Source organism: Silene latifolia, chromosome 11 (genome assembly GCF_048544455.1).
Source record: "Silene latifolia isolate original U9 population chromosome 11, ASM4854445v1, whole genome shotgun sequence".
In the NCBI taxonomy this organism is placed as follows: Eukaryota; Viridiplantae; Streptophyta; class Magnoliopsida; order Caryophyllales; family Caryophyllaceae; genus Silene; species Silene latifolia.
Window position 1 is genome coordinate 195379429 of NC_133536.1, and position 57943 is coordinate 195437371.

Below are 57943 nucleotides of genomic sequence, written 5' to 3' on the forward strand. Positions count from 1 at the left end.
GAGTAGTACTGACCCCGTGTTGTTGTTTTGTAAAACCTGCGGTGATCCATTCGGGGATGGTGAGCAGATTGTGACAGGTAATGCAGATGTTTAGCTATGGGACAGTCATGGGGAGTCACCACGTCAAGTCTAGCTTCCGTTGTTATGAGTTTAGATGTCTTGGATTTCATTTGTATTGAGACCTTGTACGTTTATTTTGAGTTGGCCTGAGATAATGTAATCTTTAACTTTTATACTTTAATAAATGTGGTTTGGAATTTGTAACTTTGATATACTAACCTCGGGAAACCGAGATGGTAACAGCCTTTCATGCTAGGGTAGTCCTTGGTAAGGTACCTTGGTATGAGGGGGTGTTACAAAGTGGTATCAGAGCCGACGATTCCGGCACCTAAAACTAATGAACTCAATGAACTTAGGGAGTCTAAATAAAATGAACCCGGGGAGAGTTGTTTGGAGCTACCGCAAAGACTTGGGAGACGTCCCGGAGTCGCACTAAGGCCCTTACGATCTCAAGCCGGTCACATGGGGGGAAACTGTTATATGTTTGAGTTATGTGTGTTTGATATCTGTAGTTTGAATCTTGTTCATGGTTGGATTAAAGGAGGAAAGAAGTGGAATATGGTAATAGTTGAAAGATGTATCGACGATTTGTTGATGTTGAAACTTTGAGCATGGAATATGTTGGCATGTTATGTGTTGGAACATGGTAAAAGATGAAAAGTGAATTGTGAAATTGTATCTGGTTGATATTGAGCATGAAGAATGTGATCATGTTACCTGTTTAATACAATGTTGAGCATGAAGTATGGTAGTGGTACATGTGCATAGGAATCGATGATTTTAATGCTTGATTGTTGGTAGAAGCATGTGATTAAGGTCATGCGTCTGTATATGTAAATGTGGTGTTTAATTTTAAGGTGAATATGATAAATGTTCAACTATGTACTGGTTTTCAGAAGCATTGGGTCGTTATTGTTTGTTTTATGCATGTTAAAGTTGTTTTGAAAAGAAATTTTGATTTGTATACAAACCGATTTTGTAAGGGTTGTCTTAAAACTGTCATAAGTCGAGTTCTAGAAAAGATATTGCTGTGATTCCAAGTTGAGGTGATAGCTTGTCCTCTTACGATTCTAACGATAGGTCACACGCCCAAAATGACCAAGTAACGAGTGAGATATGACTGTTTTACGAAAACTGGACGGTGCTGAGAACTGCGCCTATACTCGACCGAGTAGTCCCTACTCGGCCGAGTGTCTTTTATACTCGACCGAGTATTCCATATTCGGCCGAGTAATCTCTCTGTGATAATACTGTTTAGCGTCTGGAGTCGTGAACTCGGCCGAGTGGTCTCATACTCGACCGAGTAAGGTCTACTCGGCCGAGTATTCCCAATACTCGACCGAGTAATCCTTCTGCGATAATTGAGTTTGCTTCTGAGTCGAAAACTCGACCGAGTAATATAGTTACTCGACCGAGTACCTTGTAATCGACCTAGTATGTTATGTACTCGACCGAGTACCTCTTTGGGCGGCCACTTTGAGTCGGTGGCTATGTTCTTACTTTTGTTTTGAGCCGGTGGCTATGTTTTTACATTGTTTTGAGCCGTAGGGTATATACACATGTATGTTTTGAGTCTTAACGCATTCTTTTATATGTGAGACGGTCTTGATACGTAAGTTACCGGAAGTTATGACATTGAGAATAACGGCTTATGAGGGACATGTGTTGGATAAGGAAGACATGTGTTAATGTGGTTGTGAGAGATAGTGGAAAAAGGAAAGGGAAGAATGATAAGCTAATCGAGGTAAAGAGCATGTTTTGTGAGATATGATGAGTGAAATAGTCGTGTATTGAGTAGTATAAAAGTAAGTGTATATAGGCAAGGGTGATGTAAGTGCAAAGAAGCATGAGAATGAAAGATTGAGATGAGAGATACGAATAGTGACATTTCGGGATGTGTAAGGACTTATAGAGGGAGACGGTTAGCATTGTGTTGCTTAAGGATATATGTAATGAAAGGTTGCTTTAGAGGGATGGAGAAGAGGGTTATATAGTGAACTTAGATAGAGTTATGTCGCGACGTGGATTTGTAGATGGTGACCAAGTTTGGGAATTTGGAATTTTCACGATGTGAGCCTAGTGAGTAATTCTTTGGGCAGCTAACGTTATGAGATGAATTTTGGTTTCCTAGTGATGTAAAAAAGGAGATGCAATTGTTTGAACTTTAAACGTTGATTTTATGGATAGATTAGTGACAATTGGGAGTTATAGTATAATGAGAGAAGACCCATGGTAAGAAAGAGTGAGATGATATCGACATAAAATAATGGGGATTGAGTTTGGAGCAATGTGAAGGTAACCGGAGCACTTAAGAGTTAGACAGAAATAATGAAGAGTTGAATCATTAAGGGAGTTTGTCGAGGGTAAAAGAAAAGAATAAGGGGAGTAAAACTAGGAACATGTTCACGGAGAATATGTGATATAAAAGTAAGGAATCGTAGAGATGTAGGATGCTATCATGAGGATTTGAGTTACAGTTATATAGAAGTTCCAGGACAACATGATAATCATGAGTTTCGAGGAATTAAAGAAAGCAAAATTTGGGTAAAGAATTTGCACGATATGAGATTTTGGTGGTGAGTCGGGTGACGATACGATTACGGATGAAATTGGAAATAGTGTTGAGGTGATTTTTGTTGATATATTTGATGTTTGTCGTTTGGGATGAGAACCAAAGGGAGAAAAAGGATTGTTATATTAAGAAGTGATAGTAAGAGAGTAGTCACATGAAAAATGTTGGTGTCATAGTATTGTCACTAGTGGTTGAGGATGATGTTATTTTGGGGAAGTTAGTTGTTCTAATGAGGTTGATTTTGTGAAGGTGATTAATGTTTGGTTATGAGGGATTTTAAGGTATGGATATATGAGGTATTCGTTAGTAGTTGGGTACAGATGATATGGCTACGTTCGCCGAGTGGTGATAAATGTGTGTAAAAGAAGATATGTTATGAAGGGCACCTGAGTTAAGTCCGGATAAGAGGTATTCATTGTCAAGTGGTAACTTACGTAATCAGGATTGGCTATTTGGATGTGATTATGGGTCTTAGGAGTATGTAAATGTTTGTGTGAGGTTGTGACCTCACGAGATGCGGTATGGTGTGATAGTCATAAAGTTGTTATATGAATGTTTGTAATATATGTTGGATACGGTAACTTAATGGAATGATGATAAAAAAAAAAAAAAAAAAAAAAAAAAAAAAAGTGATAGTTGGGTGGTCTGACAAGACTGGTTATACTTGCATGTGTATTCATGATATAGGTTTAATCCATGAAAAGTATGGATGGTATGCATGAGATTCTTGTCTATTTATTCCGTATAATATGTTGTGTCATAATCTGGTAAAGCAGTTTTGAGTAATTTTGTTGTCCAAGATGTTATATTGAGTCAGTGTTTATGGGATTGTGTATGGCACGGTACTTACTGTTGTGATGCGGGTATTTTCGCACTGTGGTGCGGCTGTTGGTGGCAATTTTGCGATGTTGTCACCGGTTGTGGTGGAGTAGGTGAGATGACTATGTTACGAGTTTTCGAAAGTGCTTACCAGTTAAACATATATTGTTGTTTGTTTGCTGCTGTTCCTGGTGAGTTTTGGTTGAACATGCAGACTGTTGTTTTGTTTGTTGATGTTTCTTACCAGTTTCAGTTTGGGAATGAGGGTAGAGTATGATGTGAAAGAGAGTTGTATATGTTTTCGTTGTTGCCATGGTATAGTGATATTCTTGATGGGACACGGTTGTGAGAAGTTGTTACGATAATTTTTATCTTGTTTTAAGATGAGGCATCGGTAGTCATAGTCATGGCAAGTGATTCGTGGAATATGTGTTGTAATGATCTGAAAGCGACAAGTGGTTCATAATCTTTTGTTGAGATAGTGGGTGCGGGATATTGGGAATTAGTGTCATGTTCGATTATGTATGAGTTTTGCGGTAATGAAAGAAAAGAACTTGAGGAGCTAGTGTGAGTGTACGTAACAAGTGTGGAGTGTGAATTATGCTTTTGGTGATATGAGTTTTATATAGTTTATATAAAGATATATGTCAGGTTGCGGTAATGTGGAAGAGTTGAAGTTTTGGGTTAAGTTAAGGATTTTGAGGTATAGGTTAGGGGGTGTGACGAGTGAATTGAAGGATGAGAGTTGTTTAAGTAAAAGAGCCTAAGATATATGCATGGCGACTGTTCAGATTATAAGTGGTTATCTTTGACATGTGGTGGTGATGAAGATAATGAGAGGTATAACTAAGGATCTAGTATTAGTGAGTTACGAGGACGTAACATTTATCTTAAGAGGAGTAGGATGCGATAAAAGAGATTTTGATGGTTGTGCATATGGTAGTATAATTGGAAGTAGAGTGTTGGTGTAGCATAAAGGACGGATATTTGTGTTGATTTTATTAAAGGTCATGACCGTGCTTGTAGTAGTTCGATGTTTAGCAATGAGAGAATATTTCGACAGTGTTGACAGTTGAATGATGATATTTATGAGTTCGAGAGTTTTGGCAGCTGGATGATGATGTTGAGGAGTGTGAGTAAACTTCGAGGACGAAGTTCCTTTTAAGAGTGGTAGAATGTAACATTCCGTTTTTATGATTGATCTTCTTTTGTGGATTGAGTGCTATTGAGTGTTATGGAAGTGATACAAGGTTGGCAACATTATATTGTGGTTATTGGGTAATGTTATGGAGTCAGTATTGAGAGCCTATGCTATAGTTGAGACGATATCGTGAGCCATGTTGTGGAAGGAAGAGTGGTTTGTGGAGTTGATGTTAAGTGTCCATGTTTTATAGGTTAGGTTGGAACTTCGCGGTCGTGTTTTGTATTGTTGTTGTTTTGCTTTGAGTCGGGATAATGATTTTTGTGGTGACTTGTATAGTTCTATGGTGTTGTTATATGTGGTTGGTATAGTCTTGTGGCGTAGTGTTGTGCTTTGTTTTATAGTAGAGTGTGAACTTCGGGACGAAGTTCTTTTTAAGGGAGGAAGATTGTAACACTACGGATTCTCCTTGGTGACTACTCGACCGAGTAGAACCTACTCGGCCGAGTAGTGTCTTGAGGTTGTGTATTGTTTTGGTTCTGCCGAGGAACACTCGGCCGAGTAAAGTGAACACTCGACCGAGTATGGGACACTCGGCCGAGTATACACTTACTCGACCGAGTGTCCGGTTTGGCGAAGTGTTATTTCGACGGTTTGATTAGGGAGCGTTTAAGATTTATTTTATATCCGCGTCAGTTTCAAAATATCATTTCTACTTCATCATTCTTACGTAACCCTAATCTCTCCCTAATTATTCCCTAATCACCCCCTTTGCTTTGTTGATTGCGAAACCTTCGGAGTCCTTACGTACATTTCCTCATCCTACTGTTGGTAAGTGTTATTCTATGTTGTTTGTATTCGTTGGGGTTACTGTGTGTTTACGGAATTGGGGGAAATGGGGTTTTGCAGTTAGTGATTGGAATTATGTGATTGTTGTTGTAGGTGACGATGTGGTAATTGTTATGCATTTGTATGATTGATTGCAGCATAGCGGATTGCGAAAAGGTAGGGTTTCTCCTACTCAGTACTGTTAATTGATTGAGATTGCATATGTTTTATAATTGTTGTTATCTGCTGATCATCGGAGGTTGGGTGTTGTGGTGACGGTATTGGTGTGGTTGTGCTGTGACGATTGTGGTGTTGTGACACATTTTGATGCTTGTGTGTGTGATTGTGGTGGAGTCACTTGCGGGAGTGGCTTCACACCCTAGTTCGCCCTCCGTGGAACCCGTCACGGGAGGGGATGTGCACATTAAGGGACGGGGATTGTTAGTCGCTCGTTGATGAGCCGGACTAGGTGGGGATGGGCTGCGGTCACCCATCGGCGGCGAGGATTACCTGTTGCGATGGGTAATCTGGGGGCTACACACTTCGGTGTGTAGTCGATTCTTGTGTGAGATCGATGATCAGCTGGTTGTATAGTTGTTGTCTTATATTGATTGAGTAGTACTGACCCCGTGTTGTTGTTTTGTAAAACCTGCGGTGATCCATTCGGGGATGGTGAGCAGATTGTGACAGGTAATGCAGATGTTTAGCTATGGGACAGTCATGGGGAGTCACCACGTCAAGTCTAGCTTCCGTTGTTATGAGTTTAGATGTCTTGGATTTCATTTGTATTGAGACCTTGTACGTTTATTTTGAGTTGGCCTGAGATAATGTAATCTTTAACTTTTATACTTTAATAAATGTGGTTTGGAATTTGTAACTTTGATATACTAACCTCGGGAAACCGAGATGGTAACAGCCTTTCATGCTAGGGTAGTCCTTGGTAAGGTACCTTGGTATGAGGGGGTGTTACACTCCCATACTCCTGGGTTTGGCTCTTCTTGGTATGTGCATTCGGCCATGAAATCTGCAAGTGCTTGCCCCTTTATCGAAGGCCTCGGCTTGTACTGAATGCCGAAGCCGGAGAGTTCCACTGCCCATTTGATAAGCCTACCAGATTGTTCGAATTTTTCCAATGCCTTCTCCAACGGCTGGTCGGTTAAGACCGTCACGGGATGTGCGTCGAAGTAGGGTTTTAACTTCCTTGCGGCAACGACGACGGCGAAGGCTGCTTTTTCAATCAGTGGGTAATTTCTTTCGGCGGGCAATAATGTATGGCTGACAAAGTAGATCGGGTGCTGCTGCTTGTTTTCTTCTCTGACGATCACGGCACTGACCGTGGCCGAGGTAACTGCTAGATATAGATATAGCGTCTCCCCCAGCATCGGCCTGGACAGGGTTGGCAGTGTCAGAAGGTGAGCTTTCACCTGAAAGCTGTGCTTTGTTGCTCCCCCCAGCTGAAGTCTTTATTCCCTTTTAGCACTGTAAAGAATGGAGTGCTTTTGTCGGCCGACCGAGAGATAAAACGGGCAAGAGCTGTCATCCTCCCGGTCAGCGTCATTACCTCTTTTCGGTTCCTCGGCTCTGGCAGGTCCAGTATTGCTTGGACTTTCTCTGGATTGGCATCAATTCCCCTGGCACTGACAAGTACGCCGATGAACTTGCCGGCCCGGACACCGAAGTTGCACTTCTTTGGGTTTAGCTTCATCTTGTATTTCCTTAGTGAACAAAATGTCTCGTGTAAATCGGCTAGGTGCTCGCTGTCAGACTTGCTTTTTACAATAGCATCGTCAACATAAGCCTCAACGTTTCGCCCTTTCTGATTTTGGAACACTTTGTCCACCAGTCTTGTGTAAGTTGCGCCAGCGTTTTTCAACCCGAACGGCATCATTTTATACATGAATGTGCCATCTCTGGTGATGAATGCGCACTTAGGCATGTCTTCTTCGGCCATGAATACCTGATGATACCCTGAGAAGGCGTCCAATGAGCTCGATAGTGTAGCCTGCCGTGGCGTCAATTAAACTATCTATTCGAGGCAAAGGATAACAATCTTTGGGGCATGCTTTATTAAGATTGGTAAAATCTACACACATTCTCCATGCCCCCGATGATTTCCTCACCATTACAACATTAGCTAGCCACTCAGGATAAGTACAAGGCATGATAAAGCCCGCCGCTAGTAATTTGTCTACCTCGGCTTTGATGGCTTCGTCCTTCTCGGCTGAGGAGTTCCTCATCTTCTGCTTGACAGGGCGAGCGGTGGGGAGTACGTTCAGCTTGTGAACAATCACCTCCCGGCTCACGCCTGGCATCTCGGCCGCTGAGTAGGCGAAGACGTCTTTATTCTTCCTCAGCAGGTCCAGGAGGTCGGCTCTGAATTTTGGCTTCAGGTTGACACCGACAGTTACGGTGCGGCCTGGGTCAATCTCCACTTCCCCGGTCTCCGCTCCTTCGACCATGCCGATGGCGGTATCCATGCGTTCGCCCTCCTGTTGCAAGGATGGGCTCTTCCCCTTCTCTGATTTCTTTGCCACTTTGAAGGATTGCATGTTGCACCCTCTGGCGGATACTTGGACATTGACTACTTCGTCCTTCTCGTTCTTTGAGACGAGCTTATGCGCTTCCCCCCGGTCCGAGACATACATCAATGTCAGGGCCCGGATGGACATCACAGCGTCGGTTTCACTCAAAGTGACCCGACCTATGAGAACGTTGTAGGCAGACGAGCCGTCAATGACCACGAACTCAGACATAACATTCTTGGCCGCACTCCCCTCGCCGAACCTCACCGGCAGCCTGATTGACCCCAGGGGTACCAGGCCGGCCCCAGAAAAGCTGTACAACGGGTTGGTGCAGGGGCTCAAGTCTTCAACCTTCAGACCGAGGTTGAGAAAGCATTCTCTGTACATGATGTTCGTGTAGGCGCCTGTGTCAATCAGGCACCTCTTCACCAGGTGGTTGGCTATGTCCAAGTGGACTACGAGTGGGTCGCTGTGAGGGGCGATGACTCCCTCGTAGTCCTTCTTCCCAATAGTTATATCGGGGATGTTGGAAGCGGGGGTTGCTGTGTTGGGCACAAAGTTGATGGCCTGATATAGTTCGTTCAGGTGCCGTTTGTGCCCATAAGCGGACCCACCGTTCTCGTTGCCCCCGATGACAACATGGATTACTCATATCCGTTCAAAGACGAATTTCTTATTTGACCCGCCGGTATCAGTTTTTTGGCCTCCGGCAACATATTTGCCGAGGCTCCCCTTCCGGATCAGCTCTACAATGGCATTTTTCAGATGCCGGCAGTTGTCATTTAAGTGACCGGTGTGGCCGTGGTACTCACAGTACTGGCTCGTGTCACCGTCCCCCTCGCCTTGGGAGGCCTTTCCCACTTCTGACCCTCGTTCCTGCTCTGGGCGAAGACCTCGGCAGCAGATACGACCAGGGGGGTGTGATTATTGTACCGCTTTTGGTAGTACGGTCCTGAACTCCCCCCGGCGCCCGCCGAGTTCTGTTTCCTGGCGGACTTGTCAGACCGTGACCTATTATTGTCACGACGTCCTTCATTCGGGTTGTCCTCCCGGTGGCTCTTCTTCTCCGAGTGCCCAGCCTCGTTGTGGCCTACCCAGGTTTTGTGATAGTCCTCCACCTTTATGGCTTGATCGGCCAGCTTTCTAGCGGAGTCTAAGTTCAGGCCACCGCACTTGATGAGCTCGTTTTTTAAATCTCCTCTTGGGAGGCCCTTCATCAGTGCGAACGCCGCCAGCTCGGGGTTACACTCCCGGATCTGCTGAACCTTGGCGTCGAACCTCTTCACATAGCTACGTAGAGACTCGCCCCCCTCCTGTCTGATAGTCAGGAGATCTGATGTCTCCACGGCCCTCCTCTTATTGCAAAGAGTACACTAAAAGGCGTCCCTCGGTCGGCGTAACGAGATATCCGAGCCGTCGGGCAGCCCCTTGTACCAACTTTGAGCCATCCCATGCCAGGTCGTTGGGAAGACTCGGCATCAGACCTCATCGGGTTGTTCCCACACCGACATGTACGACTCAAAAGCCTCGGCATGGTCGGTGGGGTCGCTATCCCCTTTGTATGTGAGCGCCGACAACTCCAGCTTGGTTGGCACGGTGGTTTCAAGGACATAGGCACTGAGGGGCTGTCTGACCACGTGTCGAGTGACACGCGGCGATCGGCTCCTCGCAACCCTAATCCGGCTACTCTCCCCGTGGCGGGAAGGGCTTCTTCTCCGACTCTGATGAGTCGGGCTTCTTCTCCGACTCTGGTGAGTCAGGCTTCTTTCACTCCTCTGGGGCAGGCCTCGTTGGTGCCGCGGCGACGCTGTCCTCCCGCGAGTGCGGGAAGGACTCAGGTCTACCACTGGCACTATGGGTTCCCCCGGCGTCTTGACATGGTCGGCTTCTTCCAATGCTCCGTTCAAGTTTCTCGGAGTCACATTTTGGGCCCTTGTCTCCGGTGGGGGTGCCGCCGCTCTTGTCGTTGTGACAGTGTGAGTCGGCATGTTACCCAGTAAGTCCAGGAGTAGCTTTAGTTTAGCTGCATCAACCACATGTCCCATGATGGTGACTTGGTCGGCGGGCAGCGGTGTATCTTGTTCCTTTGGCATCCCGTTCGTCGTATCAGTGATACGGCCGGTGGGGGACTGCCCGATTTCAGAGTTGTGGAATGTGTCATCTTGGTAGAATTCAGTTTCCACAAGCACCATCTCTGGTTGTTTCGACATCTTCTTAGCTTGTTGGGTGGGTTTTTTGTTTTTTTTTTTTTTTTTTTTGTAAGGGATTTAATTAGCTTTTAGTATGGTCTTCCCACAGACGGCGCCAATTGTTCCGGGTGTAATTCCGAAGCAGTTATTTGTTACCACTCGTGGCTTGTAGAATGACGTCTTTGATTGAATCCTCCTTTCGGCCTCTCCTGAAACAATGAACAAACTGAGGGCTCGGCTTTGGCCGAGCGTACTCACTCCGACGCTCAAGTCAGCGAACTTAAAGAGATAAGTTGCGTGTTACTTGGCAAAGTATATATTGTAGAGAGATAAGGAAGATATTACCAGATTATGAGGTATTTAGGTTATCTTTCGGATGCTTTCCTCAATGAGGGTTGAGGAGTATTTATAGACTTTCACCTTTTGTCACGTAGTGGCCAAGTGGCCAAGTGGCTAGCAGGTGGAAAGACCGTTCTACCCTCGGCCGATGGACCCATGGCAGGTCGGCCGAGGGGTCTTGGATATCTTTGACCTTGCTCAATATGTTGACTCGGTCAGCGGGTGCAGAATATGCCCCGTCAAATTAAAAAACCAACTTCTTAAGACGTTGCTAACCTTTAATAATAATAATAATAATAAATTATTAAAATAACTTGTATCAATATGATTAATGTATCCATTAAATAGAATAGAATTAAAATATTAATATTAATAAATATGATTAATTTCGGAATTTTGTTTTCTATTTTAAATTTCGTAGAGGCATTAGAAATTAGTTTTGGACCATAATTTCGACATTAAGCCGCCCGTGACCTGTTTTTTTTTTTTTTTTTTTTGGTACATATGAGGGGCAAAGCCCCGGAAATCAACTACTTGCTATTACACGGGGAATAGCAACCCCAAATATGTCTTCTCGGAGAATAGGGCGTAACTCATCTATAGGAGCTTCTAAAAACGATACAATGGTGCTCGAAAACACTCCTTGATTCGCTAACAAATCAGCAGCTCTATTCGCCTCCCTATAGGTGTGATCCAGCTTAACCTCCCAAAGCTCGTCCTGGATTAATTCTTGACATTGTTTAACAATAAACTTCATGCTATTGCTAACTAATTGTTCCTCGTTGATGATCTTTACACAATTAGAATTATCCATGTGAATTAAGAGCCTTGACAATCGAAGAGCTTTAGCTCGTTTCAACCCTGCGAGAAGCGCTAAAAATTCCGCCTTCATAGACGTGCAAGAACCACATGAAAAGTAATAAGCAGATAAGAAGTTACCCGTTTCATCCCGGAAAATACCTCCCCCTCCAGCTGGCCCTGGGTTTCCCTTAGACGCTCCATCCGTATTCAAAAGGATCCATCCATGTGGCGGCGGCAACCATCGAATAAAGACTTCGACATTCGGATTTATTTGTTGTGGGATAAAGATATTAAATTTATCAAAAGCTTTTTTTGACCACTCAAGTTGTTGGTAGAGAAATGATCCTGGTAACGTCGGATTCTCATTATCCCGTCCGAAGACGATATTGTTTCTCCATTTCAAAATCCACCAACACGTTAGAGCGAACAAGATAGGCCAGTCCAGTTCCGAGGTTGTAACTTCGTTGCTTGCGTTTTTGGTTAACCAGTCCAAGAAGGAAGGAGCATAGAAATCAGAGCACATAGAGTTTATACCAACTGCGTCCCAAATTCGCTTCGAGTATGGACATGCGCGGAGTAAGTGATCCGTTGTTTCCTCGAACTCGTTACACCTCGGGCACATGGGGTCATCACCCATATTCCTTACTACACGGTTCACATTCACCATCAGTCGGCCATGAGCTGCTAGCCAAAGAAACATACGCACTCTTTGTTGTACAGGGATACGCCATATCGTACGCCATATCAAAGATTCGGGAAGAGTCGAATAGTCTAGTTCCTTCAGAAATCCTAAAGCAGAGCTGATAGAAAATTTACCCGATGACGTACCCTTCCAATAAAGGGAATCCTCAAGGTCTGGGTCATCGACAAGTGAAATCGAAGCTATCTTTTGTAATAGTTCTTGCGGCAGGAAGTTTGAAAACGAGTCCCAATTCCACCCATGCCCTTCACTTCACATATCACTGACAGTTTCAAACCGTCTGTCTTCCGGAATTGGGACAATAGAATGGTCGCTTAAGCATTCGCCATCCACCCAAGTGTGGTCCCAAAAGAGAGTACTTCTACCATTACCAATGACCATGGATGCTCCCCGGACTATGGTGCGTGACTGAGATGTTATACCGGCCCAAACATTAGACATACTATTTTTAGGTTGAAATATGTCAATATCGCACCGATTGTTGCAATACTTGGCACGTAAAACCTGTGACCATAGGCTCGATCTTTCAGTTAAGACTCTCCATCCAAGCTTGGTTAGAAAAGCGGCATTCGCTTGTCTAGCTGACATAATACCCAAACCCCCGATAGATTTTGGTTTTTGAATATTTTCCCATGATACGAGATGGATAGATTTTTTGTCTTCATCTCCGCCCCATAGAAATCGACGGGATTTTCTATCAATGGAGTCACATACCGATCTTGGAATTTTAGCTGATTGCATATTATAATTAGCAATTGTGTTCAGAGTTGATTTTACGAGAGTAGCTCTTCCTGCCAAAGATAATCTTTTAGTAGACCACCCGGCTAATCTTCGATTAACCCTTTCTTCTAGATGAGAAAAAGTATGGCGATTAACCCTGCCATTGATGGTAGGAACCCCTAAATACGTACCCAGATCATCAGTTTCTTCGAACTCGAGTATATCACGTACTGCTATTCGGGTCGTACCTTCCGTATTTGACGAGAAGAAAATTTTGGATTTAGGGGCACTGACCTTTTCTCCAGAAACTTTGCAAAAATTCTCAAGCACATTCTTGATTAACAGGGCTTGTTCCTCCGTTGCCTCCGCGAATAGCACCATATCGTCAGCGAAAAATAAGTTGGTGATATGTGGTCCATTTCGACACGAGACAATGGGATGCCAATTATTATTTCGGACTTCGTAATCTATTGCTTGTTGAAGCTTCTCGAGGCACATGACAAAAAGGTAAGAAGACAATGGATCCCCTTGACGAACCTCTCGAGACGGAGTAAATTGCTCTGTTGGTTCACCATTCCAAAGAATTTGCATCCTTGGCGATCTTACACACTCCATTAATACATCAATTAGTAACCCCGGAAAATTCATATCGCTAAGAGTGGCGTGGATAAAATCACATCGAAGTCTATCGTAGGCCTTCTCCAGGTCTATTTTAATTGCCATGATGCCTGTTTTCCCCTTCTTTTTACGCATAGAGTGGATGGCCTCTTGAAATATGACGATATTATCAGTAATTTGTCGACCCGGCACGAACCCACTTTGGGTTTCTGAAATCACGTGTGGCAGCACCCTTTTGATACGGTTGGCTAATGCCTTACTGATAATCTTATACGCGACATTGCACAAGCTAATAGGACGGAACTGAGTGATAAACTCGGGAGTATCCACTTTTGGGATTAGAACAAGATGGGTATCGTTTAAGCTGGTTGGCATGCCTTTACCTTCTAGTACATTTATCACCATACTGCAGAGCGAGGGTGCGATTAAACCCCAATTTTTTTGATAAAATAGGGCTTGGAAACCATCCGGACCTGGGGCCTTGAGCGCCCCCATATATGAGATAACGTTTTCAATTTCTGCCATAGTAAACGGCTTCGTCAGCCACTCCCAATCCCTTGTATTAAACTCCTGGAATAAGTCTCATGGAAGCAGATCATACGTACCTTCAAGCGGCTCGTCTGTATATAAGTTTTTAAAATAATTCGCAACAATCCCTTTAATGACTAAGGGATCATCCTTCCAATCGCCATTATCATCTCTCAGGGAGGTAATTCTGTTCCGCCAGCGTCGCACTAGGGTACTCACATGAAAATAGGCTGTATTACGATCACCGTCTTTTATAAATTCTAATCTCGACTTTTGGTACCATAACAGTTCCTCCCTGGCAAGAATTTCGTCTAATTCTCTTCGTAAGTTTGCTTCCAATTTTATGATGTTGCTCTTTCTTCCCAAGGCCAGAGAACGCTGACAACCTTCGATGCGCGCTAACAGATTTTTCTTTTGTTTAAAAATATTTCCGAAAATCTCAGCATTCCAGGTCTGTAATTTATTCGATAAGGTTTCAAGACGGGTTGTAAAACTGTCTTCCTCGGGCCAACTTTCATCAACGAACTCCTTGAAGTTTTAATGGGTAAGCCAACAAGCTTGGAACCGAAACGGCCTATTAATCGCATTAAGTGGGACGAAGCCATTGGGTGAAATAAATAGACGACAATGATCCGACTGTATAGCAGGCACATGACGGACCATAGCATCTTCGAAAAGGGCTCCCCAATCTGCATTGCAAAGTGCTCTGTCTAATCTGGCGCTCTGTCTAGTAGCCACTGAGTTCCCTCTTGCCCAAGTATGAGAAGGTCCAGTAAATGCTAGCTCAAGGAATTCGCAGTTTTCAATCCAATTATCGAAATTCTCGCATCTTCTCGCCATATTTTGATCTCCTCCATGTCTTTCCCTTAGGGAGCGGGTCTCGTTGAAATCCCCCGCGAGAAGCCACGGCCTATTGTTATTTCGAGCAAAGTTCTCTAATTCCACCCATAATTGCCTCCTATTAGTCGGGTCAGGGCTTGCATAAACGGCTGAGAAGAACCAAGGTAACTCCCCATTACGAGGTATTTCTACTGTAATAAACTGTTGATGCTCTGTTATGGGTGTTAACGTATTAATCTCTTTTCGCCAATACAGCCATATTCCCCCGCTAAACCCTATAGCGTTAACGCGAGATTGCCCATTATATCCCAGGATTGTTCCCATCTTAATAGCGTGCTCTTCTCCCATATGGGTTTCAACTAAAGCAAGGACCGTGGGCTTGTATATTCTGACAACCTCTTTAATAGCGTTAATTTTCTTCTTATTTCCAGTGCCTTGGACATTCCATACCATATAGGTAATATGGGGTAAGTTGGGAGCCAGGTTCGGGATTCTTGTACTCATTAAAAAAGGTATATAATTTAACGAAGACAGATATCTTGACTTACCAGCTTAAGGATTCTATCAATACTCCATGGTATCGACAGCTCCATCATTAGATTCGAGGGTTTGTCCCTCGCTAGCTCGAATTTCACATCCAGAATTGGACACTCCGACACTACAATCCCCAGATAGGGTGCCGCCATCTCTGGCCATGTCGCCACTTGAAATTTATGTGACGGTGGTATTATCTCTATCTGGGAGTTTTGTGGGAGGCATCGTGGTTGAGGGAGGTGGCGGTTGAGATAAGATAAGTATGGGTGAGGGTTCTTGGAGTTGATTATTAACTCGTACATGATTGGGTGTCACAGAAATCGTACTAGGCGAGGATTGTTTGGCAGGACTAGAGATGACTGTGGTTGATGGAATATTTGTGATATCAGTTAGGACAGGTTTAGGAATAATAGGGGCAGAGGAAATATTATTATTGAGATTAATTTGAGCAGTGGGATTTTTTAATGAATTTTTTGATTGAATATTTTTAGCAATATTTTGCTGGGATTTTGCTTGGGGAATAAGTTTGTATGTTTGTTTATTAAGGGTAGCAATCTTTTGCTTAATTTTAGGGATTGGAGCAATATTACGAGGGATTGAAATTGGATTATTCATGGAAGGTGTGTTAAGAATAGGCTGATTTGGTGGGATTTCAGAATTTGCATGATTATTGGAAAGAATTTCAAACCTTGACCCGATTGAATTTGAGGATTGACCGAATTCGAAAACCGTTTTCGGGATGCTTGAACTGACACTCTGTTTCTCGACGCTAGCTGCTGGTTTCCTGCGTGGTGGTTTCTTTACCATCATCCACTCTCCAAAATATGATGCTTCCTCTGGTTTGAGGCCCGCTTCCAAAGAGTTCTCATTGGGGATATCTTGATTGGTTTCATTACCTAGATTATGTCCGTCTAACTCCATTCCAGCTTCGTTTGACAAAGTCTTGGAGCATTCCTCTGCTAGATGACCCATACGCCCGCAGTTGAAGCATATTTTTTTCAGGCCCTCGTACTGAATCCGGTACACCTTACCATATAGTCGGAATTTCGACAATAATGGTTTAGATATGTCAACCTCCACACTGATACGGGTAAACTGACCCCTCTCTGCATTTGCCGTGTTCTTGTCGATACGAATTACTTCCCCAATTCTTGACCCTATTTTTCGTAGGAAAGTTTCATTGAAATATTCCACGGGTAAATTCGGGATTCTTACTCACGCTGTGAGTTTTCTGATATGGTCTTCCGAAGGGACCAAATTTGGAATCCACTTCCTAATCGTAAGATAGTGATCATCGATCATCCATGGGCCCTGTGATACGACGAAGTCGTAATCTTGCCTGGATGAAAATCGAGCCACATAGTACGAACCGGTGAGATGGGTAAGCGTCAATTTCCCCTTAATTGACCATTTCGCTTGTAACTTCCTCATAAGTGAAAGATACCCAATGTTCTTATCGAACATTTTGATTATTAAGGAATGGCGCCAGGGTCTGCGAATGATGGCTTTCTCTTCCTTGGTAAGGCAGATGCGAGGACATGTGGCTTCATCCTCATCTTGGTCGTCTTCCTTATCATCTTCTGAGTCTAAATCGAGATCGTCCAGAGATATGTCTTCAACGCCGACATAACTCTTTCCAAACCCTTGCACCGTGTCTCTGAAAGACAAGACAGGGGCATTGAGTTTCTCAGATGGAGATGAATTATTCATAGCAGGTGTATTGTTCATTTCTGACGCATTGAACTCATGAATGTGCATCGTTTTCCTTTTCGCATTCTTCACGAGTGGGGGAAAAACCACATTTGAGGGCTCCGGATTGGTAGGTCCGGTCTCCGGCGGGAGACCATCAGTAGAGCCAAGCATTCGAATTTTTAGGGAATTTTCTCTCACTAGCTTTTTTAGATAGATTAACGCCCGTGACCTGTGTGAGTGACACAAACGGACTATTGTCCCGACATGTTTGATCGGTCTAATTGATTCAAGTTAAGGCAAACTCTGTTTCAAACAAATGCCCAAATAAAAATTAAAATTTTGATAAACAACTCAACCAGAGAAAAATTATTCATGTAATCAAATTCTCATACTATATAGTGCCGCAAAAATAAACAGTCATTGCACTATAATGTAGTCTATGTAGTCCATTCCACACCATAATAACCTTCTAACCCTCCAGACAAAATCATAGTCTAACACGGTAATCCGACATAGTTTTAGAATTGAGGAATAAACCACGTTGGTGTGCAAAAGAAGGAACGTGTATCATCACCTTCATAGAATCGCAATATATCGTTCGTTTTGAAGTCAAATACTCCCATATCATGTCCACCGAACTCTCTTGGTGTCAACCAAGAGCCACTTTCATCATCGGTAAAATATATACAGGAAGGTTGTAAACATTTAGCATCATCTGCTACAGAAACCGACATAGAAGAGTTATCACCCACAAACAATGCCACATCACCCAAATCTTCAACGTTCTCCCAATCTTTGTCTATATGATTAAGTTTGAAAATTTCAAAATCATTTGTTCGGTAAACAATGTCATAATCGTAATTAGTATTATCTGCATTCGACACATGAACCTTGGATCGTAACACCATGAGAAGATCAGTATTTGATTGTATCAAATATACTTTTATTTGATCTATGTATAAATCATTGAAAGTTTCAGGATCACCCGGCAAATAATCCATTGGTTTAACAAGCTCAAAGCCAAAGAATTCCTTGATCTCCCAATATGCAATTGCTGCATCATCGTATATAGCATATACATGATTATCCATGGCCACAACATCAAAAATGCGAACACTTGTTGTTTCTTTTATCAATACTGATGTCCAAGATGGATCTCCATGCCGAGCAAAAGCTAGCCGTCTGTGGAAATCATAAATTATCATAATAACAAACTCATGACGATGATCATTTTGAGAAACTTTGAGGACAATTAGCTTTGTCAAAAAACCCGACAAACAGGAATGATAATAATCTCGTCGTTCATTATTATATGCCGGGGTATTTTTGGGTAGGTATGGGAGAGTTTCCAAAGATGGGAAACTAATAGTCGCCTTGGTGATTGGATTAAATAGTTGAACGGAGAGGTCAAGTTTAGCCATTGCAACCCAACCATAAGGCGATCCCCAGCACCTTCCTCCAAACGTTTCTGGAAGATTCCATCTGTAACACTTATTTTCATTGTCGATATTCAACATCTTTCGAACGCAATCAGGATTATCTTTAGTGTTCTCAACAAGTAAAAGCCATGGTACTTCTGGTTTAGCCCTCCATATGTGCTTAATTGAGGACGAAGCACGATTCCAGGACCGACAGACAAGGGAAAAATAAATAAAATCTTCAAAAGATTCCAAGTTGAATGCAACGGCAGTAAGAAGGTCAAGAGGCAATGTAGACCAGTTTGGAGCCATATCTATTAGCAGCAGCAGCAAGAAACACAATTAAACACAGACCTCGGTTACGATCTAATAGCAGCAGCAGCAAGAAACACAATTAAACACAGACCTCGGTTACGATCTAATAGCAGCAGTAAGAAACACAATTAAACAGAGAACTCGGCTTCGTATAAAACAGAGAAACAGAATTAAACAGAGATCTCTGCTAGACATATAAAACACACAGCATACATTCTTCAGCAACCAGCTTCATGCAGTGAAGCTTGCTAGCTACCAGATTGTTGTATGTTCAACAACGTTTTTTGTGTTTTTATTTTATTTGTTATTAGTAATATAATACTCTTATGTAGTTTTTGTTAGATTTGATTTCTATTCATACGGGGGGGTCTAAGGTTTTAGGTTAGAAGTAGAGTCAAATTTATTGTCTTTATTATAATTTTCCTTTTTCTTTAAAAAAGTGATTTCTACTCTTTTGAAAGTGATTGAAAATATTTATAAATAAATATTTCCTAATAAATAGGCAGAGTAGATATATGCAAAAGTAAAATTTATGAACATGATTTGGAAGTTGAACACATTACATGTAGGAATGTTAATGGGGCGGGTAAAAGCGGATACCGCCCCAGTTGGAACAGGTATAGGTAGAGCTTTCGCGGGTGGTGGGGCGGGTACGAGTACAAAAATTCTACCCGTCATGGGTGGTGGCCTGATGGGGCGGGGATGGGTTTTGCGTCATACCTACCTAAAACCCGCTTAGGCGCCTACCCACCAATAATAAAAAAATATACGGTATTTTTTATTATGACTTTTTATAATGTTATTTATTACTACTTTTATAGAAAATCTTAAACTAAAATTATAAAAAAAAATTGAGGAAATTCATAGAGATTAAACTACATTATAATAATAAAAAAAAAGTATCGAAAAAATTATGACATAAGTGGTTGGTGGGTAAATGGGGCGGGTATGGGTCTAGATTTCCACCGTCGGGGCGGGTACGGGTATGGAAACTTGTACCCGCTATGGGTGGTGGGGAGGTACGGGTATGAGAATTGTTTAGCAGGTACGGGTATTTGTGCAATTTTGCCTAAATTCTACTATACTTTGTTTTTGTTTTTTTTTTTGAAAACCCGCCGGGATATATTATATATTAACCAAATCTGCTAAGCTGTTATAGTTGGAGGGAAATTATCCATCTATCTATGCCGAACCACCAACTGATGATTGGTCATAGACATTTTAGCGTTGTGTATTTTGGTAATCATAAGCGAGAAATAAATCACTACAGCCTTTCCTATTCTTCTATAAATCTTCCATGGCCAATTAAACAGAGACCTTTCTTAACTCTAAAATTGAGCTATAACATTTACTCATGTAATCCAATAGTTAACACTAAAATTGAGCCAATTACCAAAAACTAAATCTTTGAAAAACAATTGAGAGCCCAGAATACACACTGAGTTTGACCTATAACATTTACTCATGTAATCCTATAATTGAGTATTTAATGTTAGAAAAATAAATAATCGTTGCCAAGCAAAACAAACTTGGTATAAAAGATATATGTGGTTATTGAACCCTCACTTTAGTCGTCGCACTATAATGTAGTCGATTCCGTACAAAGTGAGATCATGATAACCTTTGAAACCCTTTGAACCGGAGAAAATTTTAATATATGATTTAGAATTGAGGAAGGTGTGCTCAGCCAAAACTCACTTAAATCATCCGTAAAATATATAGAGGAGCTTTGCAAACATTTGGCATGTGCTACGGAAAGAGACATAGAAGAGTTATCACCGACAAATAATGCGACATCACCCAAATTTTCAACATTCTCCCAATGTTTGTCTATATGATTAACTTTGAAAATTTCAAAATCACCTGTTCGGTAACCAGAATTTTCCTCACCCGTGTGTCGTAACACCATGAGAAGATCAGTATCTAATTGTATCAAATATACTTGTACATCATCTCTGTAGAACCCAGCAAAATTTTCATGATCACCTGACAAATAATCCATTGGTTTAACAAGCCGCTCAAAGCCGAAGAATTCCTTAATCTCCCAATATGCAATTGCTGCATCATCATATATAGCAAATACATGATTATCCATGGCCACAACATCAAAAATATGAACACTCGTTTCCTTTATCAATACTGATGTCCAGGATGGATCTCCCTGCCTAGCAAAAGCTAGGCGTTCGTGGAAATCATAAATTATCATAATAACAAACTCGTCATGACCTTTTTCAGACACTTTGAGAACAGTTATCTTTGTCAAATAGATCCCCAAACACCAATGATAATAATCTTCTTGTTCATTATTATATGCCGGGGTATTTTTGGGTAGGTATGGGAGAGTTTCCAAAGATGGGAAACTAATAGTCGCCTTGGTGATTGGATTAAATAGTTGAACGGTGAGGTCGCGTTTTGCCATTGCAACCCAACCATAAGGCGATCCCCAGCACCTTCCTCCAAACGTTTCTGGAAGATTCCGTCTGTAACATTTATTTTCATTGTTGATATCCAAGATCTTTCGAATGCAATGTGGATTATCTTGAGTGTTTTCGGCAAGTAAAAGCCATGGTACTACGGGTTTAGGCCTCCATAGGTGCTTAATTGAGGACGAAGCATGATTCCAAGACCAACACACAAGGGAAAAATAAATAAAATCTTCAAAAGATTCCAACTTGAATGCAACGGCAGTAAGAAGGTCAAGAGGCAATGTAGACCAGTTTGGAGCCATATCTATTAGCCTTGCAATTGGATCTATCTCACAAGTTTAAAGACCTATATTAATTATAATAATAATTTTAAGAAAAAAAAAAGGGTATAATAAGAGAGAAAGGAAAGGGATAAGAACTGAGGGAGAGAAAATCAATGCGTTGATGTTAATCGATGTCTTGGGTTTAAGTTAAGAGCTCAAAGTTATTATTTCCTTTTTTTTTTTTTTTTTTTTTTTTTTCAATCTTTAGGAAATCATGTTTTCCAATTCTAATCAAATTAGTGCTTGCAAATATTTTGAAACAATGTACTTGGCGATTGGGTTATTTGGTTCCTAAACGAGAAAAAGAAAAATCACCTTGCCATGTAAAAACTCCCAAAACAGCTAATTTAATGGATTTTTTTGGTTAATTAGCGTTAATTAGCAAAATAATTAGATACTAAGCGTTCACTTGAAATTATTTGGGTCCATAGTGTCTACGTTATCACTTTTTATTTTTTTTCCAATTTTTATATGAAACTGCTAAAAAACCTAGCGGCTTCACTTAGTTTTTTTTTTATATATAAAAGCCAAAAAGGAAAACCGCTAGAAATCTTAGCGGCTTATCATATCAGTACGGTCATTTTGTAGTGTAGCTAATGCAAGTTGTTGAAAATTGTTGGAAACTTGGAATAAGCATTGCTTTTCTTTTTTTTTTTAATAAAACAAGATAAAAATATTTGAACGATGACATTTTATAAAGCAGCTAGCTAGATTTCTTAGGCGTTTTGTATGAAAATTGAAAATAAATAAAAAGTGATGAATAGTTTGAAACTAACACTAATCCCCTAAAGCCGCTAGATTTCTTAGCGTTTTGTATAAAAACGGTAATTATATACAACACATTAGTATCATTGGTAATGTTCTAATTAATTTGTTATTGCAATTTTGGATTATACCCGTGCAAACACTAGTTTCCTTTATTAGGAATTCCAAAAACAAATAATTAATTGTTACAACTCAGACACTCCCGAAATAATTAATACTTTAAAAACATACTTTCTTATTTCAAAGTTAAATAATTTAAAATTGAGGAATAAACAAAGTTGGCGGGCAGATTAATGAGCGTGTATCATCACCTTCGTAAAATTCGCGTATTTCACCTTTGTTGATGTCGAAAACACCCATGTCATGTCCACCAAACTCTTTTGGCAAATGCCAAAACACATTTTCATCGTCGGTAAAATATATACAACTTTCTTGTAAACATTTACCCGATGAAATGGACATTGAAGAATTGCACCCTAATAAGAATGCCACACCACTTAATTCTTCGATTTCTTCCCAAAGCTTTTTGGTAGGATTGAGTTTGTATACCTCAAAACAATGGGTTTGGTAAACAATGTCTAAATCATACTCTTGCCCCTCGTCATCTCCCACCTCCTCCTTGAATCGTATCACCATGATGAGTTCACCACCTGATTCAACCAAATATACTTTGTTGAACATGTAGCTTAACTCCTCTCCTAAAATATGAGGCTGACTTGGTGAATAATCGATTTGTTTCACAAATTCTAGATTGAAAAATTCCTTAGCATTCCAAGACACAAGTCTTCCATTATGGTACAAAGCAAATACACGATCATCCATCACCGCAACATCAACTGCTTTATCGTCGGTGAGTATCGATGTCCATGATTGATCTCCAGGCCGAGCCACGGCTAAGCACCCGGATGAACAAAATGCCACTATAACGAAATCATGACGACAACTCTGAGACGCTTTGAGTACAACCATCTTACTTACAAAAATTCTCAAACACCAAGTAACGTACTCATCTCTTGTTAATAGGAATATTTATAATAGTTGGGCTTCAACCATCACCTTAAGGTTTTGGTTGAGTTGGTTCATCTATCATGGTATCAGAGCCAATGTGACCGAAGGTCACGGGTTCAAATCCTGGCAACCTCAAAACTCCTCAAAAACTCGAAGTGGAAACCCAGCACACGGTACGAGGGAGCCGGTGCACAACCAACCACTCTTCAAGCCCAATGGGCATTTGAGTGAGGGAGCGTAATAGGAATATTTATAATAGTTGGGCTTCAACCATCACCTTAAGGTTTTGGTTGAGTTGGTTCATCTATCAGTTTTGTGGTATTCTGGATCATAGTCATCTAGGCTTGGGATGTTTTCCAAAGATGGGAAAGGAATATGAACCTTGGAGACTGGATTAAACAACTTAACATTTAGACGACGGTCAATCATAGCAACCCAACCATAAGCTGAACCCGAACACCTTGTTTCAAACGTCTCCGGGAGAGCCAACTGGTAACGCTTATTATCCTTAAGATTGAAGATCTTGCGAAGACAATTTGGATTTTGTTTATTGTTTTCGGATAGTAAAAGCCATGGTGTTGGAGTAGCCCTCCAGTTGTTCTTTATTGAGGACGCAACTGTTGAAGATATTACTTGCTCCAAATAATTATTCATAATTATTTGTTAATATTGTGCATATCTCGGTTGTTACTAACAGCTTGTGTACACACCTGATAATTGGTGTACCCTTTCCCTACCCATCCTCGACCTCGCCATTCCTCACACATCGCCTACTCCTACCCCTGCTGACCCTATTCCACCTCCTTCACCCTCTCGGCCTGCCTCTCCCCCTCCTGCTTCCTCTACACCTAACCCCGTCCAAACACCTCCCTCCACTCCTATTACTCCTGCCTCCGCCACACCACAAATACCCTCCCCTCCTCCTCTGCCACCCCCACCTACACGGGTTGTCACTCGGCTCTCTAATAACATTGTTAAACCAAACCCTCGTTATGCTAAAACCGCCAATGCAGCCACCTCTACCGCCACCCATACCACCCTAACTACAACCAAGCAGGCCCTCCTTGATCCTCGTTGGAGGGCAGCCATGATAGATGAATACAACGCACTTATCCGCAACCAAACTTGGACCCTTGTTCCCCGTTCTCAAGCCACCAATGTCATTGGTTGCAAATGGGTGTATCGTGTCAAGTACAACCCGGATGGGAGTCTCAAACAACATAAAGCTAGGTTAGTTGCCAAAGGATTTCTTCAAAGACCGGGCATTGATTACTCGGAAACCTTCAGTCCTGTAATCAAACCCACTACCATACGATTAATTCTCTCCATTGCTGTAACACAGTGTTGGCATCTTCACCAAATTGACGTCAACAATGCATTCCTTCAAGGTAATCTTACTGACACCGTGTTCATGGCCCAACCATCAGGCTTTGTGGACTCGGACAAACCCGATTTTGTTTGTAAGTTAAACAAGGCTCTCTACGGCCTTAAACAAGCCCCGAGAGCCTGGTACACCGAGCTTAAATCTTATTTAATTAATTATGGTTTCACCAATTCCGTATCCGACCCTTCTTTTTTATTCTTAAATCGACCCATATTCATTTATTAGTACTAGTTTATGTTGATGATATAATCGTCACCGGACCGAATCAAAACCACATTCAAACCTTCATTAACCAAATAGCAACAAAATTTTCTTTAAAAGACCTCGGACCCCTGTCTTTTTTCTTAGGTGTCGAAGTCACTCCGACCAAAACAGGGCTTCACCTAAACCAATCAAAGTACCTGTCTGATTTGCTACATAAATTTAATTATCAGGATTGCAATCCTGCAACCACACCCATGCTTCCTCATCCCACCCTTGTCGCTGACCCTAGCCAACCCGTCCACAATGAAACCGACTACCGCGCAATCATTGGTAGTCTTCAGTACCTATCCTTGACTAGACCCGATATTGCTTATTCGGTTAATAAACTGGCTCAGTTCCTGACCCACCCAACCACCCTTCACTGGACAGCTCTCAAACGGTTACTCAGATACCTTCGAGGTACCCTTCATCTTGGTGTCCACCTTAATAAGCTCTCCCCTCTTCGTCTTCATGCATACTGTGATGCGGATTGGGGTGGTGATACCTCTGATTACGTATCGACTTCGGGTTACTTAGTTTACCTTGGTTCCAACCCTATCAGCTGGTCTGTAACACCCGCCATTTTTATAATCTATTTTCGTAACCGTATTTTATTTACGATTACGATTATATTTGTATGACTCGGATTTATCTGTGAGCTATTTCTTTTCTTTCTTTGAATTCTTAAGTTCTCTTATGTCTCGAATATTTCCTTGTTTTCGAGAATTATTGTTATTTCTAACTATTTCAGCTTCGTCTTATTTATTCATTTAATTCGTATTCTAATTCTACTCCGAGTTAATTTGTTGGACTTCGGAAATTATTTCTATTGAACCTTATTTTTATTCTTACTCATTTCTAATCTCATATATTTTAATTCTTATTTATGAGATTTGAATTTTTATCTTTTAATTCACGATTTGATTTATTTATTTAATTAAATCCGTTCTTAGTTGTTTTGCAGTCCAATTTTTCAAATGGACCGAGTTTTATTCAAATGATCATTTTAAGATCAAAACCCATGCCTTTTTCGAGATATTTTAAAAGGTGTTTAACATCTTTTTATTTTATTTGCTCACATAATATCTTATTATTCACATATCTATCCCTCTTGCAAAAAAAGAAAAACAAAGTGGAACGTAACCCTATCGCTTCCGCCGTTCTCTCTGTTTGCAAAAATAAAATTTACGTACGTGCTTGCCTTCTTGCTTCTTTATTTCCGTTTTACAAATTAATCTACGTACGTGCTTGCCTTCTTGCTTCTTTATTTCGATCGACCTTCCCTCATCATCCGTTCATCATATTCTAAGGGTTTGTAGAGGAGATATTGAAGCTAGCATATGTGGATTCGGATTCATAACAAGGTAACTACGACGTTACTCGGTATTACATCGATTTAATTGTTGTAGTTGTATGTATTATTGCATTTTTGTGGTTTATAAAGATTTATTCATTAATATGATTTTTGAACCATATAATTTCTGATCCCTTAATGTTTATAAATTATTTTGACTATGTATAAATTTTATTTTGTCAATAGGAATTTATTTGGTTGATTTGCAAGTTTTATGATTAAACCGATTAATATGATATAAAGATGGTATAAATTCGTTTTTATGATTTCCAGGAGTATTAAATTATTTTTCTGGGTTAAATGATAGATTTTAAAATACCATGAATTTTCGTGGTAATTATTTTGGAGTTTTAGTATTTATTTCGTAATTTAAAGTATTGATGCAGTTTCTACGATTATAGCGATTCTGTTCGGTTTTAATTATGTTAAAAATAGTAAATAAAATTGTAAATTTACAATATTTTAGTATATGGAAGAGACATGGAGTATTAGGTTGTGTATAAATTTGTAGGTCTTCAATCATTATTTTCGATTTTTGGTGTATTTTACAAGTTTGATGAAAACCGTTGTTAAATTCAAATATGTTCGTCTGTTTGTAAAAATCATATCACCTGTTTTTATTTCGAATTTGAAAAAGTGTAAAGAATAAACTCCTGTTATTTTAAAGTGTAGTGTCTGCATAAAAAATTTCATAAGATTTAGACTTACGGTTTGGTCAGAATAAATTATTTGTGAATAGCTCGCCTGTAAAACGCGTTTCTGACTTCTCTCAAAGATTCATTTTTAAAAGATATTTTGCTTTTGATACAGTAGCTAATCTTTTTCTCAATGAAGATTTATCATGTTTAATTATGTTTAAAATTATGCCTTGCCTTAAAATGTTTTCTAAAAGTGGATTTATGAACTGAAACATTATGAGTGGCGTTTTCTGACAGTTTTTAGAAATTAATTTTTAGACCCCTGATACTTTCCTAATTTAAAGTTTGTTAAATAATGAAAGTTGTAGCCAAACGCTACGGGAAACCATGAAAATTGGCCTGGCGTCATTTCTATTTTTCTTTAATTAATTATGAATTTTACAATATTACTGTTCAGTTTTACAAACTAGTGTAGAACTCCGTCTCATTAAAGCCTAAGTAATAAGTCTTTACTAAAGTACCTTAAGTCAAAGGATGGTCTTTAAAGTTTAATTTCAGTAACTTAATTTATTTAAAGTCCTTAAATAAATTTTATACTTTTGGTTTTAAGTTTAAGTTTTCTAATTTGAAGAAAATAAAAGTGTAGTTCACTTACGAACCATTTGAATAATATACTATATCACTTGGAATATTGTTAAGTTTGGAATAATGAAAGTAAAGGCAAAGAATAATAAACTAAGGCATACGGGTTCTTATACGGCTATATGATTGGGTATCCTGCGGGCGGTACAGATTGTCGTAGAGTCATGTACATGTACTTAGACTGGGACTACGCACTGCGTGGTAAGACGAGTCCTGTTATAGTTTGTTGTCTAGTGAGTGGACTTGGAGTTGGTCACCTTTGCGTGACACTGAGTTCCCGAAACTAGTGTAAGATGCTGCGGTATCAAGGAGTATAGCCAAAGTGAAAATCTAGCCTGAACTATATTATTTCCATTCTGTCTTTTGAATATTTTGCTTTTAAGCATGCAGCACGTTGGTTAACGTGATTTGGTAATCATATTTTGTTACTTATGTTTTATAACATTTCAATTTACTTTGATATATTATTTGCATCTGTAACATTTATATCATGTGATATGGCTGGGAGAACGTCGAGTTACTCCCCACTGATCGTGGCTGTTATGTTTATAACATGACAGGTGTTAGCTTTGCTGGGGATTTCTGTGTGAGCTAGCGAGTAGTTTGCAGATCCTACTCTGTTTTTCTGCTTTCTTTTATGGTTTTAGTTTGAACACTTTGAGGAATTTTATTTTCGCCCTTTTTATAAAAGTGGCAATTGTTTAGACTTGACCATTTGTTTTTTTTTATACTTGAGAATTTTATACATTCTCAATTCATAACAGTTAGAACTTTTATCTTTGTATATTTAATCCCATTCGACAGTGTTTCCGCCACTGTTTTGCACTAGATTTTATAGGGGATTACGGTTGGTATCGAGCATCATCACTCCCGACGCTCACACATTGATCTTTAGGAAAATGCCTAATAAATGATTTGACTAAATAAATGATTTAGTGAGAGATGGGTAGAAACCATAAGGACTTGGATGTTAGTTTATGTGTTCATGCAAAATCAATGACTAGCATTGAATCTATGTTTTATTTCTCCGACGAAGAAGATGAAAGAAGGTGGGCGTGAACGTTGTATTTTCTCGGACCAGAACGCGATCATTATGGTGATATTGAACTCGCTCAACAACCTAGCTAACCCTTGGAGAACTTGATGCCACAAGGAAGGGACAATGGTAGTTCCAGCTCATAATCAATCTTGCTCGAGCCGCAGACCAGTTGGCCAAGGGTAGACTCAAGTTTCGCGATGGTGCAGTAGACCAAGAGATGAATACACTGTGGATCTGTTAGATGAAGCGACCCAAGACTCGTGTGTTTATTTCTCTACAAGGTGATGGAGTGATCCAACGAGCCATGTCGCGTACTCTGGAGGCCTGAAGATTCCTTCTCTGGTGTCAGATGTTATTAGTCTGCGATCATCGTTCTTATTCCTTCTCTTTTCAGTTTTAGCTGCTTCTGTGTCCTTATTATAAATTTTCATCTCCTATTCTGATGAATTAATCCTCCTTTGTGATTCCTCCACATTGGTATCTATTCTCTTGAGATTCACTGGTTAGACTCACCTTCTCTTGGTGAGCTTTGATGGAAGTTAAGTGTGTTTGTGGTTTAGTAAAGTCTTGTTACTTATGGTTTGAGGATAATGAGTTTTACCCTTAATGCCTATCTTGTGAGAGCTTTCATTCCATAAGGATTAACTTGAATGGTGGCTAGTGGATTATGGACTTAGGATTTTAGCTTAGATGTTGGCTTTGAAGTATAAGCAGCTTGCATATTTTGGTCTAGATGTGATTAAGGTTTTTATAGTAACCATGTATCATTTTTGGTTGACCTAGATTAATCTCAGTTTCTATTCTTATGGATTTAGATTGTTGAGTTCTGATGTAAGGTTGTAACCTTGGAACTTTTGGTTGTGTGACTTAACTTTATTTGGGTTGTTTAGTGTTAACCTCGAGAATAAGGAGTGTCTTAGCCCAACTGCAGTTTGGATTGATTATATTGATTTGAAGAATTAAGAACCTGAAGTTGGGAACTATGTATACCTATCATATCTTAATGTCTTAACCTTAGTACTGGTATTTCTCGGAGGAATATTTTGGTCTGAATTACCTTAAAGGAAATTGTTGTTTGATGACCTTATATGATCGAAATTGTTGTTTGGTTGAGTTCTTAACCCCTAACTGTTGTAGTGTTATGATTGGGAATTTAATGAACTGCTAAGAGACCTTTATATTCATTTGATGGACTTTTAAGAGAGCTTTATCTTCGTTAGATTGTACTTGTGGATGTTAGAGGCATTGTTGCTTTCAGTTCAGAGGAATTCTCATCAGAGCTTTATTAGACGATGTCTTCTGTTTGGTGTTTCGAGGAGTCTTATGGATTTGATAACTTGAGGAATTTAGTTAGTCGGTTGGATGTTGAAGTACTTTATGGATTTTTTTTTTACCATGATGTTTTGAGAGGATGATCAGTCATGTAAGGATTTGAGATGGAAGTTGTGTTAATCGATAATTTTGGAGGATGTAGACTAGGAAGTTTGGCAATTCTGAGCTTGACAACTTAGTTGCCTAAGTTTAATAACCTTGGTGTTGTTTTCGATGGAAATAGAAAAAGCTTGGGTTCCATAGAGGAGTCGTACCAAGAATCTTGAGATCTTTAACCTCTTCTGTAATCCTTGAGAGAGCTTTGTATAGCTCTTGAATCTCTCATTCTCACTTCTTCATCTGAGCATCTGTTACTACCTTAACCTTGGCTTAAGTTTGAAAACTTTTTACCTTTAGCCTTTTTCCTCGAATATTTCTGTTTTATACAAGGTTTGACCCCTATAAAGTTTTGATTATCTTTGAAATTTATGATTTTAAAGTGTAAAACTTCCATTTTTGTTTTACTCTTGGTTAGTATCTAAATTTTGTCCTGTCTTGAAATGTTTTTAAAACTCGTTCGAAAGTATTTCGGAATTGTTTCGAAAAATTTTGTTTGGATGGTTCTAAAACTTTCAAGAGTTATGTTGTATTTACAAATTCGATTTGGACAAAGGTTTTAAGTAAAATTTGCACTCCTTCTTTTGAATCTCGAGATGTTTATCCCCTTTCATAATCCTTGAGAGAGTTATATATGACTCTTAAACCCTTCTCTCCCATGATTTAGTTTCAAAACTTTTGTCTTGATTTACCGTTGACCTTTTTCCTCGGATATTTCCATTTTATACAAGAGTTTCGGCTTTTACAAAGTTTGGTTCTCGGATATTTTAATTTTGAGTTATAATTTAAAAACTTTAATTTCATATTTAGTGTTAGTCTGGATTAGTGTCTAAACTTGGTTTTGTTTCAAATGTCTTAAAACTCGTTTGGAAATATACCGGAATTGTTTCAAATAAAGTTATTTAATGCAAAAAAAAAAAAAAAAAATTCAAATGTTATGTTGTATATACAAATTTGATTTCTCGTTAACCTTTTTCTTTGAGAAATTCCATCTTACACAAAATATTTTGACTTTTATAAAGATATTTTGATTATCTTGGAAATTTTGAATTATAACTAGCTTCAAAGTTTTGAACTTCTCTTCTCTTTTAGTTTTGAGCTATCATTTAAATTGGTTTGGTTTCGAAATGACTTGAAATTCGTTTAAAAATACTTCCGAATTTTATTTTTCAAATACTTTGATGCCTTGAGAAACTTTCAAAAGTGGTGTTGTATTTTCAAAATTTGATTTGCTCAAAGGTTTTAAGTTAAATTAGCACATTTACTTTTGAATTTCGACATTGGTGGATGCTAGGACTTGTCATTAAAGACGTCTAATGACTGGTTCAGTACTTGCTGATGCATGGTTGTAAGATTTGATTTTTCCAATGTTGACTTACCCTTATCTTGGACGACAGAACCCTGGTTCGCGACAGTATTCCCTCGTTCCATGAGATGAGACAAGTCATTTTTAATAGTTCAATTTTGAAAACTGGTTTAAAAAATTGTATGACCTCAACGATTATTTTTCTGAATTTAAGTGTAAACTCAAATGATTTAGAAAAAAAAAAAAAAAAAAAATTCTTTTTCTTTAAAATTTTGTTTTCTACTTTTAAGTTTCGTGGACGAAACTTTTTCTTAGTGGGGGAGGTTGTAACACCCGCCATTTTTATAATCTATTTTCGTAACCGTATTTTATTTACGATTACGATTATATTTGTATGACTCGGATTTATCTGTGAGCTATTTCTTTTCTTTCTTTGAATTCTTAAGTTCTCTTATGTCTCGAATATTTCCTTGTTTTCGAGAATTATTGTTATTTCTAACTATTTCAGCTTCGTCTTATTTATTCATTTAATTCGTATTCTAATTCTACTCCGAGTTAATTTGTTGGACTTCGGAAATTATTTCTATTGAACCTTATTTTTATTCTTACTCATTTCTAATCTCATATATTTTAATTCTTATTTATGAGATTTGAATTTTTATCTTTTAATTCACGATTTGATTTATTTATTTAATTAAATCCGTTCTTAGTTGTTTTGCAGTCCAATTTTTCAAATGGACCGAGTTTTATTCAAATGATCATTTTAAGATCAAAACCCATGCCTTTTTCGAGATATTTTAAAAGGTGTTTAACATCTTTTTATTTTATTTGCTCACATAATATCTTATTATTCACATATCTATCCCTCTTGCAAAAAAAGAAAAACAGTGGAACGTAACCCTACTGCTTCCGCCGTTCTCTGTTTGCAAAAATAAAATTTACGTACGTGCTTGCCTTCTTGCTTCTTTATTTCCGTTTTACAAATTAATCTACGTACGTGCTTGCCTTCTTGCTTCTTTATTTCGATCGACCTTCCCTCATCATCCGTTCATCATATTCTAAGGGTTTGTAGAGGAGATATTGAAGCTAGCATATGTGGATTCGGATTCATAACAAGGTAACTACGACGTTACTCGGTATTACATCGATTTAATTGTTGTAGTTGTATGTATTATTGCATTTTTGTGGTTTATAAAGATTTATTCATTAATATGATTTTTGAACCATATAATTTCTGATCCCTTAATGTTTATAAATTATTTTGACTATGTATAAATTTTATTTTGTCAATAGGAATTTATTTGGTTGATTTGCAAGTTTTATGATTAAACCGATTAATATGATATAAAGATGGTATAAATTCGTTTTTATGATTTCCAGGAGGTTTAAATTATTTTTCTGGGTTAAATGATAGATTTTAAAATACCATGAATTTTCGTGGTAATTATTTTGGAGTTTTAGTATTTATTTCGTAATTTAAAGTATTGATGCAGTTTCTACGATTATAGCGATTCTGTTCGGTTTTAATTATGTTAAAAATAGTAAATAAAATTGTAAATTTACAATATATTTTAGTATATGGAAGAGACATGGAGTATTAGGTTGTGTATAAATTTGTAGGTCTTCAATCATTATTTTCGATTTTTGGTGTATTTTACAAGTTTGATGAAAACCGTTGTTAAATCTGTCAAATATGTTCGTCTGTTTGTAAAAATCATATCACCTGTTTTTATTTCGAATTTGAAAAAGTGTAAAGAATAAACTCCTGTTATTTTAAAGTGTAGTGTCTGCATAAAAAATTTCATAAGATTTAGACTTACGGTTTGGTCAGAATAAAATATTTGTGAACAGCTCGCCTGTAAAACGCGTTTCTGACTTCTCTCAAAGATTCATTTTTAAAAGATATTTTGCTTTTGATACAGTAGCTAATCTTTTTCTCAATGAAGATTTATCATGTTTAATTATGTTTAAAATTATGCCTTGCCTTAAAATGTTTTCTAAAAGTGGATTTATGAACTGAAACATTATGAGTGGCGTTTTCTGACAGTTTTTAGAAATGAATTTTTAGACCCCTGATACTTTCCTAATTTAAAGTTTGTTAAAAAATGAAAGTTGTAGCCAAACGCTACGGGAAACCATGAAAATTGGCCTTGCGTCATTTCTATTTTTCTTTAATTAATTATGAATTTTACAATATTACTGTTCAGTTTTACAAACTAGTGTAGAACTCCGTCTCATTAAAGCCTAAGTAATAAGTCTTTACTAAAGTACCTTAAGTCAAAGGATGGTCTTTAAAGTTTAATTTCAGTAACTTAATTTATTTAAAGTCCTTAAATAAATTTTATACTTTTGGTTTTAAGTTTAAGTTTTCTAATTTGAAGAAAATAAAAGTGTAGTTCACTTACGAACCATTTGAATAATATACTATATCACTTGGAATATTGTTAAGTTTGGAATAATGAAAGTAAAGGCAAAGAATAATAAACTAAGGCATACGGGTTCTTATACGGCTATATGATTGGGTATCCTGCGGGCGGTACAGATTGTCGTAGAGTCATGTACATGTACTTAGACTGGGACTACGCACTGCGTGGTAAGACGAGTCCTGTTATAGTTTGTTGTCTAGTGAGTGGACTTGGAGTTGGTCACCTTTGCGTGACACTGAGTTCCCGAAACTAGTGTAAGATGCTGCGGTATCAAGGAGTATAGCCAAAGTGAAAATCTAGCCTGAACTATATTATTTCCATTCTGTCTTTTGAATATTTTGCTTTTAAGCATGCAGCACGTTGGTTAACGTGATTTGGTAACCATATTTTGTTACTTATGTTTTATAACATTTCAATTTACTTTGATATATTATTTGCATCTGTAACATTTATATCATGTGATATGGCTGGGAGAACGTCGAGTTACTCCCCACTGATCGTGGCTGTTATGTTTATAACATGACAGGTGTTAGCTTTGCTGGGGATTTCTGTGTGAGCTAGCGAGTAGTTTGCAGATCCTACTCTGTTTTTCTGCTTTCTTTTATGGTTTTAGTTTGAACACTTTGAGGAATTTTATTTTCGCCCTTTTTATAAAAGTGGCAATTGTTTAGACTTGACCATTTGTTTTTTTTTATACTTGGGAATTTTATACATTCTCAATTCATAACAGTTAGAACTTTTATCTTTGTGTATTTAATCCCATTCGACAGTGTTTCCGCCACTGTTTTGCACTAGATTTTATAGGGGATTACATGGTCGTCTCGTAAGCAACGAGCCATCTCGTGCTCGTCCACTGAAGCTGAATTTAGGGCAGTCGCAGCCACAACCACCGAATTGTTATGCCTTCTCTCTCTCTTACAGGAACTTGGTATCCGTGCTCCTCAACCCCCAGCCATCTATTGTGATAATTTATCTGCTACTCATTACTCGGCGAATCCTGTGTTTCATTCGAGGATGAAGCATCTCGCAATTTCGTTTCACTTTGTAAAAGAGCAGGTTCGACTTGGCTCTATTCGTGTGCAACATATTAATGGAACCGATCAATTGGCGGACACACTCACCAAGCCCCTGCATAAGCCACGCTTCATTGAGCTATCATCCAAGATTGGTCTTCGTCTTCGCCCGTCCATCTTGAGCGGGAATGTTGAAGATATTACTTGCTCCAAATAATTATTCATAATTATTTGTTAATATTGTGCATATCTCGGTTGTTACTAACAGCTTGTGTACACACCTCTTGTTATCTTTTTGTTCCTATTTTCATGTAGTTGTTATCTTGACTAGCTCCTTAGATTTAGGTGTGTTTATACCCTAATTGTAACTATAAATACATATGTAATTAGCTACTGTTAATTATCAATCAAAACTTATTCTTTATAGCAGCATGATTCCACCACCGACATACCAAAGAAACATAAATAAAATCTTGAATAGTTTCCAACTTCATTGATATGGCCCCAAGAAGATCAAGAGGCATCGTACACCAATCTCGGGCCATCTGCTACTACAAAAGAAAACAGGATTTGTATTACGAAAGGTCATGGGGGTACTTCAGTAAAGCTACTCCGTATACTGTAAGGGAACTAATACAATTTGTACGGAATACGGATAACGCAAAAGGGAAAGGGAGTACTAAAAATTTTGTTGATAATGGTACATCCATCGCAAAACGTATCAGGTAAAGCCGATTAACAAAAACAAAAAATATCGAGACAGTAATAGGTACTTTAGCAAACCTGAAGATGTTGAAGAAGCTCTTCTAAAGTATAGGCAATCAAGTTGTATGTACAACCAAGTTTTTCGTGTTTTTATTTTATTTGTTATTAGTAATATAATATGTAGTTTGTAGTTTTTGTTAGATTTGATTATCTATTCATACGGGGGTTTTAGGTTAGAAATCGAGTCTAATTTATTTTGCTTGTTATGATTTCCTTAGCTTGTTTGTTTAGGAAACATGATTTCCTTGTTTGTTTAGGGATAGAGATTTAGAAATATGCGGAATTAAAATTTGGAAGTTGAACACCTTACCAAATCATGTGTGTGGTATTATTGCCTAAATAAAACAGCATAAATAAAAACGATGATAATAAACATTACAATCAGTATTACGCTGGGTATTGAGTTCAATTTGATTGTCGTGTCTAACTGTCTTGTGTGTTCAACAACCAATTCTGTGTTTTTTTGGGTTATTATTTATTTGTACAGAGTAGCTAATACTTGAATTTAGTACATCTGGTTGAGTTTGGTTCAAGTCATTTTGAATTTGGTGAATTTTGGGTTATAGTCTTGGGACGGAGCCAGAATTTAAAAGTATGTCGGGCTACATTTTGAAACTATAAACTTTTTGTTTATTCAAAATTGTCCAATTAATACTTATAACTTATGAGCCGAAAATGATAATGTAAAGAGTACTTTCGATTGACGAGAATCTTTTTGTTTCAGGCAACCATTTATAACCACAAAGTATATACTTAAAAAAAATGTGGAATATCTTTGTGAAAGTCCAAAAAAATGGAAATTTGGAACATTTTAAAAAAAGTAGAGTAATTTTTTGTAAAAATTTAAAACAACGATTCCGAAAATTTCATATGAAGCAACGAAGGGAAGATAGCGAATTCCTTATCCCATTTTGTGTCGCACTATACTCAACTTGTGAGTTGTGACACATCATTAGTTTAAAAGAATTTGCTATCAATCTTATCAAATGAATGATGATGTGTCGGGAGTATCAATTTAATCCACTTTAACTTATTTATTATACTTTTGGAAGAAAAAGAAGACGTTAAGAGTCTTGAGCTTGCACCAATTGCAATTTGATTTGTTCTTTTAGAACCCATCCAACCAGTTGTGCTAAACTAATGGGTTGAACATTTTAGGTCGAGTTCGGGTTGGGCGGTTATTTTCGGGTCAACTCTTATCATTTTATATGAATAATAATTAGTGTGCAATACTAAACATTGGGGTCAGGTTATAAGGGCCGGTGTTAATTCGGGTTCGGGTCAAATTCAGGTGTCCAATTGGGTTATTCGGGTTCTTAAACTAAAAAAAGATGAACTTGCCATGTAAAAACTCCCAAAATGGTTAATTTAATGAGTTCTTACTTTTGTATTTTAATTTTATTGCAATATAAAATTTGTTGCTCAACATATCAAATTTCCTTTGTAAAGAATTCCAAAAACGAATAATTAATCGTTATAACCAGACACTTCCGAAACAAATACTACTTAAATAACATACTTCCTTACTTCAAAAGTTGAATAGTTTAAAGTTGAGGAATAAACCAAGTCGGTGGGGAGATTAAGGAGCGCATATCATCACCTTCATAAAATTCGTCTATTTCACCTGTCTTCATGTCGAAAACACCCATGTCATGTCCACCAAACTCTTTTGGCTTATGCCAAAACGTATTTTCATCATCGGTAAAATATATACAACTTTCTTGCAAATATTTGCCCGATGAAACACACATAGAAGAATTGCAGCCTACTAACAATGTGAGACCACACAATTCTTCTATTTCTTCCCAAAGCTTGTTGGTAGGATTGAGTTTGAATACCTCAAAAAAAAAATAGGTTCGATAAACAATGTCTAAATCATAAGCTACCCCATCTCCCACCTCCTCCTTGTATCGTATCACCATGATGAGTTCACCACCGGATTGAACAAGATATTCTTTGTTGAACGCGTAGTTCAACTCCTTTCCTAAAATATGAGGTTGTCTTGGTGAATAATCGATTTGTTTCATGAACTCCATATTGAAAAATTCCTCGGCATTCCAATACACAAGTCTTCCATCACGGAACAAAGCAAATACATGATCATCCATCGCCACCACATCAACCATTTCATAATCTGCTTTATCAGTGAGTATCAACGTCCATGATGGATCGCCAGGACGAGCTACAGCTACACACCCAGACACACAAATTGCCACAATAACGAACTCATGATGACAACTTTGAGACGCTCTAAGAACAATAATCTTTGTTACAAAACCTTGCAAACACCATGTACTGTACTCATCTCTTGAATCGAAGCATTCAGGATCGTAGCTCATAAGGTCTGAGATGTTTTCGAAAGACGGGAAAGGAATATGAGCCTTGGAGACGGGATTAAACAACTTAACATTTAGATGACGGTCAATCATAGCAACCCAACCATAAGCTGAACCCGAACACCTTGTTTCAAACGTCTCCGGGAGAGGCAACTGGTAACACTTATTATTCATAAGATTGAAGATCTTGCGAAGACAATTTGGATTTTGTTTATTGTTTTCGGCTAGTAAAAGCCATGGTGTTGGAGTAGCCCTCCAGTTGTTCTTTATTGAGGACGCAGCATGATTCCACCAACGACATACCAAAGAAAAATAAATAAAATCTTGAATAGTTTCCAACTTCATTGATATGGCCGCAAGAAGATCAAGAGGCGTCGTACACCAATCTCCGGCCATCTACTAACAAAAGAAAACAGAATTTGCATCACAAAATCCGATTAACAGCAACAACAACAATAATATAATAATAATAAGTAGGAAGAATAATACAGCAAGAATGCCAACAATAGCAGCCTAAAGGGAAATACCTGAAGACGTTATTCGAGAAGCTTTTTTTGTGTGAGGTATGGCAATCGGGTAGAGATGTTGATTGTGTTGTATGTTTAACAACGTTAGATTTGATTATCTATTTGACTATTTGAATATAGGGGTCTAAGTTTTTAGGTTAGAAATCGAGTCAATTTATTTACCTTAAACTCATATTTTGATTTCCTTTTTTCTTTAGGAAACATGATATTTCTACCCTTAAATATTTGCTAAATCAAATAGATAAAGATAGAGGTCCTTTTTGGCAGAAGCAGATTCATGATATCGTATAACGTTAGCAGAATACGGTTAACAGATTTCAGTAGCATGTTTGACTATAAAAAAAAATCAGTAGAATTAAAAAAGTTGTTTGGTAATTAGCAGATTTTAAAATAATTAGAATGGTTTCATGAATAAAATAAACTAGTATTGGTGTCCGCCTTCGCCCCGATTACCTCTACTTATCATTAATTAGCAGATTTTAAGATAATTACAATGATGTTCCAATATACAAACGATGCATCATTGTACAAAGCAACTACATAACCATCCATCGCCACGACATCAAACATCCTAATACCTATATCTTGCTTCAAACTGTGTTTGTCATTACTAAACGTAGTTGCTAAATCCCGCACACCATTTTACTACATCCCGCACATTTTACCTCTAGATTCCATTAGTACCCTTCATATTAAAAGGGAATAAAAAAATAAAAAATTCTCTCACACACCATCACCAGAGATTCTGACCACCATCCCTCACCCTCGACCACCCATCCCCAAACTCCGACGACCCACGACCACCCTGCGTCATCGTCCAAACACTCCCGCGATGTCGACCTCCATCACCATCGATCGGAACAGACTCAATCCCTAGCACAACCCAGTCCCCTTCTCCCTTCCTCAACACCGACCAACGGCCGTCAACTTCCGTCGCAATAGAATCTCCGTCGTCGACTTATCTTATCCCTATCTCCGTCGACGGTCGGTGGTGAAATCCCGTATTGTGGACTGGTTGTACTTCGGGGCATTTAATTGATTTCTTATATTTAAAGTTTTTTAAGTGTCCGTCGACTTCGATTCCGTCAACTTTAATGCCGTCGACCCTCCGTCTCTGATGCTCCCTTCCCCTCTCTCCGTTATCGGCTAATGGTGGAATCCGGGTGGTTGGTTGGTTGTCTATGGTGGTAGTTAATTGGGATTTCTTAGTTTAGGTTTTTTTTATTTGTCTCTCCATTTGGGTGTAAAAAATGAGAAGGGTATAATCGGAATAAGGTGAAAAAATGTGTTGGATGTAGTAATCTGGAAGTTTTTATGAATGTTTTAATGTTGTTGAATGAGTTGATGCACAACGTAATAGGTTACAATTTATACAAGACGACGGAATCAAATCAAACTAATCTTTTCCTAATGTAAAAGATGTGTCATACAATATTTACGTGATATTTTCCTAAAAACGTGTGAATGTGATAATATCGCAATATCGAATATTTACGCAATATTATCTCAATATTATCTCCAACACCCTCCCTCAAGTTGGAGCGTATCCGTCGGATATGCCTAACTTGTCAAGCAGATCTTCAAAACGCGTGCGTCCTAAGGCTTTGGTTAGAATGTCGGCGAGTTGAGATCGAGTATGAACATAGCAGGGAGTGATGACGCCGTTACGGATGTGATGACGAATAAAGTGACAGTCAATCTCGATATGCTTGGTCCGTTCATGATAAACCGGATTGTTGGATATATGCATAGCACTTTGATTATCACAATGTAACTGAACGGAATCAGAAATACCAATTCCAAGCCCTTTAAGTAAGCCTTTTAACCAAATAACTTCGCAAATTGCCGATACCATGGCTCGATACTCGGCCTCTGTGGATGATAAAGAAACCGTGGCTTGCTTTTTCGTTTTCCAAGAAATGGGTGACCCACCAAGACACACGAAATAAGCAGTGATAGAGCGACGAGTAATCGGACAACTCCCATAAGAAGCATCACAGTAGGCCTCAAGAAGCAAGGGCGAATTAATGCGAAACACAATCCCTTGACCCGGACTTCCCTTCAAATATCGAACAACTCGCAATGCCGCTTCCCATTGAGACTGAGTTGGCTGTTGCATAAATTGCGATAATATGTGTACCGAGTAGCAAATTTCGGGACGTGTAAGAGTCAAATAGATTAGCTTACCCACCAGCCGTCGATATTTAGTTGCATCTTCCAAACCCGCGTCTGTCGCAAGAGCAAGCTTATGTTTCTCATCCATCGGTACCGTGGCTGGTTTGCATCCCAGGAGACCCGTTTCCGTCAACAAGTCAAGAGTATATTTTCTTTGACAAAGAAATAACCCCTTTGAACTCCGTGCAACTTCAAGACCGAGAAAATATTTTAACTTACCCAAATCCTTCATTTTAAAGCATTTGCTAAGATAGGATTTAAAAGCAGAAATAGCTGTAGGATTATTTCCGGCAATGACTAAATCATCAACGTAAACAAGGATGTGCATTTCAACTCCATTTTTACGAAATGTAAATAGTGAATTATCGGAAGCGCTCATAAGAAAACCATAAGAGGATAAAGCATTAGCTAACTTCGCATACCAGCATCTCGGGGCTTGACGAAGACCGTACAGAGACTTGCGAAGACGACAAACTTTACCCTCCATTCCACGACTGAAACCAGGCGGCATACGCATATACACCTCCTCCGACAAATCGCCGTGAAGAAATGCATTATGAACATCCATTTGATGTAATTCCCACTGCTTAATTGTTGCAACGGCCAAGAAGGTACGGACTGTCACCATTTTCACGGTGGGAGCAAATGTTTCCGTAAAATCGACCCCAGCCTTTTGATGATTTCCAAGAACAACGAGTCGAGCTTTGAAGCGCTCGACGGTACCATCGGATTTGTGTTTTATTTTAAACACCCACATGCACCCAATGACACTTTTGCCGGCTGGTAAGGTACTAACCGTCCAAGTATTATTTGTCTCAAGTGCTGCTATTTCTTCGCCCATGGCTTTTCGCCAACGAGGGTCATTCATAGCCTCCTTAAAAGACTTTGGCTCAATATCACGACTTAAGGCTGCAAGAAAGTGACGATGTGGTTTCGAAAAAGTAGCATAATTTACAAAATGAGTTATAGGATAAGAGCTACCTGAGACGGGAATTGATGCGGGTGACTCGGCCAAAATCGTGTTAATGTGATCCCAACGAACAAAATCCCTGTGATTTTTGTTAGGAATTTTTTCTCGCTTTCCACGACCCAAATATGTGTCCGTTTCAGTCCCCATGACCTTCTCATTAGCAATATTATTACCTGCAACTTCATAGGTATTCGAACTACCCTCGCTACCACCATTCGATCCCGGTGCTGTTTCGTGTACAGGAGACCGTGGCTCTGTGATATGCGCATCAGGCCCCTGTTCGTCAACAGTCCTCTGTTCCGTCCTTTGTTCGGTGTGGGAATTAACAGGAACATCCGGAGTATAATCAGCATCAAAGGTCGAGCTCATAGAACGGTCATTATCCTGCTCCGTTGTATTAGCGAAGGGAAACTCGGTTTCAACAAAACTTACATCCCGAGACTGAAAATATTGCCTTGTCTCAAGATCGTAAAGACTCCAACCTTTCTTTCCGAAAGGATAGCCAAGAAAAACGCAGCGTCTACTTCGACTATCAAATTTATCACTCGGATTCATATTTTTTGCATATGCTAAGCATCCAAAGATTCAAAGCAAAGCTAAATTAGCCTCCTTCCCAAACAGTGCTTCGAAAGGGGTTTTACCATTGAGAATACGAGTTGGAGTTCTATTTATCAAGTGAGCCGCTGTTAAAACACATTCGCCCCAGAAATCCGTGGGTAAGGAGCTTTGAAACCGTAAAGCACGAGCCACATTGAGTATGTGTCGATGTTTCCGTTCTACTCTAGCATTTTGTTGTGGGGTTTTAACCATAGAGGTCTCAAAGATGATTCCACTGTCACGAAAATAAGTAAGAAGGGGTTTAAATTCCGTTCCATTATCGCTCCGTATTCGTTTGATATCCCGATTAAATTGCCTTTTAATTAGCGCGAAAAATTCCCTCAACAGCCTACTTACTTCATCCTTTGTTTTCATCAAAAAAACCCAGACACAGCGAGAATAGTCATCGACAATAGACAAGAAATAACGTGACCCACAAGCACGATTAGGATCGTAAGGGCCCCAAACATCACAATGTATTAAGTCAAATAAATTATCCGCCTTATTATTGCTCAAAGGAAAAACAGAACGAGTTTGTTTAGAACGAAAACACACATCACAATGTTTATTGTCTAACACACTCCTAAAACGACTAAGATGAGGAACGAACTTCATGGCTTGCAAAGAGGGATGACCTAACCGTTTGTGCCAAAGATCAATGCTTCCATTGTTGTCGACCACATTAACACGATTCGTGACATCCATAGATATTTGATAAAGGCCGTTGACGAGTCCACCCTCACCAATCCTCATCTTCGAGATAGGGTCCTGTATAACACACTTAGTATTAGTGAAATGAATATTACAATTTTGAGCTAATAATAATTGTGAAACCGATAATAAATTGCACGTGAAAGATGGGATATGTAGCACATCATGCAGAACGAGATTATCACTTAGTTTCATCCTCCCTCGATGTGTAGCCTTTAGACGAACACCATTAGTAAGACCCACCTCAAGGGGTTTGATGGAAACAATATGATCAAGTAACTGTAAATCGCTACAAACATGAGTAGAAGCTCCTGTATCAACGACCCAAATGGCAGTACGCTTACCATTAAGTCGGATATGATTAACATCCAACGCTGGCTCACCAAAAACCGCATTCGTCTGATGTGAAGAAGAGGTTCCTGTGGTTTCTGTTTTGGACTTGGAACGCGGGCCACGACCCTCCGGGTACCCGTGCAATTCCCAGCAAAACTCTTCAGTGTGTCCAGGTTTTTTGCAGTGTGAACACCTAGTTCGTGGCTTGCCCGTCTTGGCACCTGCTCCGCCTTGTCCCCCCTGCACAGCGAAGGCCATGGCCATAGTACGCTGCTCAGTGAGTGTACGCACCTCCTCTTCCTGCACCATACGAGAATAAATAGAGTGCATAGAGGGGAGAGGATCACTACCAAGAATGGTGGAGCGAGCAGTGGCATAGGAAGGTACGAGACCCATCAAGAATTGACGACTTTGACGGGTGTCCCGTCGTTTGCGAAGAGTGACGGAAAGACCACACTTGCAGCCGGAACACTCGCAGACTGGTAGGGAATCGTAGTCATTCACATCGTCCCAAAGCTTCTTAATTCGCCCATAATAAGCCATGATGGATTCGTCTTCCTTTTGTTTGCAATCCGCAATCTCTGACTCCAATTGATAAATTTTAATACCATTGCCATGAGAGAAATGATTTTTAATATCTTCCCATAACTCCAGTGACGTATCACGATAAGAAATCGTAGATCGTAACGAAGGTTCGATTGTATTAAAAATCCACGCAATGATAGTAAAATTAACAGTACGCCAGTCCTCGAGATCCTCCGAATTCTCGGAAGGTTTCTTCAGAGAACCATCAAAGAAACCTAGTTTCCTCTTGGCCCCCAAACCATTGCGAAAACCCTTTGCCCACTCCGCGTAATTCGGTCCGGTAAGTACCACGTGTGTGATTTTGGCTCCGACACCGTCATTATTTGAGAGGACATAGGCTGGTTTGGTGATATGTGGCGTGGAGGAATCCTTGGTGCCGCCGGTCATCGTTCAAGAATCGATTTCAAGATCGAAACCCAACTGATACCATATAGAAAAATAACACTGGAAGTTTTTATGAATGTTTTAATGTTGTTGAATGAGTTGATGCACAACGTAATAGGTTACAATTTATACAAGACGACGGAATCAAATCAAACTAATCTTTTCCTAATGTAAAAGATGTGTCATACAATATTTACGTGATATTTTCCTAAAAACGTGTGAATGTGATAATATCGCAATATCGAATATTTACGCAATATTATCTCAATATTATCTCCAACAGGCAGTAATATCTTGGGGTACAACAAGTATCACAAAACATTACGCGTACACCAGAAGCTTAAAATAAAGAAACAAATAACATGTCTTCCAGAATGACCTGGTCGTCTACATTGCTACTACGAAAAAGTTCAAATTTGTGAATAAAAATAATTTAAAGTTGAGGAATGAACCAGGTTGATCGACAATATACAGCGCGGATATCATCACCTTCATAAAATTGCCGTATTTCATCACATTTGGGGTCATAAACACCCATATCATGTCCACCAAGCCCTCTCACAAATTCAGAGAGCACATATTCATCATCGGTGAAATATATCAAGTTAGGTTCCAAAAATTTGGCCGAAACGGACATAGTTGTATTGCCACCTACAAACAATGTAGCATAATCTTCAATTTCTTCCCATCTTCTGTTTTTAAGATCAAGTCTATAGACCGAAAAACTAAATGTTTCATAAACAATGTCATAATTGTAATCAGTCTCATCATCTGAATTCGTCACTTCTCCCTTGAATCGTAATACCATAAGGAGATCACACCCTGATTGTACCAAATATAGTGTTCCCATCCCACTTTTGAACTCCTCGAACATTTCAAATTTACTTAAAGAATAATCCATTGGCTTTACAAACTCATGACCTTGGAAGTCCTCGATATTCCAATATACAAGCGATGCATCATTGTATAAAGCAAATACATAACCATCCATCGCCACGACATCAAACATCCAACTACCAAAATCTTGGTTGACAAATACTGATGTCCATGATTTATCCCCGTGTTTAGCAAAAGCTAGGTGGTCGAAATGACCATAAATTACGACAATAACAAACTCATTCTCAGACACTTTGAGCACAATGAGCCTCTTCAAAAACGCCCTCAAAATCCAATTAATATAATTTTCTTCACTCTCATGATGGTTTTTATCATAAGGGCGTCCATCTAGGATGGCTTCCGCAGATGGGAAATGAATTTCAGCCTTAGTGATTGGATTGAGCAAGCGTACATTGAGTTTACGGTCGACCATTGCAAGCCAACCATAGTCTGAACCCCAACACCTTGCTCCAAGAGTCTCGGGGAGATTCAATTTGTAACATTTATTATTACTAGGATTAAAGATCTTCCGAACACAATCTGGATTATTGTTAGTGTTTTCAGCTAGTAAAAGCCATGGCATTCGTATGGGCTTCCACTGGTCCTTTATTAAGGATGAAGCTCGATTCCAAGAGCGACATACCACTGAAAAATAAATAAAATCTTCCAAAGTTTCCAACTTCATTGCAATGTCAATAAGAAGATCGAGAGGCAATGTCGACCAATCAGCAGCCATGATCTTGCAAGAAACCAATTGACCAATCTGAAAAATGATGACAGTCATATCAATAGCAATGACAATAACAATAGTAATGATAAACATACAGCTTAATTTAACAAACATAACTTAGCCAAGGTTTGAACCTGAGTATCGTGATATAGGAATTAAGTTGATCAATTCAAAAACAGCAAATACAGCAAGAATGCCAACAATAGCAGCCTAAAGGGAAATACCTGAAGACGTTATTCAAGAAGCTTTGCTGTGTGAGGTATGGCAATCGAGTAGAGATGTTGATTGTTGTATGTTTAATCACGTTTTTTGTGTGTGTGTGTGTGTTTTTATTATATTTGCTATTAGTAGTATACGGTTGTATTAAATAAATAATCTATGTATAGGGGTCTAAGCTTTTAGGTTAGAAATCTAGTCAAATTTATTTTCCTTAAACTCATATTTTGATTTCCTTTTTTCTTTAGGAAACATGATTTCTACTTTATGAACACGATTTGGAAATATTTATATGAAAAATTCTTAGCTACACCGGGTGTATAAGATTATCGTACACCCTAATCAATGATAAACCTTTAATTATATTTCACATAGATTTTGCTTCACTATTAATATGCATAATTAAAATTTATGAACACGATTTGGAAGTTGCACAAATTACACGAAGTATTAAAGTTGGCTGGTGTGAGTCCTAAGGGCTCTCATTTCTTAAACAAGTGGTATGAATGAAAAAGCCAAACTTGGGAGGGATCAACGCATTAAATTGCCTTCAGTACCCCGAAGGAAATTGCCCCAGCTGTCGGTAGGGATACTCCTAGTCAACACAAAAAAAAAAAAAAAAAAAAACAAATTACACGAATTGGTATTTGTGCGTGTGGGGGGTGTTTGATGTGTCAAGTGACAAGGTCCCATGAAAGTGGGACTAGAAGTCCGATATATATGCTACTAGGTAGTATCCCGCGCTTCGTGCGGCCTGTTTTAAAATTTAATTATTATAATTGAAGAAAAAATAACATAATTTATATATGACCTTTAATATTTTTATTTAAAAATAAATTTAATTTTCTTAGGTTTAACTTCAATATTTTAAAATAAAATACATACACTTTTAATTAAAATTAATAAGTGATAATTAATTATGCATGGTCAACGTTTTATAAATTATTTTGTGACTTATCAAATATCATATTAATTAAAATAAAATTTATTCGAATAATGCAACAATCAACATTAAATTCTCAAATTATATCATTTCACGATACGTTATGTTCCAAATCAATTAATATTTGTTCAAAATGATGTGAATATAATTTTATGTAATTTTTAATTTTTTATGTATGACATGTGATATTTATGTATCAAACATATAGAGTTCAAGCTCAACTTATTCAAATGTTTTGATTGTGTCTTGCATGTGTTATGTGTCAAAAATATCTATAAGAATTGCACTTTTTTTTTTTTTTTTTTTTTGTAGAAAGCCATAAAGGCCTTAAATTATATTACTAGCATCAGAAAGGGCTACAATACCAAACTCATTTGGCAAATCCGACGTCCAAAACCGACTACCATTAAACCATGGCATAGCATGTGCTAACGTATGTGCTAACTTATTGAAATTCCTACTAATATGCTTAAAAACAATCGACTCAAAATTTAAACTAAGCTGTCTAATCTCCTCATAAATCGTAAACAATTCACTTCTACCACTTCTATTCCTATTCAAATCATCAACCACGATCAGACAATCGCTTTCAATGACAACCTTTCTTGACTGTATCCTGATTGCTTCACGCAGTCCCAACAATATCGCTTCAGCCTCCGTCATATCTACTGCACACCCCGAACCACGGTGCAACACCACAGCCCACTCAACCTCACCCGCCGAATTCCGACTAACCGCTCCCAAACCCACACCAACTCCTTCCACGACCCCTGCGTCCGTATTAATTTTAGACACACCACTCCCTGGCGGTTCCCAGCTCCCCAGCCGGCTCCCTTCCACAATACTCGATACCTTATCATCCTGCACCGACTCCATCTCCCATACAATACCCCAAATTCTCCTCATAATTCCATCCACATCCCACCTTTCCTCCTCAAAAATCAACCTATTTCTCCTCTCCCATAACACCCAACAAGTGACAAGGAACAACACCCTCTCCTTCTCCCCCAACTCCCTCAAAGTCGCCTCCACCCAATCTCTCACCAAGGCAACACCCCGCCACTCCCCCGTACCAATTCCCACCTCCTCCCAAATCTCCTCACCCCAGCCACACCCGCGGATAGCATGGAGACAAGTCTCGCGCTCACTATGGCAGCGAGGGCACGCAACATCTACACTACCCAGACGACGAGCAATGTTAACCTTCGTTGGGATCGCTTCATGGCATAATTGCCACATAAAAACCTTAATCCGCGGGAGAACGGGTACCTTCCAAATCGTCTTCCATAACCACCCTTCATTAGCAAAATCGGACTGCTCGACCTCCGACGCCCCATCCTCAACTAGTAGCCTATATCCCGTTTTCACAGAGTACTCCCCATCCCGTGTATGATCCCATACCCAACTATCCACATCCCCAATACCACCAAGCCGAATACTTCGAATTCTCTCAGCTTCAAAAGGCAAAAACAACTCCGAAATCTTCGCTTCATCCCACCTATGCTCACCATCGACAAACAATTCTGCAACCCTCATATCAATACTCGCACCAACCCGTGGGGAAATAACACACCTTGACTTCGTCCCCGGTACCCATGGGTCCGTCCAGACCCGGACATCAACCCCCGACCCCACACGCCGCCGAACCCCAAGCCCCATAACCTCCTTAGCTCCAAGGATACTCCTCCACGTATAACTCGGATTAAAACCAATTTCAGCATCCATAAACGAACAATTAGGAAAATACTTACCTTTCAACACCCGTCCCATTAAACTTCCATCTTCACAAAGTAATCTCCAAGCCTGTTTAGCTAATAAAGCCCTATTAAAATCCTCAAAATCTCGAAATCCGAGCCCTCCCTTGGCCTTGGACCGACATAAAGTACTCCAGGCAACCCACGACATCTTCCGTCTACCATTATCCGAACCCCACCAAAATTTCGACACCATAGATCTTAATTCATCACAAAAATTGGCCGGTAGTCTAAAAACACTCATTGCATAAGTAGGAATAGATTGGGCAACTGCCTTTATCAGAATTTCCCTACCTGCTCGGCTAAATAGCATACCTCGCCACCCTTGTAACTTATTATTCAGCTTATCACGCACCACCCTTGCAAGAACTTGCTTCGAACTACCTATCACCGTAGGCAAACCCAAATACCTGTCATGCTCAGCAACAACACGCACTCCAAGGACAGCTTCAACAGCCAGCCGTCTGCGCACCTCAGTGCCCCTGCTAAAAGACACAGTTGTCTTCTCCTTACTCACTAATTGACCCGATGCCATCTCATACATATGAAGAATCTTCATTACACACTCCGCTTCCCTCACATTAGCCTTGACAAAAATAATACTATCGTCTGCAAAGAACAGATGCGAAACCACCGGTGCCTGGGGAGCAACCCGAATCCCATGGATACCCCCTCTCTCACACTCCCGTCGTAATAAGCTCGAGAGAACCTCAGCACAAAGAATAAACAAGTATGGCGAGATAGGATCACCTTGACGAAGCCCTCGACCTGGAACCACCTCACGCGACGGTACCCCATTAACCAACACTCCATATGTAACAGAACGGACACAGCGCATCACGTTATCAACCCAACAAACATCGAAACCCATGGCTAGGAGAACCTTATGCAAAAACACCCACTCCACACGATCATATGCTTTGGCCATATCAAGTTTTAGAGCTAAATGCCCCCCATTAGACCTTGAGTTCTTCATATAATGAAAAAGCTCAAAAGCAACCAAAATATTATCAGAGATCAAACGCCCAGGAGTAAAAGCACTTTGATTTTCCGACACAAGCATACTAAGAAATAGCTTAAGTCTATTAGCTAAAACTTTAGAAATAAGCTTATATAAAACATTACACAAGCTAATCGGTCGATAGTCCGCAAGTTTATCCGGCGCCTTTTTCTTAGGAATTAAAACAATATGAGTACGATTTAGCGAACAAGGAAACTCACCACCATTCAGAACACCCAACACCATTCTTGTAACAGAAGGGCCAACAATATGCCAATATGTTTGATAGAAGAGTGCATTCATCCCATCCGGTCCCGGGGCCTTTAAAGGGTGCATCTGACTTAAGGCCTCGACCACCTCCTCCGCCCTATAAGCTGCCCTAAAATGCTCATTCATCGCAGGTGTCACTCTACCCCGTACCCCATCGAACAATCTTTCAGCCTGCTCCGGCCTAGCCGACTCAAAAAGCTCCGTAAAAAAACCCTCAGCCTCCACCGTGATAGCCTCCCTGCCTACACAAAGAGTACCGTTCCTTCCCACAACTCGATGGATAGTATTCTTCTTCTTTCTCTGCCGAGCCTTCCGATGAAAGTACTTAGTGTTCCGATCCCCATCTCTAAGCCAAAGAGCCCTCGACCGCTGTCTCCAAAACACCTCTTCCTGCCGCAGCAGTGTATTAATCTCCCCCATCAATCTTTTCCTCTCTTTAACATTACCAACAGACTTCTCATTTTCATTTAACCAAGCCAACCTCTTCCTTCTACGGGCCAAATCCCTCAAAATCTTACCAATACTCACTCCCTTCCATTTTTTCAATTCAACCGCGCATCGAGAAATGGTCTCCAAAACATCCCCGTCATCAACCTCCCACACGCGCCTAATAGTATCTTCACACCCCTCCTCCCCCACCCAAATCTGCTCAAAACGAAACTGCTTCCCCATCTCCCCCCCACCAACAGCACGCCCATCGAATTTAACCATAATAGGCGCATGATCAGACCACTCCTTACTCAAATGAAGGAGTTTTGCATAGGGAAATTGTTCACTCCAAGCCTCCGTCTTCATAGCTCTATCCAACCGACACTGTCTATTATCCACCCCACTTTGCCCATTATCCCAAGTAAATCCGTAACCCTCATAAGATAAATCACACAACCCACAGACATCCACAGCCTCCCTAAAATTATTCATCTGCCATTGTGCCCTCGACCCTCCCAACATCTCGTTAGCAAACAAAATCTCGTTAAAATCGCCTATACACAACCACGACGAATGATCCTCCTCAGCTAGAATCCTAAGAAGATCCCAAGATAAGTATCTGTCCTGCACCAACGGCCACCCATAAAACCCAGTCAACCGCCACACCTCAGCACCCTCCCCGATATCAAAATCCATATAATGCGTCGACGCCGACCTAAGACTCACCCTAAACTCCTTCCTCCATAGAAAAGCAAGCCCGCCAGACCTTCCAACACTATCAACTTCCATACTACAATAACCCTCCAGACTAGATGTAATCCTTCTCATCTCGCTACTACTCAGCTTCGTCTCACACAGAAAGACTAAAGCCGGGGCCTCTCTTCGAATAAGATTTCGAAGTCCGCCTACTGCATCGGGGTTGCCCAGCCCCCTGCAGTTAAGGCTCAAGCAATTCATTGGGCCCGGCGGGGTTGATAAGAATCAACCTCCGCCTCAGATACAAACATAGTCACATCCCTGTGAATCGCTGCCTTCTTCACCATTCCTTCACAAGATCCCGCCTCTTCCTCCCTTAACCTTTTTTGATTCAAGTTAACAGTGACATTAGTCACCTCTCCATCATCACCTACGGACCCAATAACCACGTCCCTCGGCCACCTCACCCATTTCTTTCCACCCATCAAAACCGACCCAGCACCAGCCATCCCTTCCCCTTCAACCACCTCAACATCAACTAAAATCTTCTCCCCTCCAGTTCTACTCTCCACACCCTGCCCCGCCACTTCTCCACCTTCACCAATCCCTATCATTAACACATCTGGCCTCTGCTCCATCAAAGCAGCCAACCTTCCCTCCTCATCACCCCCACGCTCCTGCCCCTCCCTACAATCCAGCCCCTCACCCATATCTGAGCCAATATTCACCACCACCGCACATCCCTTTCCCGACCTAGCATCAAGTTCCTCACCCGCCACAACTAACGCATCACCCACTAAAGGCCTACTCATCTTATCCCCCTCAACGACCTCCACAGACCTCTACCTTAGCTGCTCCTTCAAACCCAGAGGACTGTCCTTAACAGGAGCATCAACCTCCGCGTCCAGCACACTCCTCACTCCCACAGTACCATTTACCCCATATTTCTTACCTTTACTTGTCAATGCAATTCGCTGTAACTTTTCTATCATCTCCTTCTCACAACGAAGGTATTCCTCCTCAAACTCCGGTCTCAAATCTCGGCTCGTCTTCCTCCCCTCCGCAACACCCGCTCTACCAGCCCGTCGAGGTGAAGCCCGAAGTCCCTCGCCATACAATAAATCATCTTCTCCATAGGGACCCTTCTCACAATCTTTCTCACCATGACCCAGGACGCCACAACCATAGCAAAACATCGGCAGCCTCTCGTATTTTACTTTGAACTCCATCGCTTTACCACTAGGCATACGAACCTTCGTCGAAGCAAGAAGCGGCTTACGAATATCATGAAGAATACGTATACGAACCGCTTGCTCCATCTCCGGAAAAGGAGCATCATCACGCATCACAAACCTACCCAATTGCTCCCCAAGTCGGCATAGATTTTCCTCATTCGTACGCCCTTTAATTGGAAGATCATAAATTCGAGCCCATATAGGGAGATAAAACAAAGGTGTTTCCATCAAGGACTTATCCCCACTAGGCTCATTAAAACACCAAGCAAATTTATCAAAGTGCCATGGTTGTCCCTCAAGAACCCGAACTTTATCACACTCCTCCTCAAAGCGGAAAACAAAAGTCCTCTCCCGAGCATCAAGCAAGTTCCCTAACACCTTCCCTTTCGGATTCCATAGCCGGAGCATGGTATCTATGGCAGCCCGACAATTAACCGATTTGGATGCCCAAATCTTACCCACAATAATTTTCTCCGTCTGAACCTCCTGCGTGTCTCCACCATCAACATCCCATACAAACGCATCTACCGCCTTCTCCGGACAACTCCCCAGCACCCCCTTACCCTTGCTACATTCACCACGATCCATAGAACCCCTCGTTGGCATCACGAACAAGAGCAGAAACCGAAATCGAAACCAAACCCTAACGACAATCCTAGATAAACCCTAAAACCCTAACGAAACCCAAAAAAGACGTAACGAAACACCAGAACCCTAGCGAAGAAAGCAAGTCAGTCAAACCTTAATACGCCGTGAGAAGCAAAGGCCTTGAACAAAGAAGGAAAGAAAGATCACGAGCCTTGAGCAAGAAGGAAAAGCAGAGAAACCCTAGGACGAAGCTTTCATAGAGAAAGACGTTTTTCGTTTTTTAAACATATTGCACTTTTTTTATTTTTAAACAATTATATACTCCGTATAAATGATGTTTAAGAGTTTACCTGTAAATAAAATAGGTTAAACTTTCTCAAATAATATTTTTTGAGGTTTAATTTCAAAGTATTTAAAATATAACATATATATTTATATATTAGGTAGAATTTCGTGCTACGCATGGCCTGTTTTTATATTTTTTTGTTGAAACCCTAAAATGTACAGTAATTTATATGGTGGATGCACGTAATATCATATTGTATTTATAAGTTGACTAATCTATTCACTTAAACTATAACTTATAGGTCCTATACTCCTATATAACTCTTACCTTTTACGGAGTATATAAAAAAAAAGGTTCATTCGAATCTCTTACGTATTATTTGCAAAAATATCACTCTGTAAATTTTTTCAGCGAATACTTCATGTATAGGAAGGGTATTGCCCGCATGTCAAAGTTTATTAAAAAAAATTAGAACTTTCCGTGATTAATATTGATTGAAAACTGTCGTTTTAAGTTTTGAAGAAAATGGTTCTTTGATGGAGAGAATGAGAGATTTGAAGTAATGGGTAGAAATAAATGTCAAATTTCTGAAAAATAAGGTGAAAAATTAGCTAGGAACCTTGGAAAAGGGTTAAAAGAATGTGATAAAGTGTCTCATAATAAGATATGGTTTATCCGTAGTAATCATTAGTTTACTACTCGTCTACTCCGAATTATAGAAACGGAAATTATTAATTGATACATTGTAATAATTAAAAAAAAAATGAATAAGTAAAATATTACTATGACGGTCGACGTAAGTGGTAATACTATTGTTTCTTCTACATTTTCATTTCACATTTTAGTTATTTATATTTTTCAATTTTGATTATGCTATCTTATTAAAAGTAGTTGTTAAATTGTCATATTGTCTTCAAACAGTTATAATCTCTCCCGTTTACAATGAACTAACTTTTATTTTGATTATGTATGAACTTTACGTTGGAATTTTAATATATACATAGATGAAAATTTTATTTTGTTGAGTGACTTTAAATAAAAAAAAAGTAATTATTTTATTATAATATCACACTTATAATAACTATAAACCCATTTGTAGTTACAATTTACCGTATCATATTACCTTTATGTTCTATGAACAAACACATACTCAAAACTATCTCTAATTTAAACCAAGTTATGGGTATAATTCAATAGTATATATGAATTAATAATCGGAGACTCATTCCCTTTTCTTACTCATCTCTACTCATCTCTATATTAGATACTCAAGAACTCAAGAACCATCTCCGTATCGTTTTCGCCGACAGAATCCCTTCTTTCACTTAATGCTACTCTAGTAAATCTTCCTCCATAGTCCATACTATCTATTACAGAGTACTTTACATATGAGATTTTCCATTAATCAATAATAAAAAGTAGTTCCTTATTACAAATAAACACCACTGACCATGAACCAAACTAATAACATCAGGACACCATAAAGCTAGAGACATACATTCGTAAGCCAACAACAAACTTGACATATCTAGTACTTTTCGGGCTACAGAATTACTCCGTAACGATTTCCTCAGATCTCTTCTTTGACCGCATTCCTCACTTCAAGTCTTCAACCCTTTTCTATTCTAGTAGTACTTCAACGAATTCATCATTGAAATGATAATATCTGAGCAGATATATTTGGCACACTATTGTCGAAAGGAAAGTGGGTTTTTTTTGGACCACTTAAGGACTTGCAAATTAAACGAAAAAAATTCATGCTTCCGTATTATAGCAAGAAGAAACTAAATTTTAGTTGTTGTGACATGTGACTTTGTGAGGAGAATTCTATATTTATAGATGAGTGTCCTGAAGAGAAGTGTGTTAAACACTGAATGTGTACATAGCACTCACATTAATATTATGAGTCTCAAGTACTTTGAATATATGTTGAAAAAGTTAGCAATTTTAGTTTGAAAATATATTTATCTTGAAAATATAAATTTGATGTGTAAACAGAATGCATTCACATGTAGGTAGAAGTACCATGAATTTGGTTCTTGCATATTCATTCCCTATGATCTTGAAAATTATAAATTAATCGTTGGTTAAAATATTAGTAGTAATGTACTTATTAACATAAAAATTTATCTAAATAAAAAAAATAAAAATTAAATGACACGTTTCAGATCCACACGTTCTCAACCCAGTTTTATACTCCCTCACAGTCACTATAATGTTCCCTCTTTCCCGAAACGGATTATTCAAGTAATGTTCCCCTTTCTATTTTTAGAAACTTTTACTCTTATTTTATTCATTTCTCTCTCCTATCACCAAACCCTACACAACTCTTTTACTCCTATTTTATTAATTTCCTTTATGTTTTGGCCCACAATTCTTTATTTAACGACTAATAATTCATCCCTCTCTCCTATCACCAACCCCACACAACTATTTTACTCCTATTTTAATACTTTTCCTAAAGTATTGTGCCAAAACCAAAGGAGAAGATTATGATGAATGGGAGGGAGTATATAAGATAGGGAGAATCCCGTGCTTCGCCCGGTCAATGTGTATATTTTAATTTTCAAACACTAAAATGTAATATCGTTTAGTGGATCTCTGCAACTACATATCATACTTGAATATACTCATACAAAACTCTTACTTTTATAAAAACGTCATTTGAATGTACAAAAAAAAAAGTTTTTTTGTCAAATATAATAGATAATACGAAGTATTTAGCAAATATTAATTATAAAAGTGTTTTCGTATCTCAAAAGACGATTCTTTGAAAAAAAAATCCTCCTTCGAGATCAGTATTGATTGAAAAATGTCTTCTATTTTGAATAAAATGATTGTTGATAAGATAGGAGGAGAGATTTGAAGTAGATTTTTAGAAAAAATGTTGGGGATTTTGTAAAAATAAATAAAAATAAAGTGGGAAAATGATAGAAGTTGTTAATAACCCATAAATTATGTTTCATTGTCTTGTTAAATTGATTATTATGAAAATAATCCCTCCTTTTTATCGAATTATCTATAAATTTACTTTTCTTCTCATAATGAGTGAGTTAATAAAGCTTCAAAATAGAGGAAATATAAAAAATTGATTAATACACCTCAAAAAAATTACATAAACTATTGAATAAATTAAATGGCGTAATGTTATTATTTCTATTGTTCTTTCCATTTCACTTTTTAGTTCCTTTTCATTTCTTTACAATTTTGATTCGGCTAATTTATTAGATGTATTTGTTAAATTATTACCACATATCGAATCCAATTATTGTCTCCCCTATTTATAAGAATTTTACAATTTAGATTCACGTACAACACTCACACAATAGATATCTTATTTATAATCTAAATTTATAAAAGAATTCTCAAACAAAAAATTTAATTGTTACGGAGTATAATGTAATATCAAAATCATTTACATTTCCCGAACTTACTACTGATCAATCCAAGTGATATTTAGAAAACTATAACATACTCATTTCGAAATTATTATGATATAAAAAAAAACACCTTCATACAAAATTCTAATCTAAACTAACTAATGGATATCCATATCCTTTAGTTACTCTTTCTGATAGTTACTCACCTACTCATTTTTCTCTATTTTACCCATCTCTCATGAAAAAACTCAAAATCCCTAGAAAATGAATTCATCTCGATCTCCTGCTCTAGTAAATCTTCCACCATATCTATTAACTTTGGTCTACCTCATCAATTATCTCAACTTGAAAATTAAAATACTGCATAATTATTTCGTGCTACACACTCCATATTGCACTATTTGATGTTTATCAGTTGTTATTGCTAATTATGTAGGTAGGTTAACCTTTTCCAATTGAAATAAATGTAACAATCAAAAACTTAATTTCTGATTCTCATTTTTTTTTTTTTTGAGATTGTCGTATAATTATAGATAGAAGAAACTATAGTATTACTCTCCATACTTTAGTGTGAGGGAGGAGAGAATACTATAGTCTGTATTTATAGGATGCATGGTGCGTTGAAGATGGAATGTGTACATGCACTTCATTGGTACTCGTATAAAGTTTTGAATACTCTGAATGTGTTGGAAAGTTTGGTGTTTGCAACTATTCAAGCAATATGTATCTTGAGAATACGTAAAATTCAATGAATATGTAGGATATTGATATTCATGTTACATTAATACATGTAATTAATGACTAAATTATCATAAATGGTTGTATTTAAGGCTGGGTTGACACGTGGCGCATCCACAGCGTTTCAACCCAGTTTTATATATATATATTGATAGCTCGATGCCCTCATGAGTAATAAGGTCCATGTTAAATGCAAAGACCGACCAAATGTTTTGTATTTTTAACACAAAAATAATAATTTGATAATGTACATATTTAAATAATTGCGGTTCGTGAATTTTTTCATCATTAAGGTTGACAATATTAGACAATCCTATTTTATGATGTAATCTATCCTATTTTCAAACATATTTTTACAAGGAATTTTAATGACAACTGTCAATTTTTATGTATTTAAATACATAACTATATAATTTTGTACGGGTTATTTGTTCCAAAACTAGTCAAATTCGAACCTGACATGTAAATCTGACCCTATCCAACCCGACTCTTTTTGAGGGTCTCAAAAAAAGGACAGTTAATTTAAGGTTGAAACTTGACCCGAACTGGTCAACCCGCTGGGTTAAAGATAAATTAAGAAATTTATTATATTATTAATATTAATATTTATAAATAGTTTTTGAAATAATAATTAAAATTAAAAAAAATATAAAAAATTAGTTTTAATATTTTAAATTACAAAAACAATTAAAAAACCAACTTCTTAAGACGTTGCTAACCTTTAATAATAATAATAATAATAAATTATTAAAATAACTTGTATCAATATGATTAATGTATCCATTAAA

At 38.8% G+C, this 57943-nt stretch overlaps 6 protein-coding genes across 6 annotated transcripts; all 6 read right to left on the reverse strand.

Annotated features, from left to right (window-relative positions):
- Window positions 1-10996: 10996 nt before the first annotated feature.
- On the reverse strand, window positions 10997-15130 carry LOC141614562 (uncharacterized). Its single transcript, XM_074433307.1, has 4 exons — window positions 14498-15130; window positions 14057-14290; window positions 12331-13879; window positions 10997-12216 (listed from the first exon to the last, which is right to left on the reverse strand). Exons 1-4 carry the CDS (start codon window positions 15128-15130, stop codon window positions 10997-10999), a joined length of 3636 nt encoding a protein of 1211 aa, XP_074289408.1.
- Window positions 15131-17379: 2249 nt separating this feature from the next.
- Window positions 17380-18888, reverse strand: LOC141615275 (putative F-box protein At5g55150). The gene has a single exon (XM_074433700.1). The coding sequence runs from the start codon at window positions 18631-18633 to the stop codon at window positions 17422-17424; it is 1212 nt and encodes a 403-aa protein (XP_074289801.1). The 5' UTR covers window positions 18634-18888; the 3' UTR covers window positions 17380-17421.
- A 1327-nt stretch (window positions 18889-20215) lies between these two features.
- Window positions 20216-21364, reverse strand: LOC141614563 (F-box protein At2g17036-like). Its single transcript, XM_074433308.1, has one exon. The coding sequence runs from the start codon at window positions 21362-21364 to the stop codon at window positions 20216-20218; it is 1149 nt and encodes a 382-aa protein (XP_074289409.1).
- A 1041-nt stretch (window positions 21365-22405) lies between these two features.
- On the reverse strand, window positions 22406-23119 carry LOC141614564 (F-box protein SKIP23-like). The gene has a single exon (XM_074433309.1). It carries the CDS (start codon window positions 23117-23119, stop codon window positions 22406-22408), a length of 714 nt encoding a protein of 237 aa, XP_074289410.1.
- Window positions 23120-36940: 13821 nt separating this feature from the next.
- LOC141614566 (F-box protein SKIP23-like) lies at window positions 36941-38128 on the reverse strand. The gene has a single exon (XM_074433310.1). The coding sequence runs from the start codon at window positions 38126-38128 to the stop codon at window positions 36941-36943; it is 1188 nt and encodes a 395-aa protein (XP_074289411.1).
- A 6319-nt stretch (window positions 38129-44447) lies between these two features.
- On the reverse strand, window positions 44448-45734 carry LOC141614567 (F-box protein SKIP23-like). Its single transcript, XM_074433312.1, has one exon. It carries the CDS (start codon window positions 45732-45734, stop codon window positions 44448-44450), a length of 1287 nt encoding a protein of 428 aa, XP_074289413.1.
- Between the last annotated feature and the right edge of the window lie 12209 nt (window positions 45735-57943).

What these genes read in the sequence shown, in the direction of transcription:
- LOC141614562 (XM_074433307.1), bottom strand. Translation starts at nt 15,130, where the DNA reads ATGGTATGGAATGTCCAAGGCACTGGAAATAAGAAGAAAATTAACGCT. An exon ending in GTAATACAGCCTATTTTCAT is followed by an intron (nt 13,880 to 14,056) that starts GTGAGTACCCTA and finishes GACTTATTCCAG; the next exon opens with GAGTTTAATACAAGGGATTG. An exon ending in GGTCATTGGTAATGGTAGAA is followed by an intron (nt 12,217 to 12,330) that starts GTACTCTCTTTT and finishes TGTGAAGTGAAG; the next exon opens with GGCATGGGTGGAATTGGGAC.
- LOC141615275 (XM_074433700.1), bottom strand. Translation starts at nt 18,633, where the DNA reads ATGGCTCCAAACTGGTCTACATTGCCTCTTGACCTTCTTACTGCCGTT.
- LOC141614563 (XM_074433308.1), bottom strand. Translation starts at nt 21,364, where the DNA reads ATGGCTCCAAACTGGTCTACATTGCCTCTTGACCTTCTTACTGCCGTT.
- LOC141614564 (XM_074433309.1), bottom strand. Translation starts at nt 23,119, where the DNA reads ATGGTTGTACTCAAAGCGTCTCAGAGTTGTCGTCATGATTTCGTTATA.
- LOC141614566 (XM_074433310.1), bottom strand. Translation starts at nt 38,128, where the DNA reads ATGGCCGGAGATTGGTGTACGACGCCTCTTGATCTTCTTGCGGCCATA.
- LOC141614567 (XM_074433312.1), bottom strand. Translation starts at nt 45,734, where the DNA reads ATGTTTGTTAAATTAAGCTGTATGTTTATCATTACTATTGTTATTGTC.